Below are 72,089 nucleotides of genomic sequence, written 5' to 3'. Positions count from 1 at the left end.
GTGGATACATGGGAGGAAGCTTTCTTAAACTCTGTTCTTGCTTCACCTGCCTGTGGCGAATCACTTCCTTCCATGGCTGGAATCTGTGGCAGTGGCCCTTTCACCGGTGCACGGGTCTGGCGCGTTTAAAACTCCTCACTGTGCTGAGGAGTCGATGAAAGCGGGTGCTGGCTCTTGACCACTGCAGCCATTCACTCTTCCTCTCTTTCCCCTCAAATGCCTTGTATTCAGTCCTCCCCCATGGATGTTGTCAGAGGAAGTGCTGTACCCAGGGGTGCATGAGCTCGCAAGTGAAAGTAACTAGATGCCCGTGGAGTACAGCTCACAAAAAAAAGATGGCGGCGGCCGCTGTCAGCTTTCTACAATATTAATTCTCCCTTCTTGCTGGGTTAGACAGCCAAGCCTCCCTCTTAGTTAGGAGTGGCCGTGAGATTAAGTTTTCACCACTGTGATGTAAGCAGAAATGACATATGCTATTTCCACTCTTGAGTCTGAAGGTGCTCGGCATGCTTCCTGTGGGCTTCCACGCCCCTTCCGTTGCCTGGGACCCTGACTTGGCGACGACCCATACTCAACCATACAGATGGTTCCAGTGAACCGGGGCGGCTGGGCAGCACAGTGTGGGGAATCTGGTGTCCGAATGATCGTGTGGGGCAGAGCTCTCCTGCTGACTGTGGCTTTTCCCCGACCTGTTAAAGGGGAAAAATAAGAGTCTATGTTCCTTAAGTTTCTGCATTTTTGGGTCTTCCTGAAATAGCAGTTTAGCCATATCCTAAACTAATATAAAAACAAACTGTATAATATGTATCCGATATGATCTAAGACAACATTGAAGCAGAATTGTCATGAATTTAACAGAAGCATGATAAAATACCCCTGAGGAGATAAGGGAAGAGGGTCAAAATGAAATAAGAAGAAATGATAACAAGGTGGAGATGTAGGTATCAAAGTGAGTTGCTTTTTCACCCTTCTGCTTTCTCTGAAAGTCAGAAGTCACGTGTACCGACTGAGTCACAAGTACCTCTCATCTGTCCTCTCTCTTCCTTTCTCAGCTTGTTGACATCTTTGTCTGCTGTCATTTCCTCTCCTGTTTGTCCTTGTGCATTCTTGTCTTTCATATTCCTCTGCTGTCATTTTAGGAGGAAATATAGTCAAACATGCTCATGTTCTATGTTTAATGGGAAGGCTCAGGCTCTTCATACAGATCTTGTTTTTTGGATCGTAAATGCTTTCTACAAGTTTGCATTTTTCATAATGTAAACTGCTTTTATACAATGGAAAATTTATAAATATCTGTTAGAAATTAGGAAAAGGTTAAGTAATCTATAGTATCCACATGTTAGAATATTACGTGGTTATTAGAAATGATGTTTATGGCTTTTAATGACAAGAAAATACTCATGTTACAATGTTAATTTAAAAAACTTATACAGAATTGTGTGTGCGTTATATAAGTCTAGTATGTATAACATAAAACATGCACAGGATAAAGATCAGTAGAAAATCTGACAAGCTATTTTGTTATATCTAGGAGCTGGGGTTACCATTCTCTAGCATTTTCTGATTTTTCTCAAATTTTTATTACTCTGCTGAACAAACAAATATGAATCAATTATTCATTGAATTTACTCATAGCTTTTTAAAAGAGCTTCTTGGATGGTTTACCTCTATTAAAATTTTGTGGATAAATTATATATTTTTCTTTGACCTGTTAAACTCTCTGTAGCTCTATGATAATCAGCAGAGGTTGGTCAGTTACATCCTCCAGGACAAATGTGGCTTTTCCTGTTTCTGTAAAGTTTCACTGGAAGCCAGCCGCACACATTCACTTACATGCTGTCCCTGGCTGCTTTCATGCTACAGCGGCAGATTGAGTAGTTGTGACAGAGATTACATGGCCTCCAAGACCTAAACTATTTACTCTCTGACTCCAAAAGTTTGCTGATTCCTAGTAGAGAGGAAGAATTGCTCTGTCATGTCTTACACATAATATATGCACCTGTTCTAAAGCATCTTGCTAGAGGTCTTCTAAGATGAGCCGATATTTTCTCTCACAATGCTACAATGGATTATTCTTAATAATTTGAAAAGAATTCAAATTATTATTCAATTATTCTTAATAATTTGAAAGCATTTCAATTTAAATCAATTCAGCAAATATTTAGAGAGGCCCCACTGTGAACGGAGATGTTGAACTAACCATAATGGTAGATGGGGTAAAAGTGAAATGAAACAAAAATGATTATTTTCTAGCTATAAAATGTTCAGTCTCTAATTCTGGGAGAGTTGATGGTCTGACTTTATCATTTAGATTCCCAAGGAATCGAGTCCTGGTTGATCTGTATTCTTTTATGAATGGAAAGAGTGGATTTGCATGCTGAACACAAACTCCTGCACTGATAGAACTGCTGCCCGTGCATGTAGGCAGTGGTCTGCATGCTGTCATCAGCAGAACACTTTCTGAACAGTCCATCCCACTTTCTCCAAACTACTCTCCTAATGGCTTTCCAGGGGTATCTCCTTTCTGGCTGAAAGTTCCCACCAGTAGAAACCTAATGAGCTATTATTGCTGTAATGCTGTAGGAGGGCAGAGACCCACCTGCTTTGCTCCCAGTTGTCTTCCTTGTACCTAATAATGTGACTTCTAAGAATAGTAGGTGATTGAATAATACTTGACTAACAAATACATACATAAAGAAATGAATGAAAGGACCCGGCTAGTCTTCGTCTTTGAGCATGCTACCGCAATGTAAATGTGATTAAGGAGCTGATACTGGGCTGGTACAGAAGGCCTTGCTGGGGAAAAAAAAAAAGAGTCAAATGGAAGACAAAGTGACTATTTCATATTTTTTTTTCCCAAAGTGAACCTGTATATAAAAGCTCCTATGGTCAGCTCAATGTAACAATGATTATTAATTCAACTAACACTGGTATTTGTATGGTGCTTAATGTTTCCCAATAATGACAACTTCATTTGCTTTTATGATTTTAATGAAAGACAAACTGAACTCAGTTTACTCACTTTAGCAGACATCTTAAAGTATCTACCATATGGAATTCCAAATGCAAATTTGGAAAAGATCTCAGAGACTTTCATTTCTTGGTTTATTTCCAGGAGGAAAAAATCTTAAGCCATTGGTTTCCAGAATAAACAAAAGATTGTGGCTTTTGGAAGCAATCCCAGTTTGTCTTTTAGCAGGACTGCAGACAAAATCACCACATTAGGAGACGGTTTTACCCAGATTTCAAAGGCTATTGGCTTGCTTTGTATTCCTCTCAGTCTGGTGTAGAACTACTGCTGTTGAGATTTGGCTGAGGTTCCTTAACTAAGCTCCGACTGTGTTGTGACCATTTTTTCACGTTGTAGCTGGCCTTGTACAGCTGGTTGACTTGGTCTGACACTAACCTATTTCTGCAAGAGCCCAAAGTCAACACATATTTTCAAAAACAGAGAAATGAAATTATAAATTAAACAATTTCTTCTGCTACATAATGAAGAGATCTCAGAAATTAGCTTATTCAAGTCATTCCTGGTAATAGCATCCCTGATAGGGAATCACCTAGGTTGGGTTTGATTTAAGTTTACAAATTCTTGAGAACCTACTGTAGCCAGATGCTTTGATGGACCATTATTCCATTTATAAATCCTGTAATAGAAAACTTCTTACATCATAAGAGAGCCTGTTTTATACTCTGAGCACTCTGTTAAAAACTTATACTCTATGTGGTATATTAATATATGCCTTCTTGCAAATCTCCATCATTGCTCCTGGTTCCAATAAGCTGAATTCTGCTAAATGGCAGACATTCATATAGTTGAAGACAGCTATCATGTCACCTATGAATCCTGAATAATCCGAAAGTCTGGGGCTCCCTAGAACAATTTGAAAACCAGTATGGAATGGATATATTGAATTATACATTTTCATTTTTTTTCACGTATTAAATGAATGTCTTTTTTAGCAAAAGGCTTGATGGTTTAAATGAAAAAAAATTGTGATATTCTGGAAACAAATGCTATTATCAAACGTTCAGCCATTTTAAGCATCAGTAGGTAGGTTTAGCAGCATGTAAACCAGATACTATATTATGTATGTCAAATTCTACTTTATGACCCTTGTTTATGATTATTCTGTGAAATCTAAGAAAGGCCTTGAATTGTCACTGACCCTAATGATGTTCTCCTTTTTTTTTTTCTCTTTTAATTAAAAAAATATACGTTGGAGCAGTAAAATCAAGTTTTTCCATTATTATGACTACAGAGAATGATAAAATGTGATCATGCTTAACTCTGGGAAAGGAAGGAAGGGTATTTAAATAGGGCGGGTGATTCCTCTTGCTCTTCCACAGCTGGTGCACGTTAGGTGTGAATTTGCTGTCCTCCCTGTGGTCCATAGTAATCTCATAACTCATAATTATAAGTCTAGTAGTTAAATATGTATATATATATATATTTTTTTTTTTCTAACAACATGATCCTAAACACACATCAACTTCGTCATCTGGTCTTTAACTGAGGAAACCACCATTGGAGTCAGTGCAAGGAAGGGGTGCACCTGTGTTGGGCTCACTGCGATGTCACCAGATTCTGCTGTGTCATTAATTTGTGGAATAGTTTTTCCTTAATTGTGACTGTATTTCCTCTTTGTTTTGACTTTAAAACTTATCCACAATTAGATAAGCTTTAGCCTCCTTAAATGAATAGTTAGGGAAGCAATACCTAAAGCACTCTATTGAGGTGGGGGAAACTTTGAATAGAGATCCATGGAAAGGATGCGACAAGCACTGAATTGGCTGTTGAATAATTGTTAGCCAGACAGAGAAGTGAAAATGCAAGTATTAAAAGCCCATTCAAATCAAAGGAAGAGTTTTGATTTAAACTTAACATGTAAGAATAGCTAGACACTTGGCTGTTTCTACAAAGATGTGGAAACATGGATCAGTGGAAATCTCAGCTTGTTTCTCAAGTTACTTTCCACGGGCAGATAGAAGCTTCAAGAAGCAGTATGCCAAGGTGCTTGCTTCAGGAAGGTTAGATGGAAGATAATAAAATGTGCTACCCTAAGGGTCCAACAAGTAGTTTTCTATTCTTAGTTTCTTCACTTGGGCAAGTCATTCTAAGGTCTCTCCTTGCTTTCCTTTTCCCTCTTTACAATGGGTCAAATGGTACCTACTTCACAGAGATCATTAGGGATTAACTGCAGAGAGTTCCAGGATTCCTTAGAAAAGAATCATATACTCTCCCAGAAAATGGGGTTTGTACGGAAGCTGAATTAGAGTCCAGGCCAGCTTTACTGAAGGCTTATCTCCTGGGACATTAGCAGCTGGAAGGTTAAGACTCTGTAACTTGGTGAGTTATTAAGCACGGTGGGTGTGTGTCCACGCAGCCGTGGCTCTACAACTGAGTTTTTCTGTTTTATCTGGATATTTAGAGTGGCTTAAACATAGTCTGTGAGTGCTCAGGAAATGCTGACTTACAATACTTCAGGAGTGAGCCATTCATCATCACATGCTCCTGTAAGGTAGTAAGATATTGTCACCCTCACCTGCCTGTTCTTATTTGATAAATGCTAATTGATATTATCTGACTTTCAAATGAATTATAAGAAGGTGGGTTTGTTGCAGCCCTCCTTATTAATTTCGATTGGATAGTTCTGACTTTCACCTAACCCTGATGAATAGCTGGTATCTGCATGCCTTGTGTTTGCTTCACACCTCAACACTGCTGGGAATAATATAAAGGAAAGCTGCCTTCCCTAAACAGAAAAACCTTTGGGAGTCAGTACAAAAAAGATGAAAGAAGAATGAATATAATGTGAAACAGAGGCCCATAGATCCTTGGATATCATAATAGCTGCCTGGAAATAAGAATCTTCTCTAAGGAGGAGTCTGAGGTCTTATATATTTTCCATTAAAAATACGGATTAATGAAAAATTTGGAGTTAGTATTTAATTTTAATTATTGTCCCTTAAAAATGAATGTACACAAACATATAAGATGAAGCAACCTGTCTTTGTCCATGTATGAATTGCTTTAATGATTAACAGACAATGTCTTAGGAAAAAAAAATCTTCTCACCTTCCAAATTTTCTCAGTATGTCATTCATTTAGAGTAAATAACTTCATTCTCATAATGGTTGGAGGCTTTAGTCTTTCAGGCTTTTTCTTGTTTTAGCAGTGAACCCATTGAAAATATAGTAAGAGTTGATAGTACAGAACCAATTCACAATAATTATTTGTGATGAAGAAATTAACCGCAAGTTGGGCCACACTCACATTTGCTTGTAACCTGTGTTCAGGGACACTGATCATACAAGGAAATGGAATTAACTTGTGCCTAATATTTCTTGGTTGCACTGTGGTCTTAGCCTTTTTAATGGCTCTGATCCCTAAGCTGTTTTAAAAGGAAAGGAATAGTCATGCGGCCAATGGAGAAGGTTGCAGAGCACCCAGAGCCCTCTAGGTAGAATGACTTAAGAGCTCAGATGGTTGGAAGTCTTGAGATGAAGTTTAGTTTGGAAGGCACACTGAAAATCACTCTCAAAAACACTCTGTCATTCGTTCTTTTCCACTGAGTCTACAATATTTTCTGTAGGAGCAGTGGAGTTACATCTTAAATTTCTACCAAAAGATAAGTCAGTGACTTAAATAAAAGTTCACACCAACAACATCACTAGCATGAAACTGTCCTTTAGAGGAAGGAAAAAAAGTGAAAGCTGTGAGGAATGGAAGCAACGGAAAACAGGCCATCGCGCCACCATTTTCTAGAGGCTAAACTGTGATAGGACTTGATCATCGCTGTTTCTCAGTTTCTAGCCTCCGAGTCAAATTAGTACCACCTGGTGTGATTTGAAATGACCCCAAAAGAGCTGGTGATGCCTCATGGTAAAGTGTGAAAGGCATTCTATTTAACAGTTATTATGTGTCTCCAAGTCAAAAACTTTTTTTTTTTTTTCAAGTTCATTTTCCCCACTTCGTTGCTGACATTAACTTAGAACATCTTTGTTCATCAGAAGGTCTGCTTCTGCTTCATTCATTCCAGCTTTCTCCTTTAGCTTGGGATGTAACCATCAAGCTCTGGTCTCACAAAGGAGATTTGGCCAGTGTGTTACGGGTTATTCAATCCACGGCAGGTGGAAGGGGTGTTGCAGAAACACTGCCACTGGAATTCTGTTTCTTAGACTTTTATTTTATGCCTGTCCATGAGTTCCATTTCCAGTCTTGATCCTGGATTTTCAGTGGACAAGTGAAGGGAAGTAAAGAGCAGAGGGGGCAGATGATTGGGAAAGTTTCTATCAGCACTTCTTTGTAATCCTTTCTACCTAAGGTTAATATAATTTTAAGAGATACTAAAAGCCACAGAACACCATTTTGCTCTAAGGGCCACTCTTCCTGATGATAATGTGCTGAATGGCTGTAGTCCAGAATGGTGCCTTCCTTGGCCCCTGCCTGACTCTATGCAAGGCAAGGGTACAGGTTGCTACCTGAGAACTCCAACCAAAAAACTTAGGGAAGCATCAGGGGGGTTGGTTAGCAATCTTTAGTCACTTTGTTCCTGGGCTCAGCAGCCTGGCTTTAGGAATGCACAATAGCACTAGAAAGGACAACATTTAAAAAGGCAACGGTGATCTGTTCTGGAGTCCAGTGGGGGCTCTGATGCATTCTAAATGGACCTAAAGAAAGTTCCTAATTCAGCTAAAAGAATACCCTAAGAAGATGAAATAACATGTTTCCAGGGAACCACTGAGATTGGGAGATGACACAGCTTTTAGGGGGAGATGTGAGAGTCTTTCCTGTTCACTTCAGTCTGGCGCCAAGTCTGTGGTGGCTTTTGGCGACGCCCCCTATACTTTATAGGAATCTTGGCCAAGGAAAAAGAAAAGTGCAAACTCTTTCTCTACCTACTTACAGAGGGGTATCTGGAGGCTCTGCCACTTTTTTTTTTCTTTTTAGCTAAAGCTACGCTGACTACGGGAGGTACTTGGGTACCACCTGGGATTGTCTAGGTCGCTTTAGAAGAAAACATGAGAGAATGAATAGGAATGAAGAGTGACCAGAAAGTATGAAATGTTGGCCTCTTATCCCAAATCTGCTGATTTACAAACCAATGTGAGCTATTTCCTATCTCTCATAGGAACATGCCACTTCATACCTGTGATTCTTTATGAGAATAGTGGGATATTTAACCAGTTGCTTGTGAGGCAGTATGATAAATAATATTATGTGAAACAGCACTGTGACTTTATTTATGCATCTGTAAGTGGAGAGTAGTTGTATATTACTCGAAAAGTGGTTTTGTAGAGTCCAGACCAGCCACCTCAGAGTAGGCTGAGACCAAAGAATTTATCTCAGTGTCCTGTTGCTTTGTTCTTGCATATTCATGGAAAAAAGTTCTAACATTTTTTGATGAACAATTAGTTTAGGGAGAATCTCCTGGACAGATTGTAGTGTTGTATTGCAGAGTTGAAATTTAAAGATTCCAACACATTTGTCTTCAATGCCAACGTAAATCAGAGATGAATTACGTGTAATCAGTAAAATGGGTTTAATACATGGCCTACAGGTTTTGGGAACCAATTAATATTTGTAAGCATATTATCAAAGTTCTTAAGTTAGGGGCATTATAGAAGTGCATTTTAGTAGATTGAGTTCAAATTAAAAAAACAATTCTAACTTGTATAGTGCCTGAAGGAAGAGTAAAGGAGAAAGAAAAAAAAAGACATTTTTAGATAGGCTAATAACTTTCTGTCCTGAAATGTATCTTTGATGTTATAAAGAAGAATAAAACACTTAGAAAACAATGAATAAAACTAGTACTGAAAAGACTGACAAAGAGTTGTTCCCCCCCACCCCCCGCCTCTTCTAAAGGCTAACCTCCAAATAAAATCTTAGGCTGAAGTTTGAAACTGTCTGCTGCAGACAATTGCCACTTTCCAAGTATGGGCTGCCAAGAGCACAAAGAGCAAAGTTTAGTCAAAGTTCATTTTCAGGTCACCCACCCTGGAACCATCAATCTGGACAACCTCTGGGTAACCTCTTCCAAGCTTGTGGACTGGAGCGGGATCCTTTGCAGCCTCATTAGAGCATGCAATAATTAATTTGTCTTAAATAGGAAATTAAACAGTCATGTACAGTGTAGAGAGGAGGTCAGAAAGTGGATCTTGAGGTGCATTCACAACCTCTGTTTGGGGGTCCTCCTAGGCCTGCAGGGAGGTGGAGCAGACTCAGAAGAAAAATAATTGTGTAGGACAAACGTTACAAAACCTCCATGACAAAAAGCATACATAAATAGGAGAGAAATCTGACCTGAGAACAAATCGCCAGTGTTTTTAATGTTGCTCAGGCATGCCTGTCTTTCAGAAGACTTAGGGTGAGAACTCAGGCAAAGATGACTTCACAAATCCAGTGTGTATTAACCCAGAAAACTCACCGTTGTCCTTGAACTTACTACGAATTGTATCCTAGACTTGTATTCATGAACTAGAGATTCTGTCATGAGAAAATAGGAGAAAAGGTCTAATGTGGAGTTCTATTGAGTCAATGTTATTTGTGAATTCTTAGTGAATCAAACCATTGTCTTCCAAGATACCATTTTGACATAATTAGAGAAGTCGAATGGATAGAATTAGCAATGCACACAGGAAATTTTGAAAAAAAGATAAAATGCTATTTATTTCTTAACAATAGAAGAATACAAAGTGTCCAATTACTGTTCCATCCAAAGCCTGTGATATCTATCTAGAATTTTACTATAAAAATTTTATTAGCTGAAAATTAACTTTTACATAATAAAATAGAAATTTAAAAACCATGATGTTATTACATGTGAAGATATGATCAGATTTATAAAGTCTTTGGCCTCTTTATATTTTTGATGAACTTAATACAATATAAGTTTATAATGGCAAATTACAGACTTATTAAGTAAAATAGTTTGTATGTGATAAAGAATAAAAAAATGTAAATTATGAAATAAAGGTAAATACAGGTAGTTGGAAGAGGAATTGTTCAAAGTTATAAGGACTGGAAAGCAAAAGGCTCTGAAAAATTGATGTGTATTTGTCAAGGAAATCTATGGTTACACAGCATCAAGAGAAAAAAATATTTCCAAGTCCATTGAACATGTTGCCATAGATATAAAAAACGCATCTTTGAATATTAAAAATGCTGAGCCTTAAATTACTATTTGATTTTAAGTCTCTAGTTCTTCCACATCATGCTCATTTTTAATGCTAGCATCCTTAGTCCCTTAAGTCTATCACTTAAATTTTTTCCCTGAAAATAAGCAATGTGTCTTGTGATCTGGGTTTTTTTTTTTTTTTTTGAAGTAAATTGACCTACATCAATATGTTATCTCCAGGTGCACAACATAGTGATTCAATATTTCTATACATTACAAAATGATCTCCACAATAAGTCTAGTTACCATCTGTCACCCTACAAAGTTATTACAATATTGACTGTATTCCTCATGTTGCACGCCTCATCCCTGTGACTCATTATTTTGTAATTCTGTTTTGTCTTTGTTCTTTTTTTTTTTTTTTTAAGGTTCCACATATTAATGAAATCATATGGTATTTGTCTTTTTCTGTCTGACTTATTTCACTTAGTATAATACTCTCTTGGTCCATCCATGTTGCAAATGGCAAGATTTCATTCTTTTTTATGGCTGAGTAATATTCTGTGTGTGTGTGTGTGTGTGTGTGTGTGTGTGTATCTTTATCCATTTATCTATCAATGGGCATTTGGGTTGCTTCCATATCTTGACTATTGTAAATAATGCTGCAACGTAGGGGTATATATCTTTTCAAATATGTGATTTTGTTTTTTTTAGAAAAATAGATGTGGGTTTTTTAAAACATTAGATTAACTGAAGAATAACTTACATAGAGTAAGATTCACTCTATTAGGTGTACAATTCCATGAATTTTGATAAATATATAAAGTATATAACTACCACCAAAATTAGGATATTGAATATTTTCCATCATCCCATAAAATTTCCTTATGCCTCTTTGAGGGAATCTCTTCTTCTCATTCATAGTTACTATTGATATGATTACAATTCTTTTAGTTTAGCCTTTCCAGGATGTTATATAAGTAGAATCACTCATATGACTGTCTTTTCACTTAGCATAATAAATGTATGTTGTATTCAGTAGTTCTTTTTGTTGGTGAATAATAATCTATTGTATAGAAGTACAGCAGTTTATCTCTTCACTGGCTGGATATTTGGATTATTTTCCAGTTTTTGGTAACTATGAATAAAGCCTGTTATAAACATTTATATACAGGTCTTTGTGTGAATATAAACTTTCATTTTTGGGGGGTAAATACCTCTAAGTGGGATTCCTGAGTCATGTGGTAAATGTATGTTTAACTTTATAAGACTCTAAGAAATTGCTAATCTATTTGCCAAAGTGGCTATTCCATTTAATATTCCCACAGCAATGCTAGAGAGTTCTAATTGGTCTGTATTTTTGTCTACACTTGGTATTGTCAGTTTTTGAATTTTAGCAATTCTAATATATGCATAGTAGTATCTCATCATGGTTTTAATTTGATTTACCTAGTGGCTAAAATGTTGGACACTTCTCATTATCTTATTTGCCATTTGTATTTCTTCTTTGGTGAAACCAAAATCTTATCAAATTGCCGACCAAGTACCAGTAGCTGCTCACCTCCATACTTCTTGTTTCATGAGGAAAATAAAACCTTATTTGTGTTGAGCTACTGGTAGTCCTGTTCTTTGTTGCATAAAGCTGAATAATCCTTCCCAAAGTGTACAATCTCCTTTTTAAATTAAGATTTTGCTCTCATTCCTATATTCTTTCTTTTTGTTAATGGCATCACCATTACTCTGTCATCTAAGCCAGAAAATTAATCCAGTTTGTATTTTTACTGCTTTCTTATCTCTCAAGGCAACAGTTCACATCTCTTGAATGAACAATTGCAATAGCCCTTTCACTAGTCTCCATGCCACCAGATTCCCCTCCATTTTGATGTTCGCCTTAGCACTTTAAAATATAAATAAGATACTGAAGTTCCTCTACTTGAAACCTTTGGTGATTTATCATGGCTTACAGGAGAAGATCTGAAGGTCTTAGCACGACATGCCAGGCTTTCACAGCCCTTCTCCCATCTGTCTTCTCAGCTTTATCATCTGCCTCTTCTCTTCCCTTCCCCTTTCTCACTTGCTTGCTCACATTCTGGCTCCAAGGGAGCAGAACCACTCACCCTTCTCTCTCACAATGCAAGGTCCTTGAGGTGTTATTTGCTCTGTTGGGAAAGGCCCCTCCCCTTTTTCTCATCTGGACAACCCCTATTCATCTTTCAAAGTCAACATCATATGTCACTTCTGTGAAACACTCCCCAAGTCTTCTGATGAGAGTTACAATCTTTCTTCCTTCTGCTTGCATGAAACTTCATTCCTTCTTTTATTCTTGTACTTTCTCATATTATGTTTTCATGTAATGGTTTCTCTTACAGTATTTTTGAAGTAGGCAAGGAGTATGCATGCTACTCTGAGATCTCTGAAACAAGTTCAATGTGATATAAAAAAATCTGTGATTTTAAAAAAGTTTACAGAGTGACAGTGACTGTAATATTACTGTAGTTTATAGTACGCTTTCATAATTGAAAAGAATACCGAATTTGAGTCAAGGGTTAGTGGAAATATTCAAATTCACACCTGTTTTGTTAAGAATCCTTGTTATAGGGTGTAAGAAGAAGAGAAGGTAAGGATAGAATCGTTAGGCATTCTAACATTTCAGGGTTGAGCAGAGGTGACGTAAAGGAAGCTGAGGAGAACTGGTCAGAGAGGTAGAAGGGGAGTCAGGAGAGTAATTAATTAAGCCAAAGAGTGGGAGAACCTAAGTTTAAGGGAAGAGGCCAAGAGAAATTAGTGATGAAAAGAGTCTGTAAGATTTGATCAACAGAAACCTTTGCTTGAATGATGTCTGACTTTTATGATAGTCATTAGCTTTATATAGGTTTGGGAGGAGTAAGTTATTTTTTTCCTCTGGCTCATCAGACCACCAGGTTTGGATTTGCAGAGCTTAGAGACCAAATTCTATAACACAAAGATAACCTTGAGGCCTTTTCTGGCCATAAAAGTACCAGTCTCATAAAATGATTAAAAGTGATAATGTTCTGTCTATAAATTAATGATGGGAAATGGGGACATAAATTTTAGCAACTTTATGTCATTATGAGTTTGTGTAAAGGATTTTGTTGGAAGAAATAGACTTAAGACCACGTGACACATGAACTATGTTGCTAGATAAGGAGATGGCTGGGCACATGACTCCTTGTTTAATCACCTGTTCTATTTTTTATGATTTAATATATGAATCTCTTTTACATGATTGCATTTCAGATTTGATTGATTTTGGTTTTTAATTGTTAAATATGGAATTGATTAGACTTAGTTTTATGGGCATATAATTGGATGTAAATTAGGCTTTGGTAAAATTCAAATTGAAAATATATTAGGCAAATTCCTTAATCTTTTTTTTCTTTTGCCTCAGTTTCTTCATTTGTAAAAATTAAAGCCTTGGACTAGATGACCTTGGTCCTTTTAAGGCCTAATAGTAGAAGACACCAGTGTTATGCAGAGGAAATAACTTTGTACTTAATCAAATCCATCATTTTTCCAAGTGATTATTTTGGCTTCTGAAAGCTTATGAGAAATCTGTTCATTTATGACTATTTGTATCCATTATCTAGACAGTGTCCTTATATAGATGGAAGTTAGTAACCACATCAGTCCTAACTTGGAAAATGAAGTCTCTCTTTCCAGTAGCCAAATTTTAAACATGGAGGGTGACAGGCTTAAAGCAACCAGTGCTGTCTGTCTGAGTTATCTATATTGAATTATTACAAAGCCATATTCATTTTTAGAATTGCAACAGATCTTGAGAGAATTCAATGCCATGTGGCCTCTCAGGTCACACAGCCTAAGAAACAGGGCTGCCTACCTGCAGCTGGTGCAGTGCTGCAGACTTCTTTCCTGTCCTCGGCCAAGGTCAAAGCTGGCTGCCTTTCATGTCAGTGAGTAAGTTGGTCCGAGTATGGAATGTGCTACTTCCAGAACCTGAAGAGTCATGCCAGGTGTCACTTTTCTTTCTTCGTGATGGGAATGTCAAGATGCAATAATTTGTGTTTTACTTTCTTCTTTTTTTAAAATTGAAATATAGTCGTTTTACCATGTTGTTAATTTCTGGTGTACAGCATAGTGTTTCAGTTATATATATATTCCTTTTCATATTCTTTTTTACTATAGGTTATTATAAGATTGAATGTAGTTCCCTGTGCTATACAGTAAGACCTTGTTGTTTACCTATTTTATATATAGTAGTTAGTATATGCAAATCCCAAATTCCCAATTTATCCCTACCCCTTCTTCCCCCAGTAGCCATGAGTATTTTTCTATATCTGTGAGTCTGTTTCTGTTTTGCAAAGAAGTTCATTTATGTCTTTGTTTTAGATTTGTGTTTCACTTTTGAGGGAATGTTCTGGCATACCCCAGATCCACTCAACCCCTTAAAAATCCACTGTTAGGTGAAATCCCTGAATCTCTGTAAGGTTTATCCTCCACTCCAGAACACATGTGTCTTACCAAGGCCTCCCACATACTTGCCAATTCTTGCTCATCTGGTCTGATTAACACAATGTCATCGATATAGCAGGCCGATGGGATGTTCTGTGGAATATCCAGATGATCCAGGTGATTCATTTGGACTATAACATGACAGAGGTTTGCAGAGCTACCATAGCCTCGGGCAAGATTAAATGTGTATGAGTGTCCATCTCACATGAATCTGAATGACTTCTGACTCTCTTTCCTGATAGGAGGAGAAAAGATCACATTTGCCAGATCAATGGCTGCATGGCTTATACCTGGGATTCTATTAATCTGCTGTAGTAAATATACCATGTCTGGCACAGTAGCTGCAATTGGTTAGGTTTGCGGTAGTCAAATGTCATATACGAGATCCATCTGGCTTTGTACAATTTATTATGGACGTGATGAGTTTAAATGGGATGTGATGGTGACCACTACCTCTGCATTCTTTAGGTCCATAAGGGTGGCAGTGTCTTCTGCCACTACCACCAGGATGAAATTGTAGTTTTAGTTGTGAAAGGGAAGTTTCAGAGGTTTCCACTGGGCTTTTTCTACTATGATGGTTTTATCCTATATGCCAACGACATAATGTGGAGGTCCTGCAGATCACCAAATATTTCCATTCCGATAACACCTCTGGAGACCAAGGTAATGACCACTATGAACCTAGTGGGCCTGCTATAAGCCAAACTTGGGCCAGGACTCTGCTTCATACCTGGCTCCCATACATCTCCACTCCAAAAGGGGCTATGATGACTCTTGGGGCCTCTGGTTGTCAATGTTAATTTGGACCTGTGTCTAAAAGCCCTCAAAAAGTGTAAGTGTTCTTTTCCAAGTTCATGGTGATCTGAGTAGATGGCTAGAGGTAGGTCCTTTTAATGAAGGACCACCACCTATGCTTGCAGTGCTGTTCCAAAGCTCTTTCTCAGTATCTCTTTCAGCCATTGGATTTTAGGTCTCAGACTGGCTCAGGTCTACAAACTGGGCCTTTTGCTAGGGCAGCTCCCCTAAGCCTCTTGATTATCAATCCTTGATTTCTTTTTTGTTGTGTATATTAAGACATACATTTGTTGGCAGTCCATGACTTTCCCTTAGGAATGCCGTGTTCTTTGAACCATCTCCATGGCTCCTTGTGAGTAATGACCCTCTCATAACGATAATGTCCTCCAACTTGCTTCTGATGGTTCGGCTTCATCACTGCTTGGCCTCTATTATCACCCCTAGCAACCCTCCTGGACTGTCATCCCTACTGCTTTCAGGGAAAGAAGTGCTGTAATAACATCTCCTGCCTTAGCCCTGGCCTACAGACAACAGCCACCACTGATCTTCTCAGTGACACCAGTGCCCTGCTAACTAGCTTGTTTCTTATCCTGTTCTCTAAGCCCTCCCCTGAGGGTAGTCTGCTGGTGGGTTCTCTAGCCTTTTGCAGTCTATCCACACCAGAATGCCCATTTCCCTGAACCTGTTGATCCTTTCTTCCACATTGCCATGGTGGTCCTAGCGTTTCTACTTCACTTAGTGTGGATTAGGGCCTTTTTTTTTTAAGAACCCAAAAGCCATCTAGGAGTGTGTTTGCACTGTTGCCAGGGTCCTTGCCAGGGTGTTAAATCTTGTATCATGGGAGAATGCTTCCATACCAAAAAACTCTCCATTATGCAAATTCATGCTCTGCACATTCTTGATCCCACACCATCGGGATTTAGTCCTACTCTCCTGGCTTCCACTGGCATGTTTTCTAGGCCCTGTAACTCCTTTAGCATATATTTCCTTTTCTGTATTGTTAGACCCAGAAATTTCCTGGCCTAGTTATGTTGTGACTTCACTCTAATAATTGGTTTGGTAGCTAGAGAAGAAACGGGTAGATCTTGAAAAGGGCACATGTTGTCTCTCAAAGCAGAGGCTCTGCATCATTTGTAAGTAAGGGTAGAACATTAGCCTTTAACACAAATAAATGGGCCACTATGCAGGTCCAGAGGGGTCAGCAAAACCTAAGGATTTAAGATTTTCTAGAACATTGATCTAAATATTCCTATCCTATGTTTTATGGTCCTATTCCTTTCTCATCAGGGTCCTGACCTTGGAATAGCAGACTTGTATGGGCGGAGAATGAAACATTTTCTGGAAATATGCTACTTTATGGTTAAGTACTGGCTCTGATACTTAGCATTTCCTGCCCTTTGGCTGCAAAGATTAAGAGTCCCTTTATATGCTTCCAAGAAGACCCTCTGGCTTTCACACTTTTCCTTAAATGAATGGTTAATTATCCTTAGCTTTCATTAAAACTTCTATTACTAAATCCTCCAAACTTCTAAAATACCTGAGAAATTGCCCACACCAATGCATTCCCCTCCATCAGTTTGCCATTGGTGAAAGTTACAATGGAACTGTCACAGCAAGCTAGGAGCTATCAAGGGACAGGGTCCTTCCTGCCAGCTGGCCAAAGGATGAGCCAGCTCAAACATTCTATCTCAGAGTCTGCTTGCTAGGATTACTCTTGGTACTAACTCTCTTAGGTCAAAGTCCCTGGAAAAAAGACTTGACTGAGATACGTGTTCAGGAAGTTTATCGGGTCATGTTTTTGGAGACAAGACGTATAAAGAAACGTAAGAGAAGCAAGACTGGGCAAAAGGAGGGATTGCTAGCACTACAGTTGCAGTAAATACCTAAGCTCATTATGTGGGGAGCTCTGGAGCTGGGATGGCCATTCAGAGCTATCCCAGTTTGGCCGTAGCTTGTCCTGTGGTGAACTCTAGCAGCAATGGTCCTTCAAAGTTGTCCTGAGTTGAGGCCAGGAGACCAAACTCCCCTTACTTGTGCTGTGCCTGAAAGCTTTCCCCTCTACAGTTTTCTGCAGGCAAATATCCATCTCAAACCTGTTTCTATGAAACCCAGCCTAAGAAAACATCCCTTTTGTAACTTGATTTTGTGAAGAAGGGAAAATCACTCCTCCAAATAATAATGATAGAACAAAGTAGAGACGATGTTTTAATTTTCTAAGGTAGGAGTCATATTTCCAATTAAGCATATCAACACAAAAATATAATTAAGTTGATTACTCTGACTACATTTTTAGTGCCTGTTGTCCAATTGTAATTATCAGTTTCTTATTGATAATCAAAAAATTTCAACTCTTCTTTTTCTCTTCATGTGGTCTCAGATAATAACTCAGGGAATGATCTTTCACTAAAATGAGTTTTGTCAGAAGGTGGGGCAACAGCATTGCAAAGATTCTTAGGGAAATATACCACTGTCAACTCTAAGAAACAAGATAGAAATAAAAAAGAAAAGAAAAATAGTGTTCTCAGAAACAAAATTGGAGTCACCTTGGCAAAGAAATTTAATGTCTCTGAGCATCACTTGTCCTTTTTATAAAACAGAGAATATTCTGACTATAGTTTAATGTTCATTCAGCCTAGATGCCACTTAAAAGCATTTTGAAGTCACATTACGGACTTCTATTGCAGGCAATGTGGCTGAGTAGATAGATGTTCATGGAACACTTCCTAGGGAAGGACATTTAAAATACTGGATAAAACATACAAAACGTATTTTCAAATGCATGGCTAATTCATGAAGGAAAGTGTTTGGAGACCAAAATGAGAAAGCACGAATCTAGAGATAGAAGAACCACAGTCTTGGGCATTTGCTGTGTGGGGATGGGTAAGGTACCTGAGTTGCCCACTGGCCTATTTGGGTTTGTTCAGGCTGCAGACATGTGGGAAAGGCAATGAAGCTTGAGGCCTGCATAGGCAGCAAGACCACATCAGAGACCCAGCACGAAGTCTGTTCTTCTGGCAGAAGCCACTAGAGCAAGCTCTTCTCTCAGCTTTGCCCAGGCATGACTCCAGCCCCGGTTCCCTGTGCCTGCTGCACCCAGGGAACACATATTAGGATCTCTGAGTGGTCACTACTGGAAAATAGCTGCCTCCCACCCTTCCCCCTGAGATGTCTCCTCACCATGTGCAAAAATCAGTCCCAGACAGCTGGAGGATTTCAGTGTGAAAGGCAAGACTTCAATACTTGTAGAAGTAAACATGGAACCTCTGCATAGGAATGATTCTTAATCAATATATCAAAATCATCAAACATGAAGAAAAAGTGATAAATTAATATGATCATATTTATCACAAGATAGCTCCCCCTCACCCACCCTGGCAAAACAGAGGAGATGTCATGTCACAAACTGGGAGAAGATATTTGCAAAACATATAACCAAGAATGGATAGTGTCCAGAATCCAAAAACCTCAGACCAATAAGAAAAGACTAATAATTTACTGGAGAAGAAGGTAAAAGACACCAATAGACATTTCACAGAAGAGGAAAAATAAACAACCTGATAAACTTATGAAAAGATGTTCCACTTTATTAGTAACCAGGGATATGCCCACTTAAACCACAATGAGATTCATTTAACACCCATTGGTAAAATGTAAAGGTATTGTAATACAAAGATTTGCTGACGATGGGGTAAGAGGCACAATCACTTTGGAAAACACCTTGGCGTGATCTAATGAAGTTGACTTGGTATATGCACTTCATATACTTCTATAACCCATCAGTTTTGAGTACATATTTTACAATGTTTCATAAGTCCTGGTGTGCTTGAATTAGTCTGATTTACAATATTTTTCCCAGGATAATTTTTAAGAGCATCTCATGTCTCCCCCAATTTGTTTTTGGTTTGATAATAAAATTTATGGCCATTCTATCATCACCCTTAAAATATTATGTAATGACATAGAAAATAAATATATGATTTACTTATTGAATACCTATAATTGGGGATTGAGTTTTTGCAATTTCATACTTTTACACTTTATACTGCCTTTTTTTTTTCCTTTTAAAAATGTGCAGGCATTACAAAGCAATTAGATCCACTTTTAGACTGGGTACACATAGCCCTCCCGTGGGGCCTGCTTAAGGCAGGACTGATAGTTGAAGCCCTGACCACGGGAGGACCTGATGGGTCACGTAGGGAAGCAGCCAACCCAGCCATTCTTTCTATTTCTTATTCATCTCTTGGTGATCGTATACATCTTTTTCTGTTTTTCTCAACATTCTAAAACAAAATTTTTTTCTTGAGAGACATAAATTTTTTCCAGTTTTGCTCAGAAATATTTTCAAAGAGAATTACCCCTAGAGATCACTATCTCAACCTCTAAATCATTTGAAACCTCCTGAAAAATTTCTACCAACTTTACAGAAATAATCCTGTTTTTTCACGAAACAAAGCACTCTCGAAACAAGTGAACAAAAAATTATGGTAGTCTTACTACTTTTTATTACGTCTTTACATATTTTTAAATTAGTGTGGCAATGCTGTTCCTATGTCTTTCACTATGAATGTGTGTCTTTTCCAAACATCACTTGTATAGATTCTGCTCGAATATAACCTAGTGTTATATGAAGAAATACACTCTGAGATAGTAAATTGGGGATTGACAATAATTCTAAATAATGTTACCCTATAGTACTTTAGGGCAATGGCAACCACCCTGTCAATAATTCCTAACGTGTTCAGGCTCATCCAAGTAAGCCTCATTTAAGCATGATGGTATTTTACCTTTGGTAACCTCCTTCCATAGTTTCTTCCATCTTTCCACCCTCAAATACTTATTAAGCTTGCAATTTGCTAATTATGGAAAGATACAATATGTGCTGATGATATAAATGCAGTGTTTCTCAGGGCTTGCTATGCCCTACTGTAAGTTATCTGTCAGACTTTGGCTATTTGACAGCAGTAGAATTGTACGGCATACAAACTGTGTCAGGATACATGGTCCCGGCCGCTTTTTAAGCTCTTTCTAAGAGTGTTAGGCCTATTATATCTCTCTGCCCTTAGGTAGTGTGATATGAAGATCAGCTGAACTCAATCCACCTGACCAAATTACGGAGTTACAATTCTACCTTGAAATAAAGAAATTCTACTTGTGTAAAAATACACTTAAATAAAAATTAACTTATTTTATATAAAACTCTGCAGCTTAAAAAGGTGCCTAACCCAGTGGCAAAGCCTTGCCCAGGGAGGTCAGAACCGTTTCGTTCAGGAGGTCTTGGCAGCCTGTTTTAATGGTTAAGATTTTATTGATAATTTTGCTCATGTCATAACCCAAGTCGGTTAGGATGGAGATTTTTTTTAATTTTTAAGAGATACAAAGATATCCTTTATGTCTTCACTGGAAAGATAATTTGTTTGGCAGCAATATTGATTAACACTTAGTTGAGAAACTAAGTTTGTCCCAAGAGGATTTCATTGCACGAGCTTGGGAGAGATTCCCCGCCTCCCTTTTTGTATGAAGAAAGGAAAACATCATTCTCAGTGTCACTTCAGATGTACGTTAGCCTGTTTAAAAATGACCAAGGAAAGAGGAAAACATGTTGAAGAGCACTGTGACTGTCTCGAATCACATTTCCAAGGGCATGACTCCAGTGACATGATTGCTTACCTTTCGTGTTATTAGACTACAGTGGGAAATAACCACTGAATTCTGACTGAGATGAACCATCAAAAGATTAAGTGTTTCCCATATCAAACTGTCAACTCAAGCATCTTATTTATCTCTTAGTTCTTTCTTATAGAGGCCAAATGTAGGTGAGTGCGAGAGTGACATTGGAAAAGACTTGGACTGTTTTCACCTTTCAAGACTGAGCAGTTTTGCCTTTTCTGTTTAATTATAAGACACTTTCAAGTATTTTTTTGTGTCTTTTCCCCCAGATTTATTGAGATACAACTGACATAGAACACTTTTAGGGTGTACAACAGAATGATTTGATATATGTATATATTGGGAAATTATTACTACAATGTTAATTAACCCATCCATTGCCTCATATAGTTACAATTTTTTTTGGTGTGTGTGGTGAGAGCTTTCAATATCTACTCTCTGAGCAATTTTCAAATCTACAATATAGCCTTGTTAACTGTATTCACTATGCTGTACGTTACACCCCCAGGATGTATTCGTCTTATAACTATAAGTTTGTACCCTTTGACTGTCTTTACCCATTCTCAACCCACCCCACCCTGTTCTTGGCAACCACCATGCTATTCTATGCTCCATGAGTTTGTTTTTTTTAGATTTCACATGTAAGTGAGATCATACAGTATTTGTCTTTCTCTGAAATATTTCACTGAGCATTATGCCTTCAACTTTTGTTTCTATCATTAATTTTTTTTCTAACAAATACATGGATACTGTGGGAATAGCATTCTGGATATTAATTTTTCTTTTTCTGATCCTTTCCCATTTAGTCAGCCTGTTATGTTGGACACTGAAGGGTGATTAAAAGGGAACATCAGGGAAAAAAAATCTGACTTGGAGGTTGTCCCTACTCTCCTTGGCTTAACTGTAAGCAATCACAATAGCAAAATGTAATTCTTAACACAATCAAGGAAAAATAATTACAAAAACGGAAAATTTCTCCTTGCCATGGGTATGGCTATCAGGAAGGGTATACTGGCAGCTGAAGTGTGCAGTAGGACTGAGGTTTGGTCTTGAGGGGTTCACCTGGCCAGGTCATCTTTCCTTTCTACCCAGGTGTCTTCCAGGAAAAGGAGATAATGGCTCTCAGGCCTGATGCTCTTTCTTCACTACTTATAATTTTTAGATTTAATCAGCATTTTAAAACTTCACCAAAAAGAAAACTTCATATTCAAATGGCCTTACTGGCAAATCCTACCACATATTTTTTTAAATGCTAATCTTAAAGTCTTCCAGAGAATAAAAAGACTAACTGCATGCATCTCAGTGGGTTTATGAGGCCAGTGTAACGTTAACACCAAACTTGAAAAGGTCAAATATCAGGCCAGTCTCATCCATGGACACATATACCAAAATCCTAAAACCATGCTAGCAAACTAAATCTGGCAATATGTGAAAAGGGTGTTATATCATGATCAAACAGATTTTTAACCCAGAAATGCAAGTTTGGTTAAACATTTGCAAGTCAGTTAGTGTGATTTACCACATTAACAGAATAAAAGGGAAAAACAGATACAGAAAAATAATTTGATAAAATTCAACATCTATTCATGATGAAAATTTTCAGCCAACTAGGAATAGAGGGAAACTTTGTAATCTGGTTGTGGACATTGGCAAAAAGCCTACAGGAAACATCATACTTAAAGGAAACTGTTGAAAGCTTCCCTCCTGAGCTAGGAGTGAGACAGGAAAACCTTACTTCTACACAACATTTTTCTGTAGGCAAAGAAAAATTAAAAGCTACAAGGAGTCTAAAGAAATGGAAATGTTACTCGTACGTGATGTGATTCTTTACACTGAAAATGCAAAGCAGTCTACAGATAAGTTATGTAACTAATAAGTAAGTACATGTAACTAATGAGTTTAGCAAGATTCCTGGGTACATGGTCAACATACAATTTTTAAAATATTTCTGTATAACAGAATAAAGTGATTATTTTCAGTAGCATTAAAAATATAAAATTCCTGTACATATATTTAATGAAAGATAAAGAAGGCATCTACACATAAATATGTAAAACATTATTGATAGAAATTAAAGACATAAATCAATAGATGTATGTACTATGTTCATTGACTGGAGGATGAAATATTGTACAGATGTCAGTTATCCCCTAATTCTTTTATAGATTTAAATCACAACCAAAATCTGAGTGAGTTTTTTTTTATTGTTATTGTTAAAGTTAACAAGCTGATTCTAAAATTTGTATGAAAATTCAAAGGGCTAAGAATATCCAATATACTCTTAAAGCAGAAGAGAAACAGGGACAACTTGTGCTACTTAATATTTGGCCTAAATACCAATATAATTGGTGATAGATCAATGGAACAGAACAGAGAATTTAGAACTAGACACACATAAACATGAACTCCTGATCTGTTAATAAAGTTACAGTGTAGAGAAGTGAAAAGATGGTCTTTTCAATAGATAATGTCGGATCAACTGGATATTCATATGGTAGAAAATGAAATTGGTCCTTATCTTACACCACAGTTAAGTTCAGATAAAGGGTAGAGCTACACAGAAGTAGTAAACTCAATAAAACTTCTAGAAGGTAACATAAAAGAAGGTCTTCATGATCTTCCATGAGGAAAAATTTCTCAATAAGAGATGAAAAGCATAAACCATAAATGAAAGTATTAATAAATTGGACTACATTAAAATTAAGAAATTATAATCATCAGAAAACACTATCAAAGAACGTGAAAATAGTATGAGAAAATATTTGCAATACATGCAGTTGACAAAGGTCTTAGTCCCAAAATATAGAAAGAATTTCTAGAAATCAGTAAGAAAAAGACATAGACAATCCAATAGAAGAATAGATTTTTAAAGAGGCACTTCACAAAGACCATCTCCAAATGGTCAATAAACATGCTCATCTTTGTAAGTCATCAGGAAAATGTAAATTAAATCCCCTTTGAGATATCACTATATATTCAACAAAATGGCTAAAATTTACGAAGACTTAAGCAGAGTAATTGGAACAATTTATACTTGACTGGTGGGAGTTAAAATTGATAAAACCTGCTGAAGGACGTTGCTTAACATTATCTACTAAAATTGTATGTATCCATAACTAATTACCTAATATCCAGTTTGATTTCTAAGAATAAGATCAATAGATATTAGCACAAAAATACACGATGAAGAATGTTCATGGTATCATTATTAAAAATAGACACAAGCTGGGAAAAACCAATGCTTGACAACAGGGATAAAGATAAATTATGGATATTTATACACTCAAACACTATCCTGCAATAAACTTACACGAACTTCAGTTACATGTAATAACATGAATTGACTTCAAAAGAAGAGGACAGACACACAAAAATATATATTGTGGATTCCATTTATGTGAAGATTGAAAATAGGATAAACTAATTGTTAGAAGTCAGGAGAGTGGTTACCCTTGGGGAGGAGATGACATGAATGGACCTTTCTTCCTCGACCATGGTGATGCTTACATAGCTGTGTTCATGTTGTAATGATAGTACATGGATGGATATGTGTGTGCACGTGTTATTCAGAACTAGAACCAATTCTCTCCAGTGCCACTGCTAACACCCTGGTCCAAGCTACCATCATGATCATCATTTCTTGATTTTTTTTTTCCTTTGCTTTTACTCTTAGTCCCCTGTGATGTGCTCTCAACACAGTCATGTTCCCTTTAAAATTAAGTCAAGTTATACCACTCTACTTGTCAAAGTCCTGCAGTGGCTCCACATTTCATATAGTGAAAAAGCCAGAGGCCTTATATTCATCAGCGAGAACCTTCATTACCTGGTCTGGTCCTCAGTTAGCCCTGTGTAGTCATCTCCTCCTCCAGCCCAGCCCACTCTGTCTCCTTGCTGTTCCACGGTGCCCACTCTGGCTTTCTGCAGTTCCTGGAACACATCAGTGTGCTCCATCCTTAGGGCCCTTGCAGCATTGTTTCTCTAGTTTGGCATGCTCTTTCTCCAGAGATCTGTGGGCTAACTCCCTCCCACAAGTCCCATGCAGATGCCAGGTGCTACCCTAACCAACTTATTTCAAATGTTCACCTGCCCCACGCCTATCAGTACTCCTAGTTCCCCTTGCCCTGCCTTCATTCTTATTTTTTATTTAATACTTATATATCTCTACCACATTATCCTTTGATTTTTCATTCTTACCATTGTTTTTCTTTTCTTGCTAGAAACAGAACAACAAATGTATTGTCTATCACTTCCTTCAGGGATCGATTCATTGATCCGTCCTCTAGCAATTAGAATACTGTAGGTGCTCAATTTGTGGAATGAATGAAGGAGTGGATTTATTGAATGTCTAATATGTGAAAAGAATTCTGCTAGGCACTGGCTGGTGTAATGCTAAGAAAAACCACCAATAGTTTCTGCTGTCATAGAGCATTGGCCAATATGAGAAACAGTTATCATAGAACAGAAACAAATGCTAAGTTACAAAGTGTAATTAGAGTTCAGGGTGCTTTGAGAATGATAATTGAGGAATTTATCCTGGTCTGAGGTGGATCAGAGAAGACTTCTAGGGAAAGTGATATTTGAGCTGGGATAGAGTGAAGATGGGAAAGTGATTCTGACATAATGTGTTTGTGGTGGGTTCAGGTCTGGACACTTTTCATAAAACTCCCTAGGTATTTGGAATGTACAGGCAGCATGGAGAGCCATTCTATGCTGGGACTTCTCCAGCCTCGACGTGTATACAGACCTCTTGGGAACCTTGTAAAAGGTCAAAGTCTGGCTCCAAAGGTCAGGGGTGGGCCCCAAGACTGTAGTTGTATCAAGCTCCCACGTAATGCAGACGCTGCTGTTGTGTGGACTGCACGTTGAAAAGTGAGGCTACACAGCACTGGCCCCGCAGTGCTTTCTCATAAGAGCAGGGTCTTCCAAATTCTCAGCTGATTGTGAATCCTCCCTATTGGCTTCAGTTACGTGAATATACATCTTGTGAATCTTAATATTTCAGCTCAGCAACATGGATGTTGTTCAGCCACCTCTTGAATTTGCACTATGTAGATTTTGTTTACATGCTTTATGGATGCATGTGTATATTTTTTTCCAGATGGGCTGGGCCCTCCCAAAGGGCAGGGATTGTGTCCAAGTCATCCTTGTGTCTTCGGTCTAATCCACTGTGGCTGTGATAAATACTCAATTTCTATTGAACAGTACTGACTCTATCTGGGCAAGCCCTTTTCTTTCCATAGTTTACGTGTAAAGGATGATTTAAACTGTCCTTTGAAATGCACCGTTCATTTTCACCTTGTCATAAATGTAAATGGCAACATTTATATTTACTATATGCCTGGTCAATTGTATATTCATGAGAAAAAATTAAAAGTAATACATGTAAAAACACATCATAAATTATGAAATGTTATGGAATTTCAGATATTATCATTATCAAAGTAGTAATAGAAAATATTTATAATTTTAACTGAGCTTCATAGTATTTTTAAGAACTATGGGAAGAAGTTGAGTTTTTAAACATAGGATACTACAGCAAATTTATTAAATGAGAATAGACTTATATCATGGAATGTGTGGTTAATTTTTTTTGAGTTGCACCCTAATTTTACAGGTTTGCTGCAAGATTTTTAAAAGCATAGATTTTAATAATTAATTTTTGATTAGTTAAAAGGGTAACGATTAGGAAAAGGGTCAAAGGTATATCAGAATTTTGATGTTTACCTTATGTGGAAGGGCTAATGCTCTCATGAGAGATCTGACCTATATTGGCCAAAGCCTCATATACTGATTTTCTATTTAAATCAGAAATCCAATGAACTGATAGTTTAAAATTAAAACAACAGAGGTAACACTTACTGAATGCTATTCTAGGCACTTCACAAGTATTAACTCATTTAAAAGGCAATTATTACTATTAGCTCAGTTTTACAAGCTAGACCCTGAGGCTCAGGGAGGCTAAAATGGAAAATTATCTCCCCTTAGGAGTAGAGCATATTTGAGATACTACGTTATAATTAGAATATTTCAGAGAGGCCCTAGGATGGAGAAAAAATCATAGCTCTGGAATCTGACAGATGCACATAAAAATCCTGGTTCTGCCCTTAATTCCCTATAAATTCTTGGGCAAATCACTTAACCTCTAAGGATCAAGTTTTCTCACCCATAAAATGGGATGAAATCTTGTATCTACTCATTTTACTTAGGCCACTCCTACCCAGCTTTACTAGGAAGTGGGTTTCAGGAGGGCCGGACTAAGAGAGAACTGCCATGATAATAGGTGCCCTTCTAACACCAACGAAATCAGATCAGGCAACAACCTTTCCTCTTCCTTTTCCCCTTCCTTCCTTCCTTCTTTCCTTCCTTCCTTCCTTCCTTCCTTCCTTCCTTCCTTCCTTCCTTCCTTCCTACCTACCTAAGTAACTACTACTGCTTCATGCCAAGTGCTTTACATACATAGATTAAACTTTTAAAAATTTCTCCTATCTCCCCCACCCCGTTTTTTTTTTCCCCCACAACGGTCAGTGAAGGAGTTATTGGTAACCCTAAATTACAGAGGAGGTAGGCAGAGGTCTGGTCTAGGTTGTCATTTCAAGTCATGCAGGAATGCTTGGACCTCATATCTTAAGTGATAACAACCATAACAAGGTTAATTCAAGCATGGGAAGGACATGTTTGTTCATATGTTTTATTTATATTATTTGGGGGGCAGTAAGGAGAAGGGATTTAGAGATGTGTTATTAAAGTTGGGATGGCTTGTTGGAAGAAAACAATCACAACCACAACCTGGCTCCTGTTTAATGTGTCAGGAACTGTGCTAAGCTCTTTACGGGCATAGACTCAACTCTATGAGGAAAACAGTATTTAACCTTGTTTAACATATGATGAAATTGAAGCCCATGGACTTCAAGCCCTAGTTAAATAACTAAACTTGCATACTTTTGAGTGGACAAATTTTTCTTCACATGTTTAATAGATTAAAAAGTGTATTTTCTTGCATATTGTAAAATCGTTCGTTTAAAATAAATGATACCCATTATAATGTGTTTAAATGCATTTAAACAATACATGAATATGGATGAACTTCACAAACACAATGCTGAGTAAAAGACAACAGAAGAAAAACACATACTGTATGTTTTCATTTATATGAAGTTAAAAAACAAGCACATCTTAGCTAGGATCTTGGAAGCAAGAATAGTGGTTAACTTTGCGGGTAAGGACTAGGGAGACCCAGGTATTTCTGGGGAGCTGGTAATGTTCTTATTCTTGATCTACATCTCATTGTGTGAGAATTTATTGAGCTACCCTTAAGATTTTTATACTTTTCTGAATGTATGCTGAATAGATGCTATTCTTAGATTAAAAGTAAGTGAATAAAAAAATTCAAGAATAATCTCTTTACTTCCACTTTAAAAAATTATTTATTTTACTCTTTGAACCTTTATTTCTATTCCATTTTCCTCATAGAATTTTATCCGAAGAGAAATAAGAAATTTGGTTATTTTGTAAGCATAATGGTCTAAGTCTTAAAATTTTTTTCTTCAGGATTACGTTATCCTTAAGATTTTGTATTAATGCACAATTGGTAATCTATAAGTATATTTTACATTTTGATATAAAATTATTAAACACTAGAAGTAAATGTTATTAGAAATGCCCTTTTCTAATAGGTAGCTAGACTAGCCTTTTCTTGGGGGGTGAGTACTTGGAATAAAAGATGGTTCAAAATCAATTCTGTTCCCACTGTGGATGTGAACATGAAATGGACCAGATGCCTTGACTAGGAATGAAGGGAATTTGTTTATTTTTCCTAACAATCTCTTACAATTATTAGAATGCATTCTGAGTTGGATATCAAAAGTCACAATATGTCGCCAAGAATTATTTTTAATAATCTGATGTGATAAGATCTCCAATTTTGCTGAGAGCAAAGAATTCTGAAAGAATTTATAAAATAACTTTTATTCAACTTCTGAATTTCTGGTAAGCATAACAAAAATGTTTCACTGAGACTCATCACATAACTGTTAATTGTGCCTGTTTCTCCTTCATTTAAAGGCACTTTTAAAAACTGATATATTCTGAAAGTGTTGGGAACTTTGAAACATTGTTAATTTCAAAATACTTTTGCCAATAAAGTAAATTTTTGGTGAACTTTAAATATTTTTTCATCAAAACTTTGGACCTATAGACTTAACTCAGTCCAATTATGGGAGCACATCTGTCACATAACTAAATAGACAAGGTCAGTTTTCATTATCAAACCAATTGGGTAAATTAGACCTACTTTCTCTCACACAAATCTGACCTCATTTATCAGTTCAAATAAATGTGTTAATACACACTTCCTGACATCTCACTTCTTCATGCTTATTTAAGGATCAACAAGTCACAGAGCCTTACTAAGAGTCTGCGACCGAAATGAAGAATGTTTCCCTTACTTTCAGTATTTCTTACGTGCACACTCTATGGTTTACTATCATAGGCTCTTTGACAGTGATGCACTTCTCGGTAAATAGTTGAGTGATGGACGAGATCAAGTCCTTAAACCCATTATCACTCCCTCTGCTGCCCTGTGTAAAATATCTAAATCCATTACAACCGTGCAGAGGCCAAAACCACCTGTTTCTATGCCACACTTGCCTCAACAGAAATCTGTGTATAAGATAAAGAAAAAAACGAGGCCTAGCAAAGGTTGATGAAGTCTTGATTAAAGGAGGCTTTAGAACTCAAAGTTTTGAATATTTTTTGGCATCCTGGGCTTTTGGGTCTTTGTTTGGTTTTTGGTTTTTTTTTGTTTTTTTTTTTAAATATCTCAAGGCATTGCAATACAGTAAAATTTGGAATGAGAGAGATTTTATTTGCCAGTCTACCTATTATATATATGTGTGTGTGTATCTATTTATGTGGGGAAAGGACACATGAGAAATTGAGAAGTGAGGTAGGAAAGGAGAACGGTCATGATACCTTCCATCTAAAACCACAGACAGACCAGTTTTGTAACAGAACAAATACTGAAGATGAGGGCCTGGAAAATGACCTCCTTAAAATCACAATTGGTTGTGTATCCTTTGGAAAATCGTGATTACTGTCAAGGGTTTTGTTTTCTTGTGAAGAATGCAGATGGAGATCACAGATGAGGACGTCAACAGAGTCCAGGCTGGAGTGAGAAAGGGGACTGAAGTCACTCAGGGGGCTGGTGATTACAAAAGTAAGTGTATTTATATGGGCACAGAGGCCTGGCTTGGGTCAGCAGTGGGTGAGATTGGGGAGTGCTCTTGGTATTGAGTAACTTGGAATTTACCCTCCGATGGTAGAAAGCAGTGGATTTATTGTGTGTGGGGAAAGAAGCAAGATGTTTAACTTTTGCCAGAAGGAGCCTCAGACGGGTTAGAGCGTGGTCATTTTCATAATGATTGATTTGGGAGGAAATAGGGTAAGAAATTTGAGGATCAGGAAGAGGATGGCAAGGATATTTCTGTCACTGGGGATTTTACTGGGATTAAGGGGGATGGGAAAGGAAAACATTTTTGTTTTACCCCTTATTTGTGTCTTGCAGTACTATGTACACAGTAAATATTTTGATTTTAATCAACTACTTGTGATTTAAAATTGCTTTTAACTGTTATTGATAAATACTGGCCAGTTGATTGGATGCATCATTTCATAATCAACACAATTAAATTCTCTGAATCATTGACAACTCAGAAGACGAAAATATGGAAAGTGACTCTTCTCTCTTCATCATGTATCAAATTATAGAAAGTTATTAAAGAAATTGGAATTTGGGGAATATTTCACCCTGGGAAGTAAGGTAGTTAAGTAATCTCTATGTAAGCTTTTACTTCAATTTCCATAGTCAAGTCACCCAATAGTCGACGCTTCATAGTATTAATCATAGACTGTGTGTTTTAAACAGTATTTGAGAAACATCTCTTCTGTTACTCTGCATCTGCCTAAGAAGACAAATAGGGAAAATAAACATGGAAGGAGGTTCTAAGAAAGAATGAAATTGTGTATATGTTTTCATTAAAGCAAAGTGTTCTCCTTCAGAATTTGTGATAACCTCTAGAAGTATGAGAGAAAACTCACAAGAAAATGTGCATGCAGTTACACACACCTTGGTGGTTTCCCAAAGGAAGAGAAATCACGGTCATTAGTTAGCAAAGATAAGAATAGAAATAATGGACTTAAATTTGAACAAGAAGAAGTCTGAAAGAGTGGGGAAAACTTGAGCAGGGAGATCATCTGGGAATGAAGCCAATCTCGGGAAGAGATGATGGGATCAAAACCATGTTTAACCTTAATGTTGCAGCTTGTCAATCACCGAGAGGAAGGAGGCACCCATGCTCTCAAGAGAAGAAAATGGGGGAGAGCAGTGAGCAGAGGGACAGGGAGGGTTTACATCCCTGATCTTACGTTGCCTTCTTTCCTCCCAATGTGAAAAGAGAGGGGTTAGAGGCCGTGTGTGTGCCTGCATGGTGGATGGGACAGTCACTCCAGGTGTGTGATAGCCATCTGTGGTGGAGTCTGGGAACTGAGCACAGGAACCCTGTGTATCTTTTTCTCTCCCATTGGTGAGGGAACTCGGGGAACATGGAGGCAGATTTTCTCTTTATTACCAGAGTGCAGTTTTAAGGGGATACAAGATACTCAGTCTTTCCTGGAAGGCCAGTGTCAATAAATGGTCCAGGAGATTCACCAAATGTCAAGGCAGAAAAAGGCTCAGGAGATAGACAGTGTCTGAATGGCACTTTCCTATCCTTGACTTTAAGACAGGAATGTTTTAAAAGCATAAAACCTTATGGTTCTCTGTCAGGCAGATCCAGTCATCAACACCCTACATCCTACCTCCAGAGAAAGCTCTGGTCACTCTTCAGGCTGCCGGAACTTGGACCAGGCTAAGGTCTTCAGGAGCTTTGGCCTCTGCTCCCCCTTATTCCTGAGTGACTTGGGGTCACTGACAACCCTCCTGCATAGAAAGGATAGCAGTTCTCCTCATTTCTGGGAAAATAAGAAATAATAAAAAGCCCCTGGAGGACCCACCATTTCCATTAAAAAAAAATAGGAAAAATGACTGAGGACAGAGTCAAAGGAGCTGCACTACATTTGTATGAGTTTGGGGGAATCATTCCATCTCTCTGAGCCTCTGCGTTCTCCTTTTAAGAACCCAGACCTGGACTAGATGATCTTGAAGATCCCTTCCTGCTTTCAGCGCTTGGCTGTACATAAAATTTTCTGGAAAATGGTAGAGTGCTTTGACTTTTGTAGAAGGAATGACTGGCCTCAATCCTTCCACAGAAGGTAGATTTTGAATTGCATTATGAGTATTGGTAAGCTCTTTATGGGTATTATTCATGATGGAGTCGAAGCTGTAGGTTGGCAAGTTGAGGATCAGAGAGGGAATAAAAAAGGCACTGCTAGGAATTGGGAAGAATAAAAGATTTGGGATGAATAGTTATAGAAGCCAAGAGCAGCAGGGGAAGACAGGAAGTAATTGATTCCTCATCTTTCACCTCTGGCCCCCAATTCAATCAGATACCAAGTCCCTTTCATTCTTTCTTTCTCTTTCTGTCTACTTTCCCGAACCAAATCCGGAGGGAGAGGTTGTATTACAACTTGGAGGTATACTAACTTATGCACCAGCATCACACTTCTCAGGCAGCAATTCAAATTAAGATAGCATTAACTGAGGATGAGAAGATTTCGCTTTCATCTTCAGATGACTGTTTCAGGAGAGTTTTTGTGTGGCCCCACCTATTAAAGGAGATGAATGATACTCATCCATTTTCACCTCAGCAAAGGTGAATGCTATCTGTCCAGTCTTTACCTCACCAAATTTGGAGAGCAATTCCAGGCAAACATCAAAGGAAAACAGTGATCAGTATGTTGATAACATTTTCAATATTACAGATATTTCTCTTCCTAAAATTATTTTTAATTTTTAAATATAGATTCTTATTTTATGGATTTGAAGCAACAGGGATAAAAATATGCTTTTGAAGTGAGGATGTCAACCCGGATGTGAGGAACACATATGTTGACACCAAAGTTAAAAAGACCCCATGGAAATGATAAATGCTGAAGAGAAAGCACTATTACAACCAACCCTGACCTTCCTGAGAATATGATCCACCTGTTCAGCACTGATGGTTTTCCATGTGCATAGTAAAAAGCTATGAGCGACTGTATTTGGGATGGAGGTCAGGTCATATCTTAATGTAAAAATAATGAAATGATACCTTGTCAGACATAAAAATCATTCTGCAAATCTTTTTCCTTTCTTTCCTCCTTTTGCAGCATAGATGCACACGTTTGCATAATATGCCTACGCACAGTGAGCCTGGCTCTTCTTCCTTCTACTGTCCCAACCAATCCGATTCCAAAGAGGAGTCTTAACATCCCTAAAGGGTATTAGAGTGGTTATCAGAACCAATGGACTTTTTAAGGGTTCTGGGAAGGGGCAAGGAAATGGAACACAGCAGGGACCCTGAGTGAATGTGATGTATTCTGTACCCTTCTTGAATTTATCGAAGAGAAGCACAGTTTTAGGGAAAGGTCCAGGAAAGCATGTTTTCCTGACTACCTGGATTTTTAAAAAATGGATCTCATAAGCTGCCAAACAGGAACTCAGAAAAATAATATGTTGATTTGTGCAAGAAGTGTGTGCAATGTGAGAGGAAGCCCTCTCAAATTTCCCTTTATTCCTTGACAACGATTGACCATGGTTATCGTTTCAAGGATAGTGAAAGAAAGTGAGAGGTGGTGCATGTTCCTCCTGAAAATGAGAACGAAAGAAGACGTCAGTGACTCCACTGGTACACAAGAGTGCATAAGAAACGTAGTAATAAAATACTAGTAAGAAATATGGGAGACGAGTTACGACTGCGACAGCCTCCTGCTGTGGATGGCCCGTTAGTCAGAGGGAAATGTAGGCAAATCAAGTGCTATGAACTGGTGTCTGGGTGTGAAGAAATCCTAGCTGAATAGGATCAGCTGCTTTAACTGGGAGAGAATCAACTGGTCTGTGCAAAAAAAAAAAAAAAAAAAAAAAAGCGCTCTGTGTCATTGGATTGATCTAGCAAGCAAGAAATAGAAATCTAAAGTCAATTTGCCCTGCATGAAGAGATTTTTTTCTATAGGCTTCTTGCCCGTATGTTAAGTGTTGAAATAGCCAGAGCCCAGATACAAAACTGTTGAAGGCTAAAGTTTCAATGTGTAGTTACTTGTTTTGCTTTTCCTCACTCCATCAGTTCTACACTTACTGCACTTGTGATGTCACAGACCTGATCAGGGAATCATTTCTATTTCCCCTCAGTTCTCCTATATGAATCAAGTGCAGACTGTTTTTCTTTTTCTTTTTTTTCCCCATTTCTCCTCAAGTGGCATAGCCTCCCAGGGCAGGGGCAGCATGGGATGAGGAGAAAGAGAAGGAGAGAAAGTTAGTCAGGTCTCTGAATGCTGGAAAGGCACTGTTGCAGGTCTTAGAAGTACCTCCAGGGTTTCTCCATCCTCAGGTTGCATTAAGTCAAAGATTTTCATTTGAATTTTATATCTCAGTGGGTAAACTCCATACTAATCACTTCTGTGGGTCATGTTCTTCCTGGCGTTTCTCTTATTCCCAGTCATTTGCTATTTCATCCTCAGGGTAGCCTGACATACATGAGCCATCTCAGAATTTCTTGAATAAATATTCGCTATAGTCATTTCAAGGGAGGCAATGGTAAGTCATTGGCACAAAGAGTTCATCTGAATTTTCTTAGGTTTCAAGAATTTTTTTCTTTGTGACCCAGATAAATGGGAGACAGGCATTCCTTTCCTCCTGGCTCTACTTAGCCTCGGGGACGTCTGTGTTGTCTTACCTCAGTGATTTCATATGCAAAATGGGAATAAATACACTTTTTCCTTGGCTCCCTGGAAGGTTAAGATTCTTTTTTTGTTTAGAAAGTATTCATGAGTGAAATATACTTTGAATAGGAATTATTGTTAGGATTATTATTATCAATAAAGATTTAAGTCTATTTTTTTTTTTCAAAAAGTATCCTGAAAGTTAGAATTCAAGCTAATAAATTAAAACAGGCTTGAGGGGATATGAACTTGAGTGTCTGTCAATGACAATTGGATGCAGTGAGTAATCCAATTTCCTTCGGGAAACATGTAACTGTGGCAGGGGTGAGAAGTAGGTTTGAGGCTGGAAGATGAACAAAGGGAGTATGTGGATATTCATTAATTCCTTTAGGAAACAGTAGGAGGAAAAGGAGGGGTCGGAAGACATATTTACGAAGAGAGAAGGGAAAGGAACTGTGAAAGAACAAAATAAGAAGAAAGCCCCGAGAAGTCAGAATCACTCTGAGAAATTGGCAAAACTCACAAAGTACAGACTTGAATGTTCAGGAAGTGTCAACTGACTGACAGACATAAAGGAGATTCAAGGAGAAATCAAGGGGTTAGGGAGAAATTAAAAAGAGCCACCCCAATTATTCCATACTTAGGAGGAAAAAGACTGGTGGAAGAAGTAGAAATCTGGGAGAAACCACTGAAACTGTCCCTAGATTCTTCTATACCTCCCACTAAGTCTAGAGATGGGAAATAGGGTGCTCTGAGGGGCTGGGGTGCTGTCCAGAATGATGGACTGGAAAGCCGGGACTCTTCTGTCTGGAAAGGGAGAGGTGGAGCAGGCTCATCATAGAAGTCACTAATGTCACAGATGGAAGCTATTGAGAAAGTACAAGCTTAGCCTCTGAGTCCCACAGAGTCCACTAACTGGAAAGAATTCCCCTTGAAGTCTGGAAGAGCAGGAAAGAACACCTTTAGTGGGCACAATGCTCCAATAGGTGGTAATAACTAATATGCATCCAGATTTAAAAAGATATGTTGAATGTAGATGCAGTTTTTTTTGTGCTTCATACACATTTATTTTTTACAGTGAGATAAACTATTTTAAATTAAAATTGGTATAAACTATTGGTTGACTATTAATACATTTAAAATTTTTTACCATTATTTTTTATTGAAGTGTAGTTGATTTACAATGTTAGTTTCAAGTGTACAGAAAAGCGATTCAGTTATACTTATACATATATATTTTCCATTTTTTTTCTATTACAGCTCATTACAAGAAATTGAATATAGTTTCCTGTGCTATAGAGTAGGTTCTTGCTGCTTATCCACTTCACATAGAGTAAATACACTTTAATTTAAACTTTTTGTTATCAAATGAAATACAGATCCAGAAAATCCACACCGAACAAATAGGTGGCTTAACGACTTATTTCAGGTGAAAACCTTGTAACTGCATCCAGTCAAGAATGAGAAATTTTCTCAGCCACCCTCCCTGTACGAGCCTTACCCTAATCTTACTTCCTCCTTCCCCTGGAAGTAATGACTATCCTGGCTTTTGCAACAATCATTTCAGATATAGATTTTTGACTTTGATATTAAGGTAGGCAGATACTGCCCTTCATCAACATCTCCCTTGATTCTGCTACCAGACCCATAACCTAAATGGACCAGGAATTTCACTAACTGTAGATATCTATGTCTTGATATTAAGTAGGAAATTCACAATTTTCTGTCTCACCACCTTTTGATATGAAGGAATGAAAAGGTCAATGTTTCTCTTGCTAATGCGACAAGCTACATTCTTGTACAACTCAGTGTTCATGTACCTGAAAAGTAGGGCAGGTATGGGAAGAGCATGTTGGTTCACCCTCCCCGCCTTCTCCTGCCTGTGCCCTCTGGGGGGTGGAGGTGCCGGAGAGCATTCTGCTACTGAGGCCACTATGGGGCGGCCATTTAAGCTTAAAGAGAAAAAGGCTTGAACTAATGTGCTAATTTCCTCCACTTCGAATCCATCACAAATAACATTCAGAGGCTGTTCATCCAAAGTTAGTTTCAAATATGGGAGGTTCTTGAAATTCCTGCAGAGGCTCTGTTGATAAAGAAGTGTGCTGGACAGGACAGCAGTGTGATATTCATTTATTTATTCACCCTGGATTTTTGAGTACTCTTATTTTCCAGGCAACAAGATACAGAAACAGTCCTGCTCTTCATGGAGCTAACCGTCCAGGGCAGTGGTTTTTGTCCCTTGCTGCACATTAGAATCACCTTGGAAGTAAAACAAACAAACCAACAATGTGAGCCCTCCCTACTCCCCACCCCTAATCCACGCACAAACATACGGAGATTCAGTTTTGAATACAGGCTTGAAAATCAGTGGTTTTTAAAAGGTATCCTGAATTTTTTTTAGTATGCACACAGAGTTGAGAACTGCTGATGAAGAGAAAAGACAAATACTGAATACCCTTAATCCCAAGGTGATGACTGTCGTGATAAAGACGCACACATGGAACACTGGAAGTTTGTAATATCAGGGACAAACATCTATCTCGAGTAGAGGCAACAGTCTTAGGGTTTATAGAGTGAAGGCAGTGGGTTTGAAGGTTATGATTACTTATTAATTGAGGTTTCTATCATTAGGGTTACATCTCATTATATAATTCACCTCATCATTGCCTTGCCTACAAAGATCAGTGGTAAGACAACTGGTGGGTGATAATGTACAGGTTTTCTCTGAAAACTCTCTGGATCGGCATATTCTGAAGTGAAGTGAAGTGCTTGTTTCACCAGATACGTTCGAGCAGAAAAGCAGTCTCCCACTGGGGGAAGGGAGGAAAGTTTCTCTCCACGCGCTGTAGTTTCCAAACAAAATGGCTGGATTGGAGTATAGAAAATTAAGCCAACTTGAATCCTTTGGAATGTTGCTGTAGAAATTGATACTCTCTGGTCATCAAAATAATCCCATGCCAACAACCCAACAACTGGGTGGAAGCTTTGCATCCTCCAGTCAGCGGCAGGTTGCAGGAAATCTCCAGTTTCTAGGCAGCATTATTACACAGCCCCGCCTCAGCACAACCTTGGCAGAGGTATTTTCAATAACAAAAGACTGTCACGTGTTGTGGTTTGTCTACAGTAGAGCCAGATGGTGGCAACAGAAATACTTTTTCCTAAAATCACGTGGGTCACATAAACCCTTACTTAAGCTGTAGTTATGGGCAGGAAACCAAATGATGGAGAACCAGCCTGAAGTCACAGGTCACCAAAGTTGGACCTAATCACACACACGTTCAACTTTCTCCTTCTTCCAGTCCTCAGTCTCTTTTTACGGTACCTTTTAGAATAGTTCTTCTCAGCAGTAGAACCTCCTTGTTTATTTGTAAATAATTGACTTTAACCTTACATCTAAAAATAATGCTCCCAGTGTATTCCAGGAGGCAAGGAAATTAAAAAGATGTACTTCACAGCAGAAAGACCCATTTGTTTTTGTAATTCCCATCAATGTACAGAAACATCACCCCAAACAGATTTTTGAGTAGTGACTTCAGGGATTCCAGTATATTTCTTCACAGTTATAATCTGATGCAAACATCTCAGGATGGAGAAAATATATACATATGTTACAATTTAACTTTCTCTGACTAGATCTTCAATTTAAATGGAGCTGTTTGTGTGCTCAGATGCATTAGAAATAGTCAGAGCTTTCCACTGACCTGGGATCTCTCTGGGTGGTTAGCATCAATGTTGGAAGACTTCTAGTTTACAGTGAAAACCACTGAAAAATTAACCCAGATGCAACCACTGACAAGAGGGTGTTTCTGTGGCAACAGGTGCCCTTTTGTGTAGGGAAAGAGACCTGACCTCACAGCGGCAAAGGTTGGGGGCAGAGACCTTAGCATGTAGGTCTTTCAAAAGGCATAGAGCCCAGGTCCCTCAGGGAAGAAACCCTAGACCACATCCTTTGTTACTCATGCCTAAGATTACTTCTGCTGATCTTCTGAAACTCAAGAGGACAGAATTTAAGCCCAACATGGAAGTGTCTAATATTCTGGCATTCTTAAAAGATGTACCTTGCTGGTAAGATAGTGAATCATTCTCTTTTATTTAGCAAGCCCTAAGCACTCTCGCGTCTCCTGTTTCTAGGTAGACTAAGCTACACGCTTCTAATTTAACCAGAGATTTACATGCAACCAAACATTGCAGATGGTCTTTGGTTCTTATCACATTCTTCTGAGAAATGCTAGCAGGCTCTAAACATCTGGGATTTGTGTCCTTTGGCAAAACGTAGAGATAAATGCTTTTCAGTCAGTTCACTACATATAGCGAGCGTTACCTCGGGGAGGCGCTCTTCCTTTGTGGCATCACAGCAAGAAACTGACAGTGTCTACTTTTCTTAGGAGTAAGATGCTTTGCGTTGCTAAGAGGTTTATAATTATACGTTTGTGACCTCATCCCCAACAGACTCACCCCATGAATACAGATAACATTTTACAGAAGCACAGGCTGGGAACAAGTCAGACAGGGGAGGAGGAGAGGGAGGCTGGGGTGCTCAGTGCCCATCTCTGGGTGAGGCTCTGGGATGGCCAGTGAGGGAAACCGGCTTGGCCAGGTCTCCAGAGTGGCCTCCAATCTCAGACACTGGCCTTCTGTTTCATGGGCTGTGCAGCACCCGTGGGAAGAAGGAGAAATCCTCTACCTGTAGGCTGGCATTTTATTTATATCACCTTCCTTCTTGAGTTGTTCTGAAGAAGCTGAGGTGGCCGTGGCATTCCTTTTCTTTCTTTACTTGGCTACAGTTTAAAATCTGAATAGCTGTTTATGCTGGAAGGCTGAGCACCCAATCAGCAGTCTTTGAATTGAAGCTGTATTGTTCCCTCATGGAAATGCCTGTTTCATCTCTCAGCTCTTTTTTATAGTGAGCCTAATAATTTATGCTTGCTAAAGATATTTTCTGACCTGTGATTCCATTGCCAGCTACGAAAGGGCTTGGCAGCATTCACTCTTCCTTTCGTAATAGGGGGCCACTAAGGTGAAACTGCTGTTCCAGTGCCCTCATGGTACCAGACCCAGACTGGGGGAGGGTGCAGGGGAGGGGGTCAGGGACCATGTCCTTGAGAGAGGGCCACTAGACTTCGAAGAAAGATGTCCTGGCAAGAAGACTCTTTGGGAGCTGCCTCCTTCCCTGGAGGTCTATGACCCCATGGTGCCCTGATGTCTGAAAGGGTTAATGCACCCACAGAAGGGCCAGAGGGCCCTGCATGCATAGGACTTCATCCCAAGGCCATGAACACAAATGAAATGGATCACTGTCATCCAGGAAGTTTGTATCATCTCTTCAAAGTGATCTTTAAAAAAGTATTGTGATCCTATTAGATAGATCGACCCATTTCGAAAACAAAACAAAAAAAAAAAAAAAAAAATAACCCCCCAAAAAACCTGGACAGTAAGAATCCTTTGTGCCTTTCAAAAAAGAGGATCTATGTATGTGTGTGAACTATGTATCCTTTATCTTATTACTGTTGAAATCACATTATGTTAAGTGGGACTTCTTTAAATGGGGCACCCTGCCTTATAATTATAGTCTTTTCAGATATTTAATTTGCAAGTTATTGGCAGACCCGTCCTAAAAAGAACTTTTCTAATTGCAAATGAAATTATTCTCCAGGTGAAGTGTATCTGTTCCTTTTTTGATTCTCCCATAAAACTTGGTTTTTATTTCTCTCAGAGCATTTGTCTTATCCTCGGTAATAATCATTTGTGTACTGGTTTTATACCTACCAGTCTGGGCAATTTCTTGAGGTCGGTGACTTAATCTTACTCATTTCGTATTTATTGCAGCCCCGATCTCAATGCCTTCTTTCAGAAGGGACTTAATGAATCTTGGTGAATCAGGTTTCAAGAATATTTTTAACAAAACATCCTAAATTGAAATAGAATAGCTCCCGACATATTCTAATTAGTTTGAGAAACAGATCTGAATACACAATGACATTGATGAGAAGGCTCGGAAAGCAGACCTTGCTTTAGACGTAAAGTTTAACATAGTGAGCAAGTTACAATTGTAAATAAACCCTTCAGAGAAGAAATTTCATAAGGTTTTGAATTTTTGAAAAATGTAAGTAGATATTTTGAATAAAATATTTTAAAAAATCGTATTCTTATTGGCTTTTGGCCTTAAATGTTCTGGTAACAAAAATGCCGAACCACCTCTGGAGAAGCTGGGGGCTGTGGGCATATTGACAGTGTAAGTAAAGCTTCCAAAATATTCTAAGACAGTCATAACTGATGGCGGGATAGCTCTCTGAAGTTGCAAAGGATTTTCATATTGAAGTAAGCATTAATAAGCCCTTTCTAAAGGGGACCTCAGGAAAGTTCCCTGACTTGCTTGGGGTCATTCCATGAGTGAAGACCAAAGCTAGAGCTGATCTCAAGGCTCGGACAATGAGAGCCACCTCCCTTCAGTTACGTCTCCTTTTTCAAATAAATAAGCAGAAGATGGTGTTTATCATCCTGCTTAATTGTAGATTTCTCCTTTACAGAGATAGAATTTTCAGAGTTGAGAAAAACTATAAAACTTCTGATGCAAAATTTTTTCTTTTACAGTTAAAGGAGAGCCTTTATTTTATTATTTTTGTGGTTGTTAAGAATAGCAGGTTAGGGAATTTATTAAACTTAATGTATTCTCGTTGCTGAGCTAACAGCTCTGTGACATAGATATTATTTCTGTTCTACCAATAAAGAAGCAATGTGCAGAAAGGACCAAATAGTATTTCAAACATCACACCTAGAAAATGACAAAAATAGGTTGGCTATATCCAAACCAGGTACCACAATTCAAACTCATGCTATGACACTGTGAACTGACTCCAGTTACACATCAGTTAATGGCAGAATTAGGTATTTTAATGAATTACAGCACTTCACCCCAAGCTTTTGCTAATAATCAGTCAGAACTGCATGAAGTCCCCATCCCTGTCTTCAAATCCCTTTCTATAGTTGAAACTTTTCTTGAACTACTCTATAGGAGCAATGGACATAAAGAATAGGTTTTAATTATGTCTCTTTTTAAACTCAAAGCTTTGACTTACCTTACTTTGAACTTTGATCTGGCAGGGATTTCCATCTTATTTTTTCATACCAAGTTCAAAAATCCATTTATACTTAAACATGCTTAATGGAAGGTGAGAAACAAGTGATGCAACTGAGAAATGTTCAGAAAAGAGCCACTGAGATGATGAAAGGATTGCAGGGTGTGTTCTGAAGGCAGATAAACTAAAAGATGAGGCTGGGCTCCAGCTGAGAAAGATGAAGGCTCTAAGCATGGGCAAAATCTTGATCAAAGTTAGAAAAAAATGTGTACTGTTTCTAGGGCAAACATGGATACGTTCCCCAAACTCCAGTGCTCTCCCTGCGGGTATTTCTTTTAGACTTTATGTGTAACTCACACGCACTTTCCACAGCAGAGCCCTTACTCTGTGATCACTGCCAACACTTGCATCTATATCTATCTCCCTCTAACTGATTGTATGTTTTCTGAAGCCTCCTTGTCCGCCTTTATATTTATGGTTATTCTTGCATAGTGCCATTCACTAGATAAATCCTTAGAAAAGTATGTACTTAATTGAACTGAGCTATAAGTTTCAGATAAACATCAAGCATGGTTTTATGGGGTGGCTGATATATTTACAAATTTTGTTACCCCAAGTAGTGATGATAGGCTTAAATTCCCAGGAGATCCAAGAAATCTTTAGGTAGGTCAAGTACTGGCACACTTATAGCTCATTGTTAAGGAATTAATCATATTTGCAGAAATAAATTACTTTTGGAGGTGCGAGCCTGAATGACAATGTGTCCTTCAAAATAACAAATGCCTCTGGAAGATTGGACTAGATGATCCCTGGTCTGACTAAATACGACATTATCTTTACTGATATTTTTACAGGTTGCATTAAATGTGTGTGGAAACTTCATCTCTCCATTGCAGTCATTATGAAATACCATCACGGTTGTCATTCTAGCTGATATGACTTTGATTCACCTCAGTCCTTTGACTTCTTGGTCAGATGAAAACTCTGAGGAAGCCAAGGTGTTACTGGGAAACTACACTACATACATATGAAAGGGGAGGTACTAGCTCCAACTCGGTTTCACAGTGAAAACTGCATGAACTTCAAACAGGGACTAGGAAACATCCTGAGAAACCAGAGTTAACACACTTTAACTCAATGCTAACAATGAGAATGAAAGATTCTGTTTCTCCTCCCTACCCAGTATCACACTCTTCCTGTTCTTCAGCTGGACTTCTTGGCTCTGGTCTCCAGGCCTTGGAAGAGAGCCCCCCACCGAGGTGGCTGCCATAGATGGATCAGAAACAAGTCTCAAAGAACAGCTTGGGGATAGCTTCAGACTATGACTTGTGATAATGGAAGGCTGTTTGTTACCTATTCCCACCTTTTTTTCCCTTTCCTCTCATCTTCTCAGTCTCCCAGAGGGATGTAAGCACCACAGCTACTAATAAAGCAATTTGGCTTTTTGTAACAGATGGGTAGCTCCATCTGGTATAAACATGTAGAGAGATGTCCTTGGTGTTAGTCGGTGAGAAATATGGGAAGTGGGGACTAACTCCTCTTCCTAAACTGCGTGCCCTTTGATGAGCTTTTCACTCAGTGTGGGCGTTGGCAGCCATGGAGGCCGTCAAACTAAGGCATGGCCTAGGAGTAGATTGTGGCTCTCACAACTCTGCGGTTGAAAAGCAGCTACTGGTGCAAATGTACATTGTGCAACTAATTCTCTGAAGCTGACTTTGAAGAAGTAACCCAATCCCAGCTGGAGTATCTGCACAGAATAAAGCAATGACCCAGCACCAAGCAGACAGTAGACACTCATTATAGAATAAATGCATGAATGATGACCAAAGCCTAGCCTGATTGTGTCCAGGTGCACTGGGAATGGTAGAGGATGTCAGAGATACTTTTTTTTCCCTTCCACATCTAAAAGGTGAGGGCAGAGGTTGAGGGCAGAGGCGAGTTGGGCATAACTAAGTCTTTGAGGATGAGTGGGAGAATTCCTCTTGCTTTCGCTGTTTTCCCTGCCCAACAACTATGTTAGATAAGACAGGGGAAGTGGAGTTTAGCAGAGCTTCTGTACAGCTTCTATCATCTGGGAGACTGAAGAAAGCCATTTAGTGTGTGGTACTTTCCTAGGTGCAAAGGTATTTTGTAAATCCTAATCATTAATTTTTGTATCATGCTATTGCTATTTTTCTTGTTTCCAAAGGTGAGGCAGTGTGCCATGTTTTTCTGTGGGACAGATATCACTTCTCCATAAACAAAATCCTTTGGCTCTGCCGCTTTGGTTAGCTATCTGATGAAAAGATGAAAGAATAAAGCTGTATCTGAGACCCATTCTGTAGCCTACATATATTTACATAAATTCCTTGAAAAGTGAGAAAAAAAGAACTACATGAATAAAATGGCGAAGACACGTGAGGTCCAAAACAACTACTTATTTGAAGGGAGGAAAAAGACAGTCTGTGTCCTTACAGTTAAACTGAGGGCGCTGGTTCATTTACTATTTTTGGTGAATTTTAATTGAGTTGTGTCTCATCTTTAGAAATGTTGTCAATCTTCATTTTCTCTGTCTCCCACGCACCAACTTAAACACACGCGCGCAGATCTACGCACCCTCGTGTTTGGGGAGAGCACTATCTAGAGATGCATCGGAGCACCAACTTATCTAGTGACACATAGTGGTCCAAGCACTAAAACATCCAACCTTGAGAGAATCCCTATAAGGCAAAAAAAAAAAAAAAAAAGCCTTCTTTTAACACATCTATTTTATAGGCACAAAAGCTCAGCTAGTAATCAGTTTTGATAACTTTAGATGTCTGTTTCCCTGATGTAATGACTAGACAGAGGTAGTAACAATACTTCATTATGCTATTCAAAGTGTACGGCAGGATTCAGTCGGGGCCAAACTCAAAACCTGGCCCATAGCTGAAAGCAGAGATGATGCGTTAATCCACAGCAGCACCCGCTCCCCCACCGCTCCCCTCAGCATTCAGCCCCTCATAATGGATATCATTTTTCTTCATAAAACCAGTGGTACTTGAATCAAGCACATGACAGTTAAGGTTTGTCGAGTCTTTCAAGCAGGTGATTACAGGATTGAACTTCCCAAGTGAGAGGCCGATGGGATACAAATAGTTAAGAACACACTTGGGGTGGGGGGGATTGTCCAGCCCCATCTGTCAAACTGTGCGTATGACATCATCAGATATTCTGCACTTGTTTGCAGCTATTCAGGCCGGCCCGCCCCGCAGTCTCCGCTTTGTGTTCCAGTTTCCTTTACAGGGCCAGCGGGCTGGAAAATTACCACATGCTGTCACAGTTAGCTCAGCCAGGTCTTGTTATCATTGTTTCCAAGGAATCCATTCATTCCGTTATTTTACATATTGGGCAGACGTCCTGCCACTGAGGCTTGGGCTGCAGTAACTTGAAGGGCCAAACGTTAATGGGCCTCTATTGTTGGTAGAATGGCAGTGCAATACGTGGGAAAAAATACCCAGACAGCTCCCTGACACTGGTTTAGGACCTCTAGACTTAGGGGGTAGCCTGTGAAGATCTTTTATGTAAACACGCCTTCAATAAACAATGAATATCTCCTGTGTCAATATTCATAACCCGTCAATAAAAAAATATATAAATCTTCAACTAGAAAGGAGACCGAATGTATTATGGATGACAGAACTTTCCCTTAATCTATAGAATGTGGGCGAGTCTCCTTCTAAACACTGCTAATTTATGGGGGGTGGGGGGTGGGGAGGGCAGCATTGTTGGGGCTTTGCGGAGAGAAAGGCATTTGATTTGGGGCTGGCGGTATTCTCACTGCAATAGATAATACAGTGTGTAAGTTTTGCGGCTTTCGCCGCTACCAGATAGAAATAAACGAGGGCCCGGGTGACACATTACATTTCACCATGCTGGCAATTTAAAGAAAGTTAGTGAACACATTAGAAAAGTTGCTTAGGATAATGTTAACTTTAGTGTGGATCATGCTGTCTTGATTAATTAGAGCACAGATAAGTATGAAGTTCTTAGCACCGAAAACATCCTAGCAATGGAGAACTAGGAAAATACCTTCATGGAAGGTAGACAGTGGAGCTGTGGTTCTTGTCATTGCTTCTTTTTCAAAATGGGAAATATTTGTTTCCTGTTTCAAGATGGATCTGATCTAATGGTTGACCATATAGTGTGTTGGAAATGGATCACCAAGTGGTATGGACGTCTCCATTTTTATTACTCGCCTCAGAAACTCCTTCCACCTGATTATCTTTGCCTTGGCCAAGGGAAGACTTGATAACCAGACCTGGATACTCAAGCTGATCCCAACCTGGGACAGATATGGTAACTACTTAGGTTCCTCGGCATTGAGAAAACTCTAGTTGAAGTCTTACCGCTTTAAACCTTCTCAGGATGAGTTCAGCTGTTGTTTCAGCTAACTTGTTTTACTGGGTCTCCGCAGAGCTCCAAATGGCTCTGTAGAAGTTTACATCAAAATGATTCCTATCCCAAATCATTTCTGAAGTGTTGAAACACGGCGTTGATCCCTTGGAGTTGGAGGAAATGAGAAAGAGATGGGAAGAATCTGGTTCTGACAAACAATCCACACCACATTTAAGATAAAATACACTGTATTTAAAAAAAAAAAAAGTTACCCTAATCTGAAAGTCAGTTTTGGCATTTTGTCTTTCTTATAAAACATATTCTAAGCATATTCTGATTTCAACTAAGATGATTTTTGTGTCTGGCAGCTAATTTTAAATGGTTCTCCTTTTCAGCTGACATTAAGAGCCAATTGAGATAAATTTATTTTTCCATAAAAGTAATATATGTCAGGACTAGATTTCCTTAGCCAAGCCCTTCAAGCAATCATAATCATTTCTGTAAAGCACTGATCATGTCATCTTTGAGAAAAAAGTTTTCTCCAGTGTATAAAATGTTGCATGAAGATAAACATTAAAATATGGCAGTCTTCATTTAAATATAATATTTTAGGGAATCTTATAGAATTTTGAAATTGGTATTTTGAAAAGAGTAAACAAAATCCTTTACAGTCAATTATTTAATTCTTCCAATACTTCTTTTAGTTCTCAACTTGATTCTTACGGCAGGTTTCTATAACATAAAAACAAGTTTAGATAAGTTTATTTTGACTCCGAGTTACATTACAAACGTTGCTTCTGATACCCCAAAGTATATCTTTACATCCAGATTGAAAGTAAGCTTTAGGTTTAACCCCAAATTATTCAATAAATCAGACTATGGAGTGAATCGTTACCACAATTAGTAAGTGCAATACATTAAAAGTGTCTTGGTAAGCTCTAAAAACCTGTTCCCTGAAGCAACACCTTCCACTTTTTATCACACAGTATATAAAAAACTGTATTGTTTAGAAATCAGTAGTAACTCTGAGATGAAAGCAAATTATGAAGAGAAATATTACTAATAGCAGCATTTTTCATAAAAAAAAATAACCCCAGAACTAAATCACTGCAGCTACCCCTTGCATTAAAAAACAATGACAGCAACTCAACTCTGCTTATCAATACTCATAATTGTTTAGAATGGATAAAAAACATTCATGCAATACATTGCCTACCCAAGAGCAATATTTTCCACTTGTGAATCCAGTTCAGCAGTGATAGCCTGGTGCCCAATTTCTCCTTCTTTGTCACCACCTGGTACCTGGTTCCTGTAAAGAAAACATTTCCAAGAAATCACACCAAAGTAACTTAAACTTTTTTTTCCAGATGGGCCTTCATATCACATTAGAAACTGTTTATAATATTAACAATTTTCTTTCATCTCATATTAGAATCATATAATTTTAGAATTTGAGTTGCCTAACAAGATATGACCATGCAATCATTTCAGCAATTTTCATATCATATTAGTGAAAACAAATACTAATATAATAGGATGCTAACATGAAAAACCCTAATGGAACATGACAAAAGTTTTCATATTTTATTTACGCATTCTTGTTGTTCTTCTCCATTTCAACATTTTCTACTTCAGTTTATGGGAAAGTAGCATGGGCTTGCATGTTTCTGAATATCAATTAAGTAATATTGTAATGCAACAGGAATGCAAAAGTTAACTGCTATCATTTTGCTGTAGGGCCAATATATGGCTCTGGGTCATCAAGTCTTTGTTTGAATGATAATGATTTCATCTGGTTTTGTTATTTATCTCAGTTAAGTTTAGAAACGGAACTATTGACAAAAAGGAAATAAGAAACTTTGCAGTTGAGCATGGCGATGCAATGAGCTAAAGAAATGATGCAATGTCTAGGTGATTTACTGCCTTTCCCCTGCTTCAGTTATCCAGGTGATAGAGAGAAAGGTGAGCTTTTGCCTTGAATTATGTAGGCAAACTGCCTTCATCTTATACTCTGACTCTCTTTTATTACATGGAGCACATTCACCCAAAGAGTCTTTCATTAAACCCAGTACACTGGGCATTGCAGGGTTGTTAGCAGGGCCCAGTGAGGAAACAAACTGGAAGGAAATAGTCAAATATCTCATCCTGAGAGTCTGCCAGTAGAAATAAGAGTGCTTTGTTTTGGTTGTTTTGGTCATTTGTATCAAGAAGAATTGCACTGGGATTAAATACAGCATCCTCTCAGGTGAGAAAAGATCTTGTCCTAAGGGTGAAATGCTTTGATCTCTTCAAAATTGATTTGCACACTAAAGATACCAGGAGTATACAACAAGCATAGTTAACAAAAAAGAGAATAAACTCCACAGTGTTTGACAGAAAACACAACCCTCCCATCGCCCACTCTACTTTACGGGAATATGTGGTGATCTGTGAAATCAAACAGGAAAAACTTTGGCCACCTAAGTGCCTAGAACTTTTCTTTCCTACCATATACCACACTATCATAGAGTAGAGACATGGCTTTCATATTTAGGTAAACAGAATTTGCACAAGGTCAAAATTACCTTTGAAAACTTCTATGGGAAGACCCATGTTCGTGGGTACCTTTATTTATCCTGTCTTTAATAAATCCAGCACAATCCATTTGTCTTCTAGCCTGCTATTAATTCAGTAGAAGAGAGGATGAAGGCAGTGTCTTGTGTTCAGTGGTCAAAACTCCAAAACACTCACATCATTCCATGGTGAGATGTTCACATGATTATGCACGGCAAGTGATAAAAAAGGTTTCATCTTTTCTGGATCATGTTTACCTTTTAGGACATATCAGGGAGAGTAACAGTGCACAGAGTTTAAATTTTTTATGTTTCTCTCTTTTCCCCTCTGCTCATTTCTTCTTCCTTCTCTTCCTTCTCTTTTTTCTGGTCTGAATGAATATAGATGACAAAGATTAAGTTAAGTAGGTCTATGACTGTCTCTACTGTAATTACTTGTATAATTTTCTGTCTTCTATGATAACGTGGGCCCCACAAGCAATAGGGCCAGGTTTATCTTGCTCACTGTTGTGTTCTTGGCATCCAGGGCAGTGCCTGCCATGACACAGGCACTCAGAAAATACTCGTTTCATAAATGAATGAACCATTCAACCAATTCTATGGTGGTAGACTCAAGCACACTTGACTTAAGAGCAGAAACTAAAGCTATTTCCCTTTCACATCGCCAATGCAAGCAATATAGGCTACTCATGGAGCCTTTGCTAATGGAGGTCCAGTGGGTACAGGGCAGACGTGCTTCAGCTCCAGCACCGAGAGAAGGTGGGCTGGGAAACAAATTAGCTGTCTTGTTTACCGGGCAAGTTTGGAATTGTTGAAATCATGGTGGGAAATTCCCTGGGACACAGATTATGGCAAAGAATGCTCAGTGTATTTCCACACGGTCCTAACTGTGTTCATGCACTCCAAGGTGCTACTTTATTAACCACTCTTCCTTCCTACCAAATATTGCTGGAGTATGGTAGGAAGGGAATTGTGGGACCAGTTCTCCAACAGGTTAACTGAGTATAGGACCCAATTTTCCTTTTCAAACAATTTTCATGGGAGTATATTTAGATAAGATGCTCTATAAGGTGAAAAGATATGCTGCTTTTTAACTATTTAGGTTAAATGACTCATCCTCAAATGTGTGCTCTCCCTCACAGGACATGACCTTGCATAGGAGACAGGACTTACACATGTTTAGAATCAGCAGAGAAATATTGCCAAATGGCCTTTTTTTGTGTTGGGCTCTAAGCCATGACCACAGAGACGTTGTAGAAACGGAAAGAAAATGAGAACCCTCAGGCTCATCAATATGCAAATCTCTTAAAGAGCACATAAATGATTTGCATGTAATTACTTGGTTTCCTAGAGAAAATAATTTTCTTTTCTTTCAGTGACGGCAGTACATCTCAGGGAGCAGGTAACATGGAAGCAGGTTTAACGTTGCCCATTTTATACTCCGGGAAGAGCCGTAGTATCCTGCCCCATTTCCCCCATCTTGTCCCTGGTGTGGGGTCCTTGAGCCATCTTTCCACACATATCGTGACTGTGACAGCTCTGGGAAAGCCCACATTGTGCACAAGGGCTCTGTACTTCCTGAGATGACTTTGGTGAACTGCGTGGGGATAAGGGGGGTGGTGATACAAGAAGCTGGAAAGGCTTGTGGCAGAATTTTCTCATTTTTCTGAAGCATCATGAAGAACAAATTACCTGATCAGAGAGACCATGTATAGAGGGTTGTAGCTACGTGTAGGGAGGAAGTAATACTCTCAAAACATCAAGTGAAAGGGGGCCAGGAAAATGAGGTAATTAGGAGGCTAAATACCTATTAAGCTGTGTTTATATTTTAACTCTCTCATCTCATAGGTGTGTGACTTTGGGCAAGGTACTTGCCCTCATTCTTAGATTCCTCATCTGTAAAATGGGGATAATGATGATGTTTGCCTTTTAAGCTTGTTGAGAAGTTGAAATGAGATAATGCATCTAAAGGGCTTAGGCAGTTCCTAAATCCATAAAGTGTGGTCTTTACTAAGATGCTGGAAGTCTGTTTTAGACTACCCCTCATTTTTCTCTCAGTTGGAGAAAAGGGTTTTGCATATGATAGGAACACAAAATGTCTCTATTAGTCCCAGGGGATATATTTTGGTACTTAGATAATTAAAGAAACAGAAATTTTAGAATTGTTTCTGGATTATGTTTTAAGATAATATTTCAGAAATCATACACATTTCATGTTTTCTTAATTTTCAATTGTTTTGATTATTGTTCAAGTTTCTTTCAAGCAATTAAGATTTAAAAAAAAAAAAAAAGGACAACCAACCACTTAATTAAGTCAGATCTTTTCCAGATTAAAGTAGGATATAAATGAATAAATAAAATTATTCAAGATGAACTAGCAGGTGACTGTATCTTTATGGATAATATTCTATTTTATAATTTGAAGAAAATTAAAAGAATGTGTGTCATTTATTTTTTGTTTTCCTTAGCAATGCATTTTGGATGTTCATTCATTAAACACTGTGCCCATAGTATTATTCAATCTTTCTTTTTTACATATATCTTTAAAGGTCTTTTTATTTTTGAAAAATTATTTTCTCTTCTGATTTTCTTGGGTTTCTTTTCTCAAAGGTGTTAATCTGATGAACACAGTCTTCCTAGTCAGATCATTTAGGGTTAAAGTAATCAGATAAATTACGTTATACTCTTTAAGTAGTTCCACATATGTTTTCTTATTTTTACCAGCGTCTTGCCAAATTAAGTGATCTTTTAAACACAGTCTGTATCTGGCAGAATTACAGCCAGGAGTAGGACCCAGATCCCTACCTCTTTCTCCACAGTTTGTTATCATCCACCTGCGTTTCCTTAGGTAACAGAATTCCAGCAGGTATGTGCATGGCAGGAATGGTATATCCATGGCAGACCCACTGGGGGCCAGGTCAAGGTCTTGTTTTGAAGCTGCCCATCTCTTATAGGGTGCTCTGGGTACAGGATGACTTGAGTTGTGCCATCTCTTCGGGTTATAGCAGGGTTCTCACATTTCTATTGTGATATTTCTATCTTGATATTATAAAAACTTAGATCCTATAATACTCATAGTGTATTTAAAATTTTTTATCCTCATTATATTACCTTGGTAAAATTATCTGACAAATCACAAAAGCTCCCAATTTTATTTCTTTAGAAAATCCTAAGGAACTCACACTTTTTAAGGAAATTCTTTTCTAGAATGCAAAGCAATTGCTCTTTGTTTGCTCACTTGCATAGCTATGTTTTATTTTATTTGTATATTCATCATTCATTAAGCGTGGGACCACTGGGATAGGTTCACCTGATAATTTTATAAAGTCTTACATGACTTGATGTTTTAATTCTGGGATTAGAAATCTTTGAATTTGTTTTAATCTGAAAAGAACTAAAAAGCCATATTTAATTTTTTTACTTTTATACAATTTTTATAGTTACCTTCCATTTATAGTTATTACAGAATATTGGCTATATTCCCTGTGTTGTACAATACATCCTTGAGTCTATACACCCAAGAGTTTACACTCCCACTCCCCCACCCCATGCAGCCCCTTCCCCACTCCTCACTGGTAACCACTCGTTTGATCTCTATATCTTTGAATCTGCTTCTTTTTTGTTATATTCACTAGTTTGTTGTATTTTTTAGATTCTACTTATAAGTGATATTATATAGCAGTTGTCTTTCTCTATCTGACTTATTTCACTAAGCATAATGCTCTCCAAGTCCATACATGTTGCTACAAATGGCAAAACCTGTTCTTTTTCATGGCTGACTAGTAGCCCATTGTATATATATATGTGTGTGTGTATATATATACACATATTTTTTATACAGTCATCTCTTGATAGACACTTGGGTTGTTTCCATATCTTGACAATTGTAAATAATGTTGCTATGAACATTGGGGCGCATGTATCTTTTTGAACTAGTGCTTTTGTATTTTTTGGATACATACCTATGTATTTTAGATACATACCTTTGGAATTGCTGGGTCATTTGGTAATTTTACTTTTAGTTTTTTGAGAAACCTTCATACTGTTTTCCACAGTGACTGCACCAATTTACATTCCCACCAACAGTGACAAATGTTCTGTTTTCTATGTGACTTTAATGAACACAAACTCTCTAAACAACTGTGATAGAGAACTCCAACAACCTGCTATAATCCATCCACTGTCCTTGTGGCTGAGCTACAAATTGGATAAAGCTGATAAATTTGCCACTCTTTGGACAGAAAACAACAGGCTTCTCCCCTCTGGAGGAGTTCTTAAGTTTCCTGTTTTAGGGAGCAGCACTGAGGGAGAGGTGAGCAATGTTTAGTGGAGTGGGGAGAAATCTTCATGTTTTAAGTTTGGTTCAACTTCTGACTGGGCCATTTGCTTACTGATGGAGCATGGATTTGGGGACCACCTCACAATTCCTTGCAAAGCAGTGATTAAATTTTTTATTTGCTCCTTCTGGGCGTGACCCATATGGGTCTATGAAAATCTGATTTTTCTCTCCATTCTCTGAATATTCAATAGGTCTGTAATTCTGGGGAGTCCGAAGATATTTTAAGCTGGGGATTGAACCCAGGACCTGGTGCATGCTAAGCATGCACTTTACCACTTGAGCTATACCTTCCCCCCACATCCTTAGTTCTTAGTTATCTCCTGTAGTAGAGTGAATGGGAGTCACTTGTATTCTATCTTGTATTAACAGCCTTTGGTGGATACCACAGGCATAGCAATTCTATTTTTATCCAGAGAATTGATCTTCCTTTTCCCTATGATTATTATCTTTAAAAAATTTTCTTACCTAATTTTCTTGAAAATAACACAAATTGTTAATGCAGTGAGTGAATCTGGAATTTATAAATTTTAACCCTATTTTACAAACTTATACAGAAAGTGACAAGTCTGTTTGTGAAAGAAATGTCAATAGATACATGCATTTTTCCTGTTTAATCTCTTGAATGGTTCCTACTTCTGTGTTGTTGTTTCTCACTTAGAGGGTCTTTTGATTCTCATCTGTGCCCTCCGGAGTGTTACTCTCCATTTAAACCTTTCACAGTGCTCCTGTTGTAGTCCTTGAAGATAGAGCTCTCTTAGTAATTTGTGTGTCTGTGTTCATGTGTGTCTATTTGAGCTTTTTTTCTGAACATTTGAACTGTTTTTGCCATTTATTAAAAACCTGTATTGTCTTCTGATGAACTGTTGGATTTTCCTCTTAATTCAATATAAGATATTTTTCAGAATCAAGTTCTGGATAAGTTTGTCCTCTTGGCACAAATTCCCAACATAGAATGTATCATAAGAGTTTTACTTCTGATGTTGGGGAAAATTCCTCTGCAGGGTATCAGACTGGGATGCATTCTACCTGGGTTTGATTTTTTGTTTGTTTGTTTGCTGTTTATTATTTTGATTATTTCTCATGTATGCATTAAAACAACACTGTCGAGTTGTATGTATATATGTATGTTTGTATATATGTATGTTTATACATGTTTAAATGTACATTTTAAAGATAATTTTAACTGCTGATATTTCCTCATGTTTGAGTAAGTATAACAGGAACTAGCCAGTATCCCGTATGAAGATAGTGTGAGTGACAGGTACTCTAGACTTTATCTTCTGGCAGGGGCCTGGAGGAGCTAACAGAACAACTGAAAATTGCCACTGCCAGAACCTCAACAGACAGAAGATGCTGCACTCCAAAATCTAAGCATGACTATTTCCAATGAATAACCCAGACCCCTCATTTCATCCACATGTACATGGTATTAAGTAGCTACTTTCCCTTGAAGGATGACTCTAAGGAGATCTAAAACTTTGCAGGGGTGTAAACAACATGTGAGAACCTTTTAAAAAGCACCCAGTATGTTCTTTTCATGCTGCAGCATTTTATTAAGGAACGTTTAGATGAGAAATTTGAAAAGTCAAAAAAAAAAAAAATCAAAGCCTTTAAAGTATCCATCCAAGTTTTCCTGATAACCTTGGCAAGCAGGAAAGGGGGCTGAAAGTTGCAATTGGATCGACAGAGAGGTGTGCCCCGTCAGTTGAAGGCAAGGAAGGTACTTACCCTTTAATTTTGAGTCTTGAGGTATGTTCTTGTAATGTTCTCTGAAAACAGAGCTCTGGTGATGGTAGCAAGGGCTCCCAAATCTACAGCCTTTTAGGTCACTGTGGTCCCTCATTCATCTCCCCTACAAGGTGCTAACTCCCCAGTGCCGGAGTAGGATGTAATGACCTTATGTTATAGGTGGATTCTTTCTGCCGAGCGAACAGTTTGAATTCTTCTTGATCCCTGTTCCAGCTTTTGATGTTGGGGATCACGAGGCTCAACCGGGTTGCCTGGAATGCATTGCAGACCTTAGAAGTACAGTCCTGCCTCAGATTTTTCTGTACTGCTTCTTTCTGAGGAAATCATTAGGAACTGTTTCCATGCAGCTCCCAGCTCTCTGGGAAAAAATGTCGTTTGCTTTGGGCTTTCTGTATTAGCTTCCGCGTCTTTTTATTTTTGTGACTTTTTTCTTCTGGCATTTTCCCCATGAACTGCAAACATTTCTGTATCACGTTGTCATGATTTTACTCAGAGGGTATTTGTTCCTTGTTAATTAGGAAGGCATTTTATGGAGATATACCAACTTCTCTGACAGATGGGAGAAACACATAGCTTTGGTAGGGGTAATTTTCAGCACTTATTTGTAAATTCTATTCAAAGTTGAGGAGGCAATCACAACTTCTCAGGAAAAAAAATTGGGAAAAAATGTTTTACTAATCAACTATTGGTTAATATAGCAGAAATGAGACTTTAAAAAGCTATGGAGTACCTCTAAAGGGAGAAAATTCTTTGAACAAGTGGATTCTTTGGTTCTAGTCTATTTTCCTGTTCAAATTTGAAAGAGAAAATTGTGAATTTAAAGAATAGATGTACAGAAAATCAACCTATTTGCCAAGGCCAGTCCAAGGCAAAGCTATGAATTAAGGTTTTTTGTTTTTTTTTAATTTGAAACATCTCTATCTGTCGTTGAGTGCTTTTTTCTTTGAGACATTGTGTTCCTCCTCCAAGCGTCTTCTAAGCAAACTCATTCCATGGTTTTACTTTCTAAGTTTGTCTCTCTTCCCTTCAAAACTTACTGTGTGTATATCCCTTTGCCTCTCAGCCAAAAAAAAAAAAAAAAAGATAAAGTTTTATCAACAATAATGGTTTAGTGTACTAACTCTATCAAAAATTGTAAACTTTAAGGGGGACTTTTGGAGGTAATTATTCTTATGGTTAATTCGGAGAAGTTAAAATATGATGGTGGAATTAGAAGTACCAAGAAATATATATTTTGGTACAGACAATTTTCGCAAGCATCCCTCAAATTGCATCTTCTTACTTTTGTACACTATCTATCCTGCTCGCGTTAAACACACTGAATTCATGTAACAGAAATGGTTCACTTGTTATTTGAAAATGGAAATCATTAATTATTAGAGTGGTTTACATTTCCAAAGTAATTTCATATGCATTTTCTCATGTGATTATCTCAATCACCGTATGAGGGAGAGCATGTAGTTTCACCTTTTTACAAATGAGAGAATTGAGCCTCAGAGAGGTTAATAAATTTGCTCAAGGTGGCCAACCAGTGTGTGATAAAAATAGAAGAGAAGCCAAGTCTCTGGACTCCTGGCCTGGTAATTGTTCCATCATTGTTAGTTAAGAGAGACAAGTGATTGAAATTCATCTAATATCCTTCCTTTTATTCAGGACATATATATTAAGTGCCTGTGGTATGTTTTGACCCATAGGAGAGGCAGAGAGGCACAGATCTGACCTTGCTCAGGAGGAGATCCCTGTCTAGTTGGGAAGGTTAAAACATCTAAACAGACCACTGTAATACAACGTAGGAAATATAAAGTGCTACCAAGGAGGAAGGCAAAATGCTGAGTGAATCTAGAGAATTCTTCAGGGAACATTTTTGTCTCCATGCTGGAGTGTGCGCCTGAGCCTGGCTTTTTAGGATGTCTCAGAAATGGACACATAGAAGTGAAAGAGGAAGAGAGAGAACACAGAAGTAGAAGGAAGACTGAGAGTAGAGAAGGAAAGGGCAAATGATACTGAACTTGTCTGCATTTTGTTTGCTTTCTGTTAATGCCCCCTGTCTCTGTCAACACTACCCTGATATTTCTTTGAGCAGCCACTTCTCACCAACTATAAATTTATGTATTTTGGGGGAGGTTGATCTTGTCACTCTGCTCCAAAGAGGACCACAGTCATCAGGCCTGGTCAGTCAGAGTTACAGTGGTCCAGGGATATGCATGTTATCCAGGACTTTTGAGAAAAAGTACACTTTCTCTTTCAGGTAGTAGAATATAATAGTGGACTTCTTTGCTACCTGATAGAGAAAGCCTTATTGTGGGAGCCAGTTCTCCACAGGTCTCCCCCATTTTTCTGCACATCTTGTGGACAAAGTACTGATTACTCTTTGTTCAATATTATTTTGTTCTACCATAATTTTACTTTGTTCCACTATATTTTTAAAATGTGTTTCCTCAGTAAACAGTCTTGGGAAGAGAGAGTTAGAGATCAAGAGCAAAGGCAAGGAATGCTTACTGCCCATTATAAAAGATTCAGGTTCCCTAAGCTCAGGGTTCCTCTCCTGCACCACAGCACACTGGCTGTGCAGGCATCTATGTGTCTCCCCTGTGGCATTTAGGGATAAGGTGTATTCACAGAAATATGCTCATGTTTGTGCTGCTGACTGTTCCATGAGTGGTAAAGTCCTTTTTCTCCAGTTTGGGACTCTCATGTCTTTTGTTAGCATCATGTAACTGAGGTAGGTTAACCTGTTAGCTTATAGGCAGGTTAAAAATCTCAGACTCTTTTCATTACCTGATGCTTCAATAAATCAATTTAGAGGTGTCTAGAAAGATATATATAGAGAGAAGTTTATGACAATATTTTTTAAACACCTTGATCAAATTTTGACAGACTCCAGATACCTCTCTCTATACTCCTCAGTTATATCAGCAAACCATTTCCTTTCTTGCTTAAGCTTTCTTAAATTTTTGTCACTTGCAACCAGAGAATACTGATTAATCTTGATATCTGAGAACTATCTAATAATTTATGTTAACTGAAAGTGTAAGAGACAGGAGTGGAATTACTGAAAGATTAAAAATGGATTTCTAGAATAGCTGTGGATTTGACTTGGAAAGAATTGAAAGAGTGGGATCTTCCTTATAGACTGCACACATTTAATTTTTGAATATAAGTATGGTAATTTTGTTCTAGTGTGTTTTTGCACATACTCAATTAGTGAAAAATATATATAGGTCTTTAATTATAATTCACTTTGAGAAGGAACAGATATTTACCCATAAGCATATGCAAGTCGAGTGAACTACCATTAATTACATAAAGTAACCTAAAATTTGATATACATATTTTAAACAAAATGATAGTCTATAAACTCAAGGGTTTCATTTTTTAAGTAAGGGACAAGATATATTTGGTATTATGAAAGGAGCATTAAGCTTAAAATAATTCTACCTGAGTTTTTACCGAAATACTGGGTAAGACAAAAATTTTCAAAGTCTTAGCTTTCTTATGTATAGTTTGGAATAATTATCCTATCTTCACAAAGTGACTCAGGATTAAGTGAATTATATTATGTGAATGTGTTTAGCAAGTACTTGGAAGACAGATAGGAGGTACTTTATAGTATTTCTTTTCCTTTCCTTTGTATGAGGTGCAGATGTTAAGAGGTGTTTTAGAAGTACTCAAAATGAAGTGATTTTTAAAAGAATAAATCTTTATCTTTTTGGAATACATTCTGAAATTCTTCAGATAAGTTCATCTGAAAGATTAATATATGCTATATGAAAGAGTGGTGAGTGGTGGGGGCTTGCTTGCTTTCCCAAATACTAAAACATAGTATAGAAAAAAAAAAAACAATTAAGAGTGTAATATGCATATAAATCAACACTCAGATCAGAGGAAGTGACTAGATAATCTTAAAAAACAAATGCTAATATGTAAACTAACCTATACAATGAAACAAATAGGAAAGAAATATAATTCAACAAATGTTAGAAAAATTGGCTCTTTAGAGAGGAAATCAAACCATTACATAATTCACCATGATTGATAAATTTAACTTATCATGAATTTTCGTTTGGACCTAGAAAAAAAAATTCTTAAAATGGCCAGGGAATTCTTAAGCATAAAAGCAGTGGGAAAAACCACAAAGGTAAATATTTAGTAATTTGACCACATGTAAACATAATACTTATGTATATCAAAATATAAATAGAAAGAACTGGGAACATATTTGCAACAAATATGACAAAAGTAAAGAATTCTTACAAACGATTTGGAAATAAAAACTCAGTGGAAAAATGAATAAAGGTCATGTACAGCCATGTAATCAAGAAACAAAAACAAAGGGCCCACAAACGTGGAAGAAAATTGAAGAAATACTAATAAAGTGGGATTATTTTCATTACTGCTAGAAAGTTTGTAGTGCTCCGGATTGCTGATAGGTGAGCAAACTGATACAAATGTTCCTTAAAGAAATGTGTTAATATACATTAAGAAACTTAAAGGTTTATATTATCTCCCTAATCCTAAATCTAAATTCTATCCATAGCCATAGCCACAATTTCCTAAACTACTTTTAACAATCTATTCAAATAAAAAATTAGTAATTCTCATCCAATTTAATATGTTTATTATAGCTTGATTTATAATAGAAAAGCAGGCAATGAAAATAATATAAATATAATGAAATAGTTAAATACTACATACATATGCAAAAAATTTCATGCCAGCAATGAAGAGTTTAGTTTTCAAGAGCCATCTGGGGAAATGTTCATGATATAATACTAAATGAAGTACAAAAGCAAACATGACATGGACAAAAACATAACTGACACCCATTATGACCCAAAAGAAAATGCACTTATAAAAGAAAGGGAAGAATTGTACCCAAATGAGATCATGCCTATTTTAAAATGGTAACATTATAGGTGGTTTTTATTTTATAGTTTATAATTGTTTATTTCCCAATTTTTTAAAATGTGATAAGTTTCTGTAACTAGGAAAAAAATCAATATTTTAAAAATCAAGTACTCAAATAAGAAACAAACATTTTTCTCATGGATGAAATCAATCCATCTATAAAACTTTGTACTTCTCAAATTTCAGAGTACCTAATAAGGTGCGAAAGACTAATTTGACTTTATGCTATAAAGGTTCAAAAATGAAATGCACACTATATGCTTGTAATATGAATATTTCTAATACTGGAACCACCAACAGAAAGTACATTATTTTGCATATTTTAGCTCTTTTCTCTTAGCATTACATGACCTTATGCTTGATTTGCATAATTTAAATGACTCCTTTGAGTGGCATGTAGTTGCATAATTATTCTTTTAATTACTGTTATTAACCTGTTTGTGTAATAGTGGATAATTTGAATAGATCATTTTCATCTTTCAAATTTTATAGTTTCATATGCAATATAGATAGATTATATCAAAATGGCAAAATTATATGAATAGACATAAAGAAAACTGTAGAAAGATCTTTAGGATCATAGATCTGTCTTTTTCCCAAATAAGCATAAAGAAGAATCTACATTATTTGTCTGAAAGCATCAAAAGTTAATATTTAACTGCTAAATCTTCTGTAATTGTGGCAAGCCATCTGCAACAAAAAAAGGAACATAAATTCAATTGTTTGATTCTGTTGAATGATATAATTTTCTTCTTATCTTTTAAAATAATCTTTCTTATATAATGAACCTGAGAAGAAAATCATATATTAGTAAAGTACATACACTCAATTCTAGATAACTATATAAAAATTATATTCAAAGTAAAATAAATTTTGATACTATATTTTCTTGAGTTGTCTAAAAGCAAAATAATTTGTTACTTGTGAGAATTCTTAAAATTTAAATTATTTAGCAACCATTCCCAGTCTTCGATTTATTAACACAAATAATACAGCTCAGAATTATAGGGCATGTCAGATCCTTTAAATTTCCTTATTTATCTTCCAAATAGTTGAGGCATAAGGATTGTGGAGGTAAGGCAGATGTCTGATACCCCATGAGGCACAGAGTGTGGTTTTGTAACTTGGGATCAGAAGGGACTGGGCAGCTTAGGCTGGGATGTTACAGCTGTCACCTCTTCCTATAATTAACTAACATTTCTTTAAAATCTCCTACATTTTGCCATAAGGAAGCATCTAATGGGCCATAATTGAAGTCAATTTTGTTTTCTTTGTGCATACGTATGTATCAGGTGTCATAAAGACAATCAAGAAATAGAAGGCAGGGTCCTGTCTCTGTTTACAAAGAACTTAAACTTCCATCAGGGGAGGCCCACTATTGTGCATGCCTCATGTTTCCAAATAACAACAGAATAGAATCGTGTGCTTTTGAGTATCAAAATTTGTGGTATAAACTATAGGTTCCCCCAAACAACTCACTGCAGGAAGATACCAGTGCATTCAGAGTAAAAGCAAATGGAGGGGGTTTTGTTAAGGTGAAAGGGCCAGGGCTCACCAGGACCAGTGGGCATCCAGAGTCAAGGTACAGAAGTGAGAACAGAGTTAGAATCAATTATACTAAAAAGTATAATTGTCTACTTGAGTCAGAAAATCTTCCTAGAGATATCCCTTTCTCTCCTAACATCTTAATTCCAATAAATTACCAAAACTGTTAATTCTATCTCTTTAATATCTCTCTCACCTGTACTCCTGTATCATGTCATCCTTAGAGCTCTTTCCTTAATTTAGTACCCCATTAGCACTCAACTCAGCTATGATAATAGTCTTTTAACTGACCTCCTTGCTTAGTGTTTTGGATCCTCATAAATCCATCCTATTTTCTGTTGTTAATATGATCGTTGTAAGGTGCAAATCATGACCATGTTAATCCCCTGCTTAAAACTCTGATCTCCTCACATTAGCTCTAATGCTGAAGTATATGGAATTGCTGATTTTGGACTGGTTTAGAGGAATTTTATAATAGAACTGCTTAGAACCTGTATCACGAGACTTTGGGCTGCAAGTAACAGAATATCCAACTAAAAATGGCTTAAAAATGAAAACTTTAGCTGTCTCATATAGAGAATACTTATATCCTTCAAAATGTGCTTCATACCTTGTTTTTTTTCTTTTCTCTTTTTTAATTTAATTTTTTTAATTGAAGTGTGGTTGATTTGCAATGTTAGTTTCAGTTGTACAGCAAAGCAGTCCAGTTATACATATACATACACATTGTTTTCAGATTCTTCTCTATCATATGTTATTACGAGAAACTGAATATAGTTCCCTGTGCTATTCAGTAGGTCCTTGTTGTCTATGTATTTTATATACAGTAATGTGTATCTGTTAACCCCAAACTCCTAATTTATATCACCCCTTCCCTTTCCCCCTTGCATACCTTGCTTTTTTTGACTTTCTTCTCATTTTTCCTTTCCCTAGGTATAATAAATATGTACTTTTCCTAGTAAGAGCATTTATTATTAAAGGTTATTATTCAACCTATCATAACATTTAGTGTCTTCCTCTCATAATAACCTCCAGTTCTTTGAGGAGCCATGCCTGATTCACCTCTATATTTCCAGAGCCTTGCAAAGTGGATGAAGAGAATGAATAAATGGCTAGATGGATGAGCAAATAATTGACTAAATGGGATGCAGTAGATCTTATACCTTAGTTGTAGGGATGCAATATAACTGTTCCCATTACTTGCCCCACACCATAGGTTACAGATTGGAAATTCTCAGAACAACACATCCTTTCTCTAGATTGCTCCAAATGAGTACGTGATAACTGAGGTTGTTGCAAAAATGACTATCTTCTTGTTTTCCGGTCTGACAATATAAGTACAAATTAATATCAATATCATGATATTGATTGTGTAACTTGCCATCCAGAAGTAATCAATGTAAATCGGTGCCCTCAAAACACACTAGTCATCCCATATAAATATTGCAACCATTTGAATTTATAATTGTACTCAAATAATGCTGTCTGCAATGAACTTGGATTAGGTTAGTGCTAAAGTTTAGCAAAATATTCACTAATGTTTCCAGAAAGTACTTTTGAAATTACTACCTAATATTCCCTGCAATATTTGTTAATAAAAAAGTGAGACTTGCTTCATTCAAAAGATGCTTATCTAAAGACATGTAAATATTGTGTGTTACAGAAAATTGTTATTTATTATTACTACATCTTAAATTTTATGTTGAAAGCCTCCTGTGATAGAGTAAAACAATAAGGAACTGGATTCTGAGAGCACACATTAATATCAAATGAAATAGTCATGCAGATTATCAACCTTATAGTGGTCATAAGGTTATACAATATATTTGCATTCCATAAAACGTCTTACAGTATATGCCAAATGATTTGTTGTTTTTTTCAGATTAATAGAATAACATGTTTGTCATCTTCCTACAGTTCTAAGCATCATATAAAACATGTGTGGATCCCCAAGAGGTTTTGCTGAGGTTCTTCTAGCTTGTACTCAAAAGAAATTTCCCTAGTCAGAGTTGCATCTACTAGAGTAAATTTATGATTTCTAAAATAGGTTTCCATTTCTAACACTCAGGGAAGTACAGTGGAGTCAGAGGTGTCTGGCCTTACTTATTAATTTTACCTCTCCAACTCCCTCTTTGAGCATCATACTTTTTTTTCCCTGCTGAGAATTTTGCAGAGGTGAGTGCTGAAAAGTATATACCCAAGACTTGCATTACATAATAGAACACACAGTTAGACATTTTATGTGGGCTACAAAAATCCAGTGACTCTCAGAGCGCAGAAAGTTAGCACCAGGATGAACAGGATATTCCAAGGTGACTTCTTATAAAGTGGAAGGATGTGTACATGTGGCTACACACATGTCCACTATTATAAGCAAAACTACCAACCAGCAATTTCACTATAAAGGATGGCCCAACAATTAAGTACCCAGTTTCTATCTCTTACTGATGACTTTATGTTCAGAAAGTTTAGGTTAATTAGCAGTCATCTAATATATGGCAAATTGGAGGAACCACCCTGGATTTGGGTGGTCCCTACCACAGGGACTGACTCAGGAACTTAGGAAATCTCTGTGGGAGGAGAAAAATTCACAGCTAATTTGATGGAATCACACAACTTAGCAACTCCACCCAACAAGCAATATCACTGTGAATTTCTAACCCCTCCCCCTATACTGTTCAGATTAGGAATCAGGAGAGACAACATCAAGCCAGAACAAGGAAGGGCTAGAACCAAAATCTATCCTACATTCAAAGTCAGGAAGAGATGGGGATCTGCTGCCCAGTCAAGACTAGGGTATATGGATATGTCATGTGTCATAGAATATATATAGAGGAAGGATCTGAGACAAGCATAAGACAACCAGTGACATGGAACACATAAGAGTCCCTTTGAACAAGTCTGAAGTTGTGTCAGAGATTCAGGTTGTCAGTCCAGGTATAGAAAGGGGCTACAGGCAGCCACAGCAGGTAATAAGAAGACTCATTCATGGAGAGTTTGGGAGCCAAAGTCACAACAGTCAGCCACAGGGTTGCTTTAATGGTGAGTGATCTTAGCAGCTGGGGCCCCTTTTTCCCAATGTCTGGCCAGAGTTAGTCCCACTAGGGCCTCCTGCTGAGCCTGTTACAGGCAGGAGAACCAGTGGAATGCAGAGGCTGGTACTGTCAGGTACCGCCAGTTTCTGAGGTACAGTGTCCCCCTCCCCTCTGCCTTTCCACACTTGCCCAATCAGAGTCTCTGGCTGCCATCCTCCTTCGTCATCTATCCCTGGCCCTCCCCCCAACTCCTGCCACCTACTCTTTTTTGGGTTTCTCCCTACATCGCTAATGAAAATGCTCCTATAATTACCATGGAAATGGATAAGGTATTTTCTTCTCTCCTGAATAGGGCAATGTTAACCCAATTTCCCAACCAGCAATCTGTCTGCATCTTACCTGCAAATGGCTCTAAACCATCTTCTTTCAGATTTCCAGCAGACTGTTGGGCTCACTAATATGTCCATTTTGCTATTTGATTCCCATGCCTCCTTGTTTTCCAGAAAATCTGCAATTTCTCTTCTTCCTCTCCAACAAGTGTTCTTAATGTGAGTTCTATGAAGACATGTGATTCAGATGATCCACAAATCTCTTGAAAATTATAATTAAAATTTGGGGTATATTTCTGTGAATTTTTCTGAAAAGAGTCCACGATTTCCATTGGATTTTCAGTGAGGCTGGTGACATAAGTTATTACATCTATTTTATTCATTGACTTCCTGTCATTTCCTTTCTAATAGAACAATAGTGCTTATGGCATTTATAAAGCACTTTACAACTTACAATATTCTTTAAATTACTCTTTCATGTCAATACTTTTATTTGAAACTCATGACTTTCCCCTGGGGAAGGCAGGTTTTTTTTATATCCATTGTACAGATGGGGAAAGCAGACTCAGAGGGTTAAAGGACCATGCTTCTAAGTATACGACAGGGCAGAGCTGGGACCAGGGCCCAAGTATGTTGACTCTTGGTCTAAGAGCGAAGAGTTGGGTTTTTGCATGTCCAAGCCATTTACTACCTACATGAGACATTTCCTTCTTTGAGCTACATTTTTTCCTCTTTAATATTGCCTTTGATTTTGATAGTATACAAATAAGTTGATGTACATTTTATCTAGATTTCCTCTATTTCCAAATGGAGGGCTACTGTGTAATGTGGTTTTTCTGTGGATTCTGAGTCTCTTTTAGTATATTTAGAAGCAAATAATTCACTGATTTAAAACATAAGACAGAAGATCTTCAAGGAACTAAATATGTCTCTGGTTTAGATTTGCCTAGTGACCTTAGGCAAAACACCTAACCTTTCTTTCTCAATTAATCTGTGAAATGGAGTTAAAATATTATCTTGTACCAGTAAAGTAACAGTTAACAACTCATTGAACACTTAGAGATTTGCGTGTACTATGTAAATAAAAATGTTGAGCAGGTCAGTGTTTTCTGGGCCAAATTAATAAAAAAAAATTCTTGTGAGTACAAGATTGAATGTGTAATTCATTTCCTGATTAGACTGTTTGTAAAAGAAATCCACATTTTTTTCTGTATTTCTGGTTGATTATTTCTCCCACTAAATTTACTGTCTCATCAAAGCAGTGTTTGTTCATTTGTAGAATCATTTAGCATGTATTGGACTATGGGGACCTGAGATGGAACTTTTCCCATTTAAGAAAATAGCCACTCTGTATTTAGATTCCTGTAGGGGACACTTTAGGAGAGTGATGTTGTTATATCATGCCTACAAATACCTCATCTGGGTTTGGAGTCTCTGATGTATCTGCTCATTCAAGATAGCGGCACTTAGCAATTCAACAAGATGTAAGTTGGCTAATAAACAAAGCCAGTATTCTCTGGGGGTTTGAACAACGCTTCCTGTGTTTGACTCTGGCTGCCCCGGAGTTGTTTTAAGCCCAGCACTGCTGGTGATGTTTCCCTTGGTGCACTGAACAGCTCATGCCATGTCAAAGGGCGTTGACCTTTTCACTCGTAGAACAAAAAGACTGGAAACAAATTATGCTCTGAGAACTGGTCAAAGGATAACAAAAAGAAAGGGAGGGGGGAGAAGAAAAGAAGAAAAAGTGTTTTCCCCGTACCCCAAAACAAGTGACGGACACAAATTCTAAGCTTTAGAGCATTATCTTAGGAGTATTAGCTCTTTAACCAACTTTTCTTTAAAGTGCAACATGAGAATTTACTTCAATTTACTCTGAAACCACCCACCTCCACCCTCTTGGCTCTCTTTGCAGAACACGATGAACCAACTACTGTTGTCTCCAAACCCCCCGCCCCCCCATCCAGCTGACTCTGTTCCAGTTTACGAGCTGTCCACCACGGAGCTGAGGCTGGGAGAGAGGATGACTCATCTGCAAGTTTCGCTCATGGTCTCTGAGAGGAGATTCAGTGTGAAGAACCGGAGGATGCAGCATTTCCAAACACATGCCAGGGGACAGAACTTGAGTGGGAGGAAGAGGACGGGGCAAAAATAGAACCGTAATAAGCCAATTCTTATTGGAGGCCTGGCATAGCCTTTTCAGCTGTGTAGCTTCAGCAACACCTACAGTTCCCCGCCAAGAACGGCACGCCATCCTGACACAGTGGAAATGAGGCCTCCCTGGTGGTTTCCGCCGGAAGGAAAAAAGAAAAACAGAATACAAAAGCCGTAATTAATGTAAAAAGTAATCAAAAATAAAATAAACAAATGCTGCTGTGCTTCACTATTGTATCACGCTGATGGAAAAGTGATTTCTCCTTAGAACAGTGAAATCAGACAACATGTGGCCAGGAGCTCCTTGGGCAGATAGCTGTGCTGGGTGGGCTGGTCACAGTCCTTAAGAAATTGCTGAGATGGGATCTTCCACAGCAAACCCTTCCATAGCAAGCCCAAGTTGAATTTGACACAATTCCTAGGGAACACTTTCTTCTTTCTCCCAACTATTCAAGGTGGGTTATGGAGATGCAATTATGATCTTAGGTGTGGAGTGTTCATCAGTTCATCAGTTTCTGCCCCGAGTCAGCATTTGAAAACAGTGATCACAAAAATTAACCATCAGAGGTCCAGGTCCCAGTAAATTCCATAGTGTGATCTAAGTAGCTTTCTTTTGCTTAAACTAGAACTTCCCTCAGGGTCTTTAACTGAACTGTTGTCTTTCTTCTTTTCTTGCTTTGTGGCTCTTTGTTTATTAGTGTATCCCTCTTTCTGTGGCTATTCCTCAATTTCTCATGCCTATCAATCTCTTTTTCTTCTATCTTCTTTTAATTCAGTCTTTCCTCACCTATTTCCCCCAGTTTCATTTATTTTCCTTAACTGATCATGACATAGAACTAATGATTATGTTTATATAACTTGTAAATCTCTGCAGAAAGTTTCTTATTTTCTCTTCTTTAATAATCTATAATCAGTAAAACCAATATTTTACATTGCTTTCTTAAAAAAACTTAAGTCATTGTTTCTTTGTATGAAACCTTGATTTCTTTTTTTCTCTTAGTAACACTTGATAGAAGAAGGAAAATTTTCCTCAATGCTAATATAAAAACAAAATGGATTGTAGGAGTAAAGCAGCTCAAGTGGTCCAATTAACCAGGAAAACTTGTTTCTAACCAGTTGCTTTGAAAGTGTTATTTCTTTGATTATTCCTCAGACTAACTCATGAATAGAGACAGTTTTTATTGACTTTATGGACAAGGCTAGCAGGCTTCAGTAATTTTAATTGCAATTTCAATCATATTTTATAAATAGCTCTTGCATTGTTTCATTTTTCATATCTTTCCTTGTTGGTCTAATGTACAGCCAATTATCTTTAAGTGAAGTATTATCTGTAGTCTATAAATATATGGCCAAAAAAATCATCAACGTATCTGCCAACCAAGTAAATGTAAATTAAGAGTTAGGTACGTCCCCTTTTTTTTGCCCAATCAAGTAAGCAAGAAGGAAAAAATTATGCCCCCAATGCCTGCAATGGTTCTGTGAAATTCACAATTTCAGTTTATACATTGCTAGCAGGAGTGCAAATTGGTTTCTCTCTTTTTATATATGTGTATGTATGTATATATATATATGTATCACATATACACACACACATACACACACAAATACATATGCTATAAGAATACGTACGTATCTTCTCTGTAAGAACACACTTTTGGAGGAACATTACCCCCAAAGTCTTGTAAGCTTTAAAATTTTGAAAGGTAGCATCATTAAATTACTTTGCAATTCAAGGGAAAAATTATATTTGAATATTTGTCCTCTCTTGATGATCATTATTTATATTGTCGTTGTAAAAAGCTGCTCCCCAATTCCACCAAGTAAAAAATATTGTTTTCTATGTATATTAAACATTTTTAAAGGCTATTCTTGCAGTCCTTATGCCTACAAAAAAGAAAGAAAAGATGTTTTGCAAAGTCTAATATTAGAATAAAGAAAGGACAAAAAATGAAAAGCAAACACAGAATTTTTATTCCTATTACAAAACTTAATTTTATTTCTAAAACTTCTACCTTTTCTCTTTGGGCAACATTTACTATCCGAGGCTTATACATAATACAGACAAAAAACACACCTGAACAGTTGTGATTATGAGTGTTATGTTAACAACTACTGCTGTTCTATCAAAACTGTGAACAGAGAATGAGTATTAATTAATGGGAGACATTACCAGGCGGGAAAAGTTGGGAGAGTATTCAATAAGCTGTCAAAACAGGAGCTGAATTCTATAGAACGGGTGTTCACATATCTGACAAAAATCGATCCTGAAACTTTGCTTTTCCATTTTTGCTTAGAAACAACATTACCCAGGCTCTCACCTACTAATCTTTCAATAGCTTAGAATAATGGTGTATATAGCGTGAAAATGAAATTTATTTTAGTACCTTTGAGATCAACAAAGCCACTGTGAATTGTGGCACAAAAGGGAGATACAGGTGTGTATTTAGATCCCTGCTTGAAACTCTTACTTTTTCTTGTAGGATTAAAGACTTCAGAAAGATGGAGCATGGTTTGGGAAATGAGTTGTGTCAAATATTCCAGTCAAAGGCCATAGAAGTCTTCAGAAGGTAAACTGTTTTTTTAAATCAGTAATTTTGAATATGTAAATTTTATTTTAATATGTGTGTTTAAAATTTCTCTGGGAAAAACAGATGGCACAGTGACATGAAAACCATAAATAAAATGTCTGAGGTCAGTAAATTAGTCATAAGTATTTTCAGTGAACATTGTGAGGGATTGCTTTGAAGAGAAGGCAAAACATTTGAATAAACAAATACCCTGATTTTCTAAACTGCTTGTCTCACAATGAAATACAAGCTAAGAAGAACTCCTGTGTCATCTGGACATCTGACACAGTGTTGGTGTTCCTGGCAAAGGCCCATGAAGGTCTATGATCTGATGGACACTCAGAAATGTCTTTGTCTTGCTCTTGACTCCAAACTTGAAGTTCCAACATTAGATATTTTGTGATGTTGAAAGCTTTGCCAATTACTTGTGAAAGGCTTGTCAAAACACTAGAACAGGCTATGATAGTAAATTTCAAAAGAGAAAATACAAATGACCAATAAATCTATGAAAAGATGCTTTGCTCCACTAATAACTGTAATGCACACATTTCCAGCAAAAATCACTGTGCCCATATTTGCAACAATGTAAAACTTGAGTACAGTCTAAATGTCCATTAATATGTTAAAGTGTGTTATATCCGTATCATGAACTACTCTGCTGCTGCTAGAATGAGATTTAGATTTTATTTATTGACACAGAAAAGTATCTATAACATAACTGAGTTAAAAAAATCAGATTGCATAAGAGCTTGAGTAAAATGATACCATTTCTGTAAAATGCATACCTATGCTTATAAATATCTATAAATGTGTATGTGTCTGGCTATCTCTGGATAACTGGTCAACTGGGTGATGTGTGACTTTTTTTTTTTTGGCCTTTTCTATACTGTTCAAAATTTTTAAATTATTCTACATCATTTTATCAAAATAATGTATGCTATTCAAAAATATCCTAACATGCCTTTGAAAAATGAGTTAGCTGGTAAGTATCCTACATGGACCTACTTAAAGCTCAACGGATCATTTTTGCATTTCTTGCTGCATTTGCTGGCCAAGCAGGCATCAGTGCACTATTAGGCCTTTGGATAAAAGAAACACTAAGAAATAGTCAGTTCCCACCTTCGAGGTGCCCACAGTTTAGTAGATGAGACGTACTTGTAAACAAATCATTATGAATCCATACAGTAAGGATGAATATGATGATGTAAAAATGCACGGAACAGAAAGGATATTGAAGAAAGAATAACAACCTATGACTGTGGGGTGGAAGTTGGAGGTTAAGAAACTTGGACAGAGGGTGGTGCCTTGGCAAATTTTCAGAAGAAAAGGAGGAATGTTGTCCGGAAGATGGGGAGGCAGGCAGTGTGAGAGGGAGAAGGAGGGGAAGTGAGAACAGGACATGGAGGGCACTACGTTTTGGTGAAGATGCAGAGGTGAGAACCTGTGGGGCTCAGTGTAGCTAAAAATGAGGCTGGACAGGCAGGCTGGAGGGAGACACACAAAATGTTTCCCAGGGTTAGATGTTGGTTCTAAGCCCCTTTTAGGAGCTGATCTAATTACTGGAAACAGTTGTAATTTTAATCAATTATGTCAGGGTTTTACAATTTAGACTTTATGAACATGGCTACATTTTACTGTGTTCTTTATGAACAGACAGCTGATACCTGAATTCACCAGTTTAACTGGCTTTTCCACTGTCTTTGCTCCTGGTAGGTTTTGATTGATAAACTTAAGCTGGTAAAATAAACAGCAACTGAGATCTACAACATTGTTCTTGTAGACACTCAGCTGTGCATGTCTGGTGGCTTTGCACACCGGCAAACTGTCATTTAGTAGGAGCAGTTATCAGCCAAGTCGGGCGGAGGAGACTGCAGCCTGAAAGCTGTCAATTTCTACATCAGTGGTCACCAAGACAAGCACTGCTGTCTGTACCATAATTCTTCATTATTAAGTAACAGATCCTTGTTCTTCTCATGCAGTGTTACTGCAACACATCAGAGTAAGGAGTTACTTAGAACTTCCACTCAACTGGGAATTAGAAGACTGGACTATAGTGGAGATACTTGAAAATTATAAGTGGAAGAAAAATTAAGCTGATGTGCAAATAACTTCAGAAACCAATCAGCAGTAAAAAATGCTTTTGGACACAATTTCTCTCTGCATGAAGACGTGATTCAGCAGCTCTCTTTTCTAGGTCTATCAATGACTTTGAACTGTTTGGGACCTTTGACCAGGCTCCTTGGAGCAGGCCCTTGACAGGGATTGCTAATTGAACCACCTGAAAGGGTGGTCCTGCAGCTCAAAGTTCCACTAGCCCACACTCGACACTTTGAAACCACTTTCATCTATGGGCTATGCGGGGGATTTCACACTCTGCTGTCCTATCCTAAGAGGGTGCTGGCAGGAACAGCTGATAGGACTGATTGCAAAGCACATGGCGATATGAAGTGCCATGCAAATGCTACTTAACAATAATAATATTCTGAAGTCCCTAGAAGAGGGAGGCCAATACTGCACCTTAGAAATCTGAAGCAATACACAGCCAATTTAGCAATTA

Source organism: Camelus ferus, chromosome 3, assembly GCF_009834535.1.
Source record: "Camelus ferus isolate YT-003-E chromosome 3, BCGSAC_Cfer_1.0, whole genome shotgun sequence".
Taxonomy (NCBI): Eukaryota; Metazoa; Chordata; class Mammalia; order Artiodactyla; family Camelidae; genus Camelus; species Camelus ferus.
Note: the sequence above shows the minus strand (reverse complement) of the source record.